We start from the raw sequence: 71,500 nt of genomic DNA, 5'->3' as shown, positions 1-71,500 counted from the left end.
TCGCTGTAAGGACCAACAGTTTTGGCCTCGTTGCACGGCAAAAATAACTGACTTGGAGGCTGAAGGGTGCTAGGTATCCTATAGGTTGTGAAGGTGGTGCTGTAAATTTGAAGGACTATGCTTGGGCACGGGAAGACTACAGGGCAACGACAATGTCTGCATTGTAGGACGTGGCATTTACTCCAACGTGCTGGGATTTCTTGGTGGGGTTTCCTGTGCTGTGCTAGTAGCGAGAACGTGTCAACTCTATCCAAACGCTTTGGCTTCTACTCTGGTGAACAAGTTCTTCTTGGTTTTTTCAGAATGGTAAGAGCTATTGATGACTATTTTGATTTGCGTAAAGCAGTAACACTTTCTGAGGTGGTTCTTTATATAAGATTTAGACCAACACCATTCAGTCCTACCCTGAATTACATGGCAGAGTCAGTGCCTGGCTTTTCTTGTTTAGGGAGTGGCCAAGACCTGTATTGCTGAAACAACAGGAAGAGAGCAATCTTAACTTAGCAGTATGGGACCCCAGGGTATGTAGACATGGAATTTTGAAGCCTTGAACCTTTCTTCTAAGCTAAGCTGCTGGTGCTGAGCACAATTGTTTTAACATCACAGGTGAACCCATCAGACCGATACCACGTAATGCCTATCATCACCCCAGCCTATCCGCAGCAGAACTCTACGTACAACGTATCTACATCAACGCGAGCGGTAATGGTGGAGGAGTTCAGACATGGTAAAGTTCTTTCCATGCTTATTAACTGCTTAAAAGGTGTCATTCTTGCAATATGAAACCACATTACCTGACTTGGTTATATTCCGTGCGGTGTTGTGCCCTTTTAGGCAGAAGAGTTCTCTGGGAAGTCTACCTGTTGCAGGCAACAAGGGAGCAGTTTTACAATGAACTGTTGTAGTAGGCGTGTATTGTGTCAAGGGAATTCCTGCTTTTTGATCTGTCAATTACTGTTCAAAACCTTTCTCTTGTAAAGTTTCTATCACGCTCTGCTAGTCTTAAAAACAAAATGGTAGTAAGGTTTTCAACCTTAATTGTAGGTCTTGCAGTTACGAATGAGATTCTCCAAGGAAAATCAGACTGGTCAAAGCTCTTTGAACCACTGGACTTTTTTCAGAAATACAAGTATGTATGAAATCTGTTACCTGAACTTGAAATGATTGCCGTACTGGTTAGCATAGTGACTTTTAGCTTGCAGTCGAAATACAAGATGGCATTGATATGTTTGTTTTTCAGAAGCTGGAGGTAGTCATAGGAATTTTGGTAAGGATAAGTATAGGGAAGATAGAAAAACTGTTTGTGTTTTGCCACTGACACTGTTTTTATTAACAAAAATACCAGCTCTGATACTTAGAATGCAGCAGAACACGATTCTGAAGGATGTAATCAGTTTTTCTTCAGTTAATACTGTGCTGCCTGCAGGATATAATGTGTCTTGTCTGGAAGTCATTTTCTATACATTTAAGGCAGTTTTGGTTTCATTTGAAGGAATATCAAGTCCTGAGCTAGAATGTTACTTTTTCTTTTCTTCTAGACATTATATTGTGCTGACTGCTAGTGCCTCTACTAAAGAGCATCACTTAGAGTGGTAAGTCTTGCTTTGAGTGTGGGTTCAATACATCATTGACGCTCAATTCAGTGTTGCGCTTCATTTGGTTAATACAGTTCACAAAACTAAAGTATTTGACTGTGCAGCTCGGCATGGAATACAGTAGGGAGGTAAGTAGACAGTTCCTCAGCAAAACTAAAAGCTTTCTTGTAAAGGGAAGTTAGCGTAAGTTATCTTGCTGTTTAAGAAGTTAAGCTAAAGACCTAAGTCATGATGAGAAGGAACAAAGAGGGTTAGCATGCGTATGCTCTGTGCCATCTGGAGAAGCAGACTCCTTAGGAGTCTAAGGAGACTACTTACCCAAGGCTACTTCAGTTAGGAAGATGTTCTTTGTTGCAGAGACTGAAGTAAATGGGGATTACTTGATGTCATCAGATGTGTAGTGGACACTGGAGAGCTTGATCTTTTACTGACTTATAGAGCAGTGGTCTCCAAACTTTTGTGCACTCCTGTGAGCAAAACAAAAAAAAACAAGTAATTTTTGAACACATAGTTGCGGTCTATATCTACTTCTTTACAAGTTACGTACACATTACTGAAGTTCTAATCTTTTCTTCCCGGACCCAGTGGATTGTCTTGTGCACCCCCTGGGGTACATCCCCCTCCGACACTTTGAAGATGACTGTTGTAGAGCCTTAGAAGGCTTGGTTTCATAGCTTTTTTACTGGATGCAATATTTAATTTAGGACTAGATTGCACTCAACGCTAAGTTGCTCTGGTAATGTAGTCTGCCTGTTCCAGAGCCTACTTTTCTCCAGTGAAGTGAAACAAGGCTGTTTAATCGGGGTGAAACCTGACCGTCTGCACAGAGTACCTGAATGGTGATAAATAGTGTTTACTACGTTTTAATCTAGTAGTGTGCTCAGGCATCTTGTGTTTAGTGCTGGAAATGATCATCTCGGCATGCTTGGTAGTGGATAGGTAAATTGCAGGAGTGCTGATCTACTTTGTGAAAGGTAATGTGAGAACCCCTTCAACTGTGGTTAGAGAAAATGACTGCTGCTGACGTGGTATTTGTCACTGTCTCAAGGCAGACATGCCAGTAATAACTTGTTGAACCTGTGTGAATGGGGTGACTAACTGTGAGTCTTGAAATAAGGGGAAACGGTGAGGAATTAAGGTACTGTAATGTGTGTGGTGTTCTTTTTCTGAAGAAATGAGTGCTTTGCCTGCCTTGCTCAAGTAAGCAAGGAAAATAGCTGTGTGTACCAGACCCCTGTTCTGAGGGCACCTTGGTTATACTTCAGGGTTCGGCTTGCGGTCTAAGGCAAATGATTGAATTCTTGAGCTACCTCTGAAAGACACCTTATCTCCTGTTTAAAAACAGGTCTAGTAGGTAATACCTCTTACCTGAACTTGTTAATGTGTTCACTTAAAAATCGTGTCAGCTACAGCTTGATGTCAGTCGCAGTTAGGTATACAACAAGGAGTTCTGGGCAGAGGGCTTAGAGCCAAATAGTTTTTAATGTGAGATGTTTTAAGTGGAGAAGGCTTATTGTATCTCACAATAAAGATGAGGAAAGTTCTGGCTGCAGTAAAAGCTGACGTTTTTGCAGTGACAGAAATGGCAGCAAACGGGGCTTAGTTTTGCATCTGGGAAAATGAAAAGCAGAAGACAAACTTGCTTCCGTTTGCTATAAGAACAAGTTTAGTTCACCAACTCTTGAATGGATTTGGGAATAGATGGCACATCTCTGTTGTTCATCAACATAAGATACTTGTGAAGAACGTACAGAGTTCTGACTGCTTTCAAGGGTAGCAGTGTTTTAGGTAGAAGGGTAAAATGCCAGTACTTCATTTAAAAGAATAGCCTTGGTGGTCATGATACATTTCTTGGGTAAGTCTCTGATGAGACTGTGTTGACTGGATCGTTTGTTTATTAAAGGAACGATATTTTTCAGTTTGGCTGGAAGAGGGTAAACTCTTTTCACAGATCAGTCTGCAAGAAGAATAGCATCTTTACTCAGGTGTAATGGAAGAGTTGTGCTTGAGCCTTTTCTAAACGGTTGTTCTCCTTGATCTTTGGGGTAAAAAGGAGCTTTGCTGCACTTCAAAATGCAGCCAGAGGTGCTGGGAATCTGCTTCTTGTTGACATTTTCATCATAGGTTATATGTTGAAGTGTTGTGTCTGACCTGTTAAGAGTACAAGTTAAACTTACTTACTGCCTCTGTCTTTGGAAACTTTGAAGCTCCAATGTCCCTGAAAACATCTCCAACTCCAGTGTGTGTGATATAAATATCTAGTATCTGCTGAGCTGAATGAAACTTACTACTTACTTACTGACTGGTTAGCATTTTTGGTATTAGCATTGTATTATAAGAAGGCAGATAACTACTGTGCTGGATACAGTCAAAAATGAGTAAATGTCTCTTGTTCTTATCAGGATTGGCCTTGTGGAATCTAAAATTCGTGTGCTGGTTGGAAACTTGGAGAGGAATGAATTTATATCTATTGCACATGTAAAGCCACAGTCTTTCCCTGGCAGCCGAGAACTTTGTAAACAGTGAGTTTCATTACTTTTCTGAACTAGAGTTTGGCCGATGTATTGTACCTCGTTTATATTCCTTCACCTCAGCTTACCTGTGAGAGATGTTCAGTTACGTAGCTACTGTTTTGTAGGTAGGAGGTCTGGCGGGCAAGGTTCTGAGCATGTAGGATCTTTTTAAAGAAGGGAGAACTTGAGGGAGGAGTTCTCGGAGAACTTGAGTATGGGCTGACTCCAATCTTTAGCTGCTGCGTACAACTAAACTGTTTTGCTTAATCCCTTCTTGAGAGTAGATGCTAGCACCCAAATAACTGGCATCTGTGCATAAATGATAGATTTGTGACTCTGTCTTTTTAGGAGTGGATATGTGTCAATGTGGTTTCTTGGAATCGTGTTTAGGAAAGCGGAGAATGCAGAAAGTGTTAACGTTGATTTAACGTGCATTATACAGTCATTCAAGGATACAGGTAAGCCTCTATTTTGCTCTAGTCTCGTAGGGTTTTGATTTTTAATTCTAGTGCAAGTTGCTTCACAAAGTGAATTGTGCTTCCTTCTGGTATTAGCTATTAGCTATTTCTGTAGAGCGTGACACGTGGAAGATTAGCCTTAGAAACATACTATTTTGACACTTTGGCAATGTAAGTCCACCTTGAAACAGAAGTGTGTACTACAGCCCTATGTACCATATCCCATATGTGAAATAACAGTTCTGCAGATCATAGTGAACGATCAGAAAGGAACTGCGATTCCTGAAGTGGACAGTCAGATGTGAAGCCAGGAGAGAGATGCCCGTTTACTGGGTGTAGCTACACTTGTCAAAAGCAGTTGTCAGTTACTGAACTTTGGAAGTGGGAATTAACTGTATCAGGCTCTAAAAGAAGTTGTGAATGCCTGCTGACAGTATTGTTTCCAAAATAACAGTTTCTGTACGATACCATCCCAGAACTTTGAAAGGCAGTGAGTGGTCACATTGTAATGACATGCAGTCTTGCACGTCAAGCTCCGTGTTCATCTTCCTTTATTCCTTTTGATGGATGCAGAAATAAAGTCATATCGCAAGCGTTGTTAGATAATGCTAGAATAAAGGGGCTTGGGGGTGAGCAGTCATTTGAAAGTACAGGTCTTTGGTTCCAAAGTCTGTTTACTTCTTCCCAAGCTGACTGCTCTTGTGCCTTTCAGAAGTGCACGTGTGCTGTGAGGCTTATGCCTTGCTATCGTAACGACAAACTAAGGAAATCGGGTTACTCTTCGGGAGTGACGAGTGTGTTTGGACAAAAAGTTCTAAGCAGTGGACTCCTTTAAACTCTTCATCAGTGCAAACAAACATTTCTCCATGGTACCAGCATGAGCTGTGTGTTGTGTTGCTCAGACAACATGAGTAAATGCAGTAAAAGCGGACCTTCTTTTTAGCTCATGCTTTGGGATATGAGACAAGCACAGAAAAAAAGCATCAAAACGCTTGTCTGAGTTTCAGGCCAGGTGGGGTGACTTCCTCAGACTTGCACTGTTACCCGAACCGATGCTTGTCTTGTACGTTACATCCAGTGGCACTGTGTTTGAATGTTGTGGCAAATGTAAATCATGTCAACAACTTTGACAAATACCCAATGCAAACATTCCCACTGAGCTACAACACTAAATTTCCCGTTAGTTTACAGCCAGGCTAATCACCTCAATGTGCTAAAGGAAGGTATGAAGATTGAGGCAGCTCATGTGAAGAGAAAGCACCTCCACCATTTTTTGCCTGCAGAAACCTTACCGAAAAGAAAGAAGGTATATTAAAAATTGGGCTCTTCTGGCAATATTTTTTTTTTCCTTTAATAATTACTTGAAGACTTCATTATTTTGATGTTGTTGTTTCAGCAAAGCATGCCAGGTACTAGTCAAAATGCTGGTGGGCTTCAGCGCAAAAGGACTTCTTCAGATGGAAGCTGTTTGGACAGTTCCAGAGACACGGGCTCCAGAACACCGGAAAATTCCTCTTCATCACATAAGATTGCTAAAGTGGACACCTCTCCAGCCGAGAGAGAAAGGTTAGCACCATAACCTTAAAGCTGTGAAGAAGCTGCTTTTTAACTGACTTGCGATGGGAATGAGGTCTGGGATTTCTTGTTTGAATCTGTGTTGTTCATAAGCACGTGGAGGGCTCTAATGGCTTCAGGAAGAAAGCTGTCATCTCCTTTGGGCACGTGGGGGGAGGCAGGTTAAAGAAATCCTTGAAAAAATGAATTTAATATCCATGAAGACATGTCGGAAGAAAGGAGAAGTGGATACCGGAGGAATTATTTGGTCTTGAATGTAGATCTCCTTGGGTTAGTGTGTAACTTGAAGCCGGAGTGTTTTCCATGTAGGTAATTTTGTTCTTTCTAACAAAAAGTATGGTTAATGCCAAGCAGTATGATGTTCTAACGAAGTGCTGATCTTGATCACAGCAACACTAGAGCTGCTGCTGCCTTGGTGCAGCAGTATGAGAACTCGGGCAGTAAAAGTGTGTGTCACTTCCTGGGAGGTCTGCTTGTTCATAAGCTACTTCAGCCCAGGAGGAATATGTAATCTTGAGAGTAATAGCCCAAGAGTACCAAATGTGTAATGCCTGCTGTGTTCAGACCATTTGGTACTGGAGGAGTGGCACTAAAACTAAAATAAAATGGGATGCCCGTATGGGTAGAGCAGATCCATTCATGGAAAGCAGTACAGAGTGCTGGAGGTACTAAGCTGGAAGACAGTGCAAGTACATAGAGACTGACTAAAGAAAACGCTGAAGTTTAAATTTGCGGTCTGAAGTTCAGCGGTCAAAATGAAGATCTCGTGCTAGATTGCCTGGGAGTTTGTTGTTTGGTAGAGCTGTGACAATGAGCTAAGAAGACAGACATTTGTCTTGCATGGGCTTTCTGGAAAGGAAATGTATAGTATTTTACAAACGAGCTTTTTATAACTCTAGCATCTGACTCTTACAGAAATGCTGCGCACCAGAAATCTAACGGTGCTAACAAGAGAGAGAAGCTACCTCGTGTAGCTGAGCCATCAGTGTCTAAGGGACTCTCCATTCCTGTTACTGATTCAAGTATGTATTGACGTGGTGGGTGGAATGCAGTCTTTAATTTCACGGCTGAACTCTAGAAGCGCGGTGTCTCTTACAGAAGTGGAGGCTACAGTTGCAATAAGAACATTGGGACCTCCAGTTGGTAGCACCATTCCAGGACGTAACACAGTTTCTCAACCAGGAGGACGTTTTGTCCAAGGACAGCATGAATTAAGTGGGACTGGAATTACAGATCCTAAGAACAGTGCACCTAAACGACCTTATTCAGTGACCACTGAAGGACCTCGTTCACCTCCATCAGAAGAACGCCCCAAAACACTAGCAGATGGAGAAAAGGTAAGGAAGGGGGGCTAGGCCAGGGAGGGTTTGAAGTAGAATTAATTCTTGATGTACAATGCATGACATAACTGAGAAGAAATGCATATATACATCCCCAATGGATTCAGGAATCTAAATTTAAGCATAATGCTAGTTTTACTAGGATGTAGGTGTGAGAAATTGTCTTGAACGGACTGTATAGCTATTAAACAATTTTTTTTCCCTGAGATCTGGCACTAGTGACTGGTTTTGGTCTGGTGGCAGGCTCTCTAAATACTACTGTACTTGTATATTACTGCACTGACCCATTGCTCAATGAACTGGAAGCAGTTCTTCATTCAGAAAAAACCCAAATCTCAAAAGGAAGAGGACATGAATGTTATAAATGTAGACGTATGAGCTAATCTTGTTCTGGCAGATGATTTTCGAATGCCTCTTGATAGTTTTGCTGCTTTAGAAATCAGCAGCCTACTCAACAGGTTGTCCACTGCTGAAACGACCGTGTGGAGTTGCTTGTTAAATCTGGGTTTTGTGGGAGCTTTTGATTAATGCTTGATTTGTTTTCTTGCTATACATAACTCTCCTTAAACAGCTGTTTGCGTGGCTTGACCTCTGATTTGAGGCAAAGAACAACTAGAAAAAACTCCATTTTGACACTTATAAAGAATCAGCTTGCAGAACTGTTACCTACTATTGAATACTTCAGGTACAGATTTCAAGGTTTGGGTAGTACGACTTCTTGCGAGGCTTGAGATTCCTGTGCGGTAAGGGGAGTGTTGTCTAAATGTTGTTTTAAGAATGGCCACTAACACAGTTAATGTGTTGACTGGAAGCTGTACTCAAATATGAAGGTAACTTCAGTATAGCAATTATTTTGAGTCTGTGTATTCTGTTCTTCTAGTTAACTGGCCAGGATTCAGCATTCAAAGGCGGCGGCAGTCCAGAAGATGTCAGCAGCAGATCTACAGACAATGTAATTAGGAAGGGGTTTTACTCGGTGGGCTAACTGAAAAGCTGAATGGACTCTGCTAGTGCCTAGACTACTTCACATCAATACTCTACGCGTTTATTGATGTAAACAAAAATATGCTTTTTAGTTTAACTTCTTTCAGCCTTCATTTCCCAAATATGTTCTTGTAAGAGTTATCCCTATTAGTCTTTTTAAAAGTCTTGACTGTCACTAGCTGAAACAGCTTTGGAAAAAGCCACAAAAACCAAGCTGCCCTGTGACTTGGATTCAGAATGTAGGTAAACAGGTTAACTAGTTACTGCAACCACATTGTGGTGTCAAGTGTGTCTGAACGTGCTTGTATTCATTTGTGCTTTCCTAGTGCATGTGCATATATTGTTCTTCTCCTAAACTATTTTCCCGGTTGGCACATACACTCCTGGGCATCTATCACAATGGTGCTCAGCTTCCTCAGCTAGCTAGTCCCCTGCCTAACACGGCCACGCGCTACACAAGTATTGCCTCCCATGGAGGCCCATAAATAATTGTGGTATTGAAGACAACGCAGCAGAGGATGCTACCAAGGTATGGAGATGATAGACGTGTCCCATGCCGTTGTATCTGATTTTTGTCTTGAGACTGCTCCAGCATGAGACTTGAGGGCTTTTTTTGTTGTCGCTGGGTAGGAAAGCTAAACTCGGAACACACAGCTTGAAGATGTACTTAAACATTGCAATAGCCAAGGCTGTTGTGGCACTGCTACCCACCTGCAAGGGAGAGTCTTGAAAGGAATTGGCATGCAGAGAGTGTTTTCAGATAAACCCTGAAAGCTGTTCTACGTGGTTACATGAAAACTTGTAGTAGTCTGAAGTTCCGGTTCTGTAAACTGGTAACACTGCTTACCCAGTTAAGTGCATGAGGGTTTTTTGAGGGGTGGGGAGAAATTCTGATCCTGTGAAACAAATGTTGTGCTCTCTCTCTATTGTAACTTCTTTATAACTTGGTGTTTTTGTAAATGAAGTTGTATGTTTTTCCAGAGAATTTTCGTATGTACTGTAAAATACTGTCTTCCAAAAAGATTTTTTTTAAATTATTATTAATTTTTTTTAATGCACGTGGGATCTGCTTAAAAACCTCAAACAAGTAAACCAAATGTAAGGCGGGCAGGGCAGTGCCAGAAAAAGTATGTTCTACAAAATGATGATGTCATGGTAGAGTAAATTTGAGGAGACTAGGAACACTGCTTTCCTGCTTCTAGTATTTCCAGGTTTTGAATTAACACCCTCTGAATAGTGCAGCTTGCAAACTGCGCTGACAGCTGAAGTCCCATTTTGCTGTGCGGACAACAGATACCCCTGACTTCTTTTAAAATTAGTTGCTTGGCTTAAACCGCAATTCTGAGCTCTGATCATTTTAAGCATCCACCTCAAACCCTAGTGACAAGACCGAAGGGGCATGTAGCTACCTTGCACGGTCTTCATTCTCCAGCATTCCCCCTACTGCTGGTATTCCAAACTTGTGGAGAAAGCATGACCATGACCGTATACTTACCTTTTTTCCTTATTACCTCTGGTTTCCAGCTTGCTTCAAGTGCAATTCATCTCTTAGAAAATGTGCCTTAGTGGGTTTGAGAGGTCTTACTCCTCCTTCTCCCCTCGAAAAAAACCCAAAACTTAAGAGTGCAAGGCTTACGTTTACTCACAGGTTAAAATTAAGAAAGAGAACCTATGTTACTTCAGTGGCTTTTAGCAGAGCTACACCCTGAGTTTATAAAATGGTTACCTTGGTTTTGTGACCTGGGTTAAAACCATGGTCTTTCAATACTGTCAAGTCTGTGTACTAGTTACAGTAGGTATACAACTTCAGCACTTGTGTAAATAAAACTCCATCGTTAATTTGAAGGAATTAAAGCTGAAGTAGGTGATGAGATAAACGGCAAAGCAACTATGAAAAGTGTTTTGTAATGGTCTACAAGCCTGTAATATTACCATGCTTTTAAACAAATTCTTCCACTTGACCTGTTAAAGGCTGTTGTGCCCTTAACCTCTAGTCAGCACATGCATTTCTGCAGCTGGTCTCAAACTAACCTAGCTAGTTGATATCAAAGTATATGCCTGTACATGGATTTATTTTTTTTAACTCTTGCTTTGCAGAATTATCTTCTAATTGTGCTTTGTTGTTGTTGTTGTTGTTTTTCCCCCCCTCACTCTTAGGGTGTTAAGAAGAAGTTTAGGAAGAAGTCAGGTTACTAGTTTCCTGGACTTGATCCAGCATGGGTCAGATTACACGCTTTATTTTAATGTACCCTGACTCAGCGCTTGGCCGCGTGCAGAGAGATGTTGCTGTTCTGGAGTTTCCCTGGCTATTGCAGAGGTTGGATGCTGCCCCAGCACTATGCAGATTAGATTACAGCTGTTTTAAATAAAGTTCAAACTGCACCAGTTCAACTGAAGTGTTTTCCTTTGTTTATGGAGCAAGTCTTCTGTCAAAGTGATTGAAAGGCAAGTTCCTCATGCATAAAGACTCCTCTCCCTACAATACTCAGAAGGAAGCAGCCCAAGCTAGAGACAGTATTGCCAAGCGTGGTTCCTGTCCTTTAGGGTGAATCCCTCCAGCAGGCTTTTCTATGCTCTGGGAAACATCTGCGGTTATAACTTTGCAGCTGCTGTTGGCTCTAGCAGTCCTGTCTGAATCTGGTCCAGCGCAGGTCACCAAGAGTCAGTGCTAGAAGCAGCGCTTCTTAGCTGTTAGCAATTGCATCATCACATCGCTTCCTGGCATAGTGTCTTATCGCTGATCATCTGGGGACAGAGGTTTTTATTCATTTGCCAGATGGAGCTGGTAGTAGGGCAAGTTCTTTCTGGAATACCTGAAGGAGAGAAAAGCTGTATGTGGCCTTCTTTCTCATTTTTGTTTTTACTGAAAAGCAAAGCAATCAGTGCTAGCTTTGCAAGATCCTCAGGGTTATCGACAAACCCCAGGTAAGTAAATGCCTAAACTAAAACAAACCCCAGTAACAAATGCATTGTTTTCTCTTGCTTCTGCCACAATACATCCCCCTAAGACCCTAAACCCAATACTGAATGTATTTAATTGTGATTGTGCTGAACACAAGATGACCAGAGCCAGAAAATACCTTGGACTTGAAGGTGAGGGAGGCTCCTTGATGCCAGACTTCCTGCAAACTTTGCTGTTTTCTGTCTGCTTTCTTAGCTGGTTGCTGTGTGTGTGGCTTGGAGGTCCAGCTGGAGGGGGTGAGGGATGCATGATCAGTCTCCTTAAAGAGGAGCAGCTCTGCGTTGAGATTGTGTACGGTTAGTAACTTTGAGCAAGACGTTCCATTGCAGGAATTAACGTCTCCTGTGGTTTTACTTGCTAGGTCTAAGCAAAGAAGTGGTTCATGTGAAGTCGCCTCTGCTTCTGCTACTGCAGTGGGTTGGTGTAACTTCTTGCTACTGCTTCTGCAACTGCAGAAACTAGAGAGAGCAAGTAATAGAGGGGTTGGGGGGTCCAGCCGCAGCCCCCTGCTTCCTGGCCAGCTCTGCTGTTGCTCTGCCTTTCGTCGAGTGCTGCGGGGCCAGGTTGGACTAAGCAGAGTCCAGTGGGGTGTTTTCCGAGAAGGAGGCGAGGGGTGGGCTGTTGAGCACTGCCTGCTGCCTCCTAGCATGCTGGTCAGCATGGACTCCCTCCCCTTCCCTGTGCCTGAGGGTTTCTTCAGCCACCATCTACCCCTGGGGTGCCCAGCTCCGAGCGTGGCCCGAGTATGACTACCTGTGGTTGGTAGTCGGTTTGTTTTGTGTTTTCAGGTTTTCTTCCTTGGAATCATGTTGTCCACAAAGAAATGTCATTATCCATCCCATTTCTAATTCAGTATCTACCGATCTAGTGTGACCCAGAGCCTGTGTGAAGGAGGAGCCGCCCCAAAGGATCCTGCAGCGACCTGTTTGTCCACAATCCTTTCTCCGAGTCCACTTCTGGAACTGCAGGGGCAGTGCTTGTGTGCAGAGTCCCGGAACAGCAGCACTGCCAGGGAGCCCCAGCGCCTGCTGTGTCCAGAGCTGCTCTTTCCACCGCCACACTCTCCTCCTGAGCCCTTCTGGTGTTGTAAGGCCGGAGTGCTCCAGCAGCTTGGCCACAGTTCTCCCGTGTGGCCATCCTGTGACAGCAGGCAGGGAAAGGCACTGGGCACTGCTGGGACAGAGCTCGCCATGCTCCAGAGCAGCATTTGCGTCATGGAAGGAGACCCCCTCAGGGCAGTGCCTTAAGGCTTAGGTCTTCTTCCAAAGTTTCTCTCAAGAACATGCAGGCTCTGGCCATGTCCACCAAAAATTACCCTGTCCGTATTTTTAAGCTGCTTTTTAAGCTCCAGACTAGCTGAACGAGAAGACATCCACTGTACATTTAATTGAGAAAGATGTACGCAAGACGCACCAGCTGGGGACTGATGCTGCCAGCAGGTTCAGCACCCCAGGGGAAGAGGAGGGCAGCCACCCTCTCTGGCTGGAAGCCTGTCGGGGCTTCAGCGTTTCAGCTTTGGTGGCCCCAGGCTGCTGCGGAGCCGTAGTCCAGTCTCTGGGGCTGCAAGGACCCATGCCAGGGGCTGTGTGGACGGAGCTGGGTAGGGGCAGGGCTGCAGGAGGTGATTGCAGGGCTCTGACCCCAAGCAGAGTGGCTGCAGCACTCGCGTTTGACCCCCAAACCTTGCCTCATCAGTGCCTTTACGGTAGCTGGAGATCCTCATACTTACACATGAGGAGTTGCAGGCGTGATCTGTACCAGCAGTGGCTTAGGAACCCGGACCGGGGCTAAGCCCCAGCAAGAGCCTTTGCACAGAGCTGTTGCTCTGCAGCTCCCCGGCTTGCCTCCCAAAACTCCTCATCCAGCAAAACCTCCCATGCTTATGCGGAGCTTTGATTCTCGGGGCTCCGCTGTTCCTCTTGCTGATGCTAATGCCCTTGGTGGCATCAGTTCCCATAATCATGGATTGCTATGTAAAATATTTATTGCAGGACTGATCCTTCTGAGATTGTTATCCTGGATGAAATGTCACAAATGACCGTATGGAAGGCTCTCACTTTGAAGACAGAAACCCTTTGAATCCAGGGAGGAAAAAGGTAAAGGATTGTACGTGAACGTGACCGTGCTCCTCAGCAAGCGACGGCGCACACCTACGCTTTTCCCACGCTTTGGCCGGCAAGGCTGAGCAAACGGCCTGTCCCTGGGAACAGGCAGGGAGGTCTGTGGCACGCAAACCAGCTCCTCTCTGCTGGGGTGGTCCCCCGAACAGGGCAACATCAGCAGCAGCTGGCAGGTCTTCCACTGATGATGCTCTCCCTCTTTTTCTCTTCCCTTCGCCTTTCCCCACTCCCGCTTTTCACGTTTAGGAATCTTGACTTTGAAGGAGAGGAGTGAGAGCGTGACTCGGGGATGTGCCAACGCAGACAGAGGGAGAAAGCGCTTTGTTTCAGTTGGAGGATTCCCATTAAAGCCATGCAGATGTTTTCAGTTATCCTTGGTGTGCTTCAGGCATTCAGTATCTCTAGACCAGCAAGCTGAGGGGAACATCACAGTCAAGGGGAGTTTGGTGGTGTTCAGTCTGTGTGTGTACGTGTGTGGGGGGGTGTGGGTTTGTAGTGGTAGAGGGACTGCTACTGCTTTATCATTCAGTGCTCTTCTTTTAATACCTAATTCCTCCTCTTTGTTTTCCTTCTCTTTTTTCCAAATGTAAACTGGGAATGTCCAAAATAATTTTCTGTTATATTTGATGCATTCTCCACTTTCTTCTTCATCACGACCAGGTTTTTGGTGTGGTTTGGGGTCCTGGCTTTAATTCACTCTTATGTCTCTTACTGGTACGAGAGGGATGCCCTCTGTGGCAGGGCAGCATAGAGAGCGTCCGAGCAGTTGGCCTAAGGTGAAAGAAAAGCATTTGCTCCCTGCGCTCCAGTTTTACCTCTCTTGGTTGGTTTGGTTTTGGGTTTGTTTTTTTTGCTTTGGCTCTGCCATCAGCCTGGGAGCTGCAAAATGCAGAACTGCCACCTTCTTGTCCCCTGGCTGTAAACTGCATCTAAGGGAGCACTTCAGGTATTTGATTTTGAATACACCATATGGTCACAGGAGCGGCCAGATGAGACCTGGGGCTCTGTGTCCCTGGGCTGCTCCCTCTGTTGTTTCTCCACTTTCCTTCTGTATTGGATCTGGATGAGTTGGAGTTCCTTTACCTGACAGCAGCCCTCGTAGTGCTGTGCTCTGTACTGGTAGCTAGAAAGCTGTTGATAACACAGCAGTGTTTTGGCCATGGCAGACAGCCAGAGCACACCCACACACCCAGGCATCCTCCACGTGGAGGCCACTTCCCACCTTGGCTGGCCAACGCAACGCGCTGCCTACCTTCTTCAAGGACGTCAGCGGTTTGATGCTGACGAAGCCCATCTTGTTCTTCTGGACATGTTTCAGGAGGAAAGCATCCTTGGCCAGGTTCTCGTCAGAGAGGTGGAATTCCACCTGGGACACAACCCTCCTGGCCAGCTGGCGGTCAGGGACGGAGTAGCTGCAGTCCAAGAGATCAGCCCCGAGAACATCGCTCGCATCACAGAAGCTCCCGGCAAAGCAGCAGGGACACGGGTGTGACTTGGTGGCCTTTGGGCTGTGCAGCACTGCCCGGTCCCAGCCACAGCAGTGCAGATGGCAGAGTCTTGAGGAGCGGGGTGGCTCAGCTGCGCTCTGAAATGAAACGGAGTTTTATACTTTTAGAAGCGCGCTTGCCTTCATGCCCCCAGCATCGGTCCCTGCCACAAGTTATGCGGCACATGGCCTTGCACAATCTTGCAGCCAGAGGTGCCTCACAAACAGAGCGCAATCTCTTTGATTACCAGGATACAGGCCAGGAGAGATCTTTGGCCTCCGGTTCACGGCAGTTGTCCTGACTCCCCCAGGCCACACACTGTTCACACAGCGGGAGTGAGAGGCCTGTGTCCTTGGTACCCTTGGGGTGTCCTTGCTAGCGCCGAATCCTCCAAGCACGAGGAGGGGATGTACTAACCCCATCCCTGGCACCCCGTAGAGTGCAAACAGCCCCAGCGCCCCGACACCGGACGTTGGGCAGAATCCAGTCCTTTTCTGGGAGCACGCAGCGGCGGGTACCGTCTCCTCCGGGGTGTCACGCACCCAGGGAAAGGGCCGCCCCCTCCCAGGGGGATCCAGAGCTGCTGCTTTTCCCAGCAGGAGACTGAAAGACCTGACAGCACTACTGGAGCGAGGGCTGGGGGAAAGCGTGCCACCGAGCGACACCGCGTGACCTTCCTTCGTGCCCTCGAGGTCCTTTTTCCTATTTCTGCCTCACTCCGGTCAACGCAGCAAACAGAAGCGCGGGCAACGGTCACAAAGGCATTTGCCATCTGGCGCAAGGAGGCTGCGGCTGCAGCTTGGTCCCCGCTTGGCTTGGCTGAATCAACTTGTTGTTCTTCCCCCACCGGAAAAATACTGTTGAAAGCCAAGAGCATTTGCACCCGCAGACCCCGAGAGCCGCCTGTAGTCCCCGGGGGCACCCCAGCCTCCCTTAACCCTTTCCCTCCCCAGGAGGAGCTGGGGAGGCTCTTGGGGTGGGGTGGAACACAGGGAGCCCCCACATTCCTTCCGGGGAGACGCCAAAGAGTCCTTGGCAGCCAACAGCCAGAAGGGACCATGGCGTGGCCACCAACGCAGCTCCCACTGCCTGGGCCCTGGGGCCCCCCGGCGCCCCAGCTTTTCCAGCCATTCGTGCTCCCCAAAACTTTCTACCCTCGAGGTAGGGACCGACCCCAAGCCCTGCAGCCCAGGGATGCTCTTGGGGGGCAAGAGCAGAGGTGACCGCCGGCCATCGCTCCTGTCTCATTCTCTTAGGCTCAGCCAACCCGTGCCGCCTGCCCACGCGGGAGCAGCCCTTCCCTGCAGCCCGGGCACCCCGGGCCCCCCAGGTACCACCAGCAGATATGGCACCCCAGTCTGCTCTGGCACCTTCGCCATCCCCATCACACCCGTTCCCCCGGCACTTTTCGCATGGGGGTTCAGCAAGCCCTGGTGAGCATCCTTGCCCTCGCCCGGGCGGCGCGTGCCCAGTAAAGCCCATCTGCAGAGAATTCCCCAAATATTTGGGGCCACCTCTCCCCTTTCACCTCCTAGATGCCAGTCTCCTCCCCGATTTGCAACCCTGTCCCACCGGCACAGCGGCTCACCCCGTGGGGATCACCCCGGCCACAAGCTCCCCACGCCCCTGGCCCAGAGCTGGGGGATGTCGGCCATCAGGGCTGGCTCAGCGGGTGCTCCTGGACAGCCACCCCGGCCCAGCACGGTTCCCCCCTCACCCACACAGGTCTGCAGAGGGCTCCATGTGGCTGCCTCTTCGACCCCCGGGTCTTCTGCATCCAGTGGACAACCGCCGACCTGCCTCCACCGGCCACCGCCACGCTCGGCCAAGGCGCCGCTTCTCTGCCGGGTGCTGCCCTGTGGGGTCCCGCGGGCTGCGGGGCCCCCCAGGGCCAACCATGATACCTCACACCCTACAAAAATCAGAGGAGTGGGGTGACCCCAGACCCTCTGGAGCCGCCAGTGTCCATCCCTGGCTACCAGCACAGCGAGGGGCAGCTGGCACAGGTAAACATCCCCAGCACGGCCACCCCTGTGGGGGCACCCCCGGGCGGCGATGTCCACACCAGCCCCTGCGCTGCCACCAACAACGAAGCCCTTGGGGACACTGCAGGCGACCTTGCAGTGTCCGAGGAGATGGTCCTGGAAGAGGCCCTAAGGCTCTTCGGTTGCTCCCTGGATGGAGTGGGGGTCAGCCAGGATGCTCCCAGCAGGAGCTCCGTGCCCGAGGACGCTGGTGGCACCGGCACAGACACCCCCGACCGCGACTTCAGCTCGCTCTCGCTGCCTGAGGAGATGCTCACCCCCGACTACTGCATCCCCAAGCTCAGCGACGCCATGCTGCGCCTCAAAATAGTCAACGGCAGCGGGATGGAGCCCCAGGAGCCGTGGCAGGATGCGGGGAAGGACCTGCCACCGTCCCCACCTGCCACGGCAGGCAAGCGGAGGAAGAGGCAGGCGCAGAGCTCCTTGCCAATGCCACCCAGCAAGCGCAGGGCTCTGGCAGCCAACATGAGGGTGTGTGTGTGGGGGGGATTAGACAGGGGTGAGAGGGATGGAGATGGGGGGAGTGGGGGGGTGGGAGAGGAGGGGTGGGGTATATGGCAGGGGGGGTGGGCGGGGGTGGCTAGGGAGGGGTTAGACCAGCTTGGATGGGACCTTTTCTCTTGTCTTTTCAATTAAAAGCTGTTTCTCCAGAACCGCTCGGTGCCTATGTGGGAGGGGGAGGGAGCACAGGGGACACCAAGAAACAGCCCCCAAGAGGTGCAAAAGCCCCACTGAGCCCCAAATCCGAGCCAGCAAGCCATGAGGGGAACCCAGCCACCCCCAGGGCCCAGTCACCACCAGCGGGGCAGGCGATGGTGGGGGGGGGACGGGAACGGGAACAACTCCCCTCTCCCCTTCCCCAGGGGAAGCAGCCCTTTGGTGGGGAAGCCAGGACAGACAGGTCCCTGCAGGACTCACGGACACGGCCCCACGCAGAAAGCAGCACAGAGCCCCTGCGACAACAACAGACCTTGGGGGCCGGGGGGGACACGGGCACACACGACAACAAGGGCTGCAAGGCCTTCGTCTTGAACACCACCAGCGTCCCCTCCAGTGGGGACAGGGCTCGGTGCACAGCCCTTCAAAGCCTCAAGACCATCACGGCCTTCCTCGGGTCCCACTGACCTCAGCCCCCAAGAGCCCAGCTTTGCCTCACTGACACAGCAACATAACCCCAAATCACCCCAAGAATGGCGAGGGAGGGAGCTGCAGGCCAGGCAGGGACCCTCCTCCGCTTGTCTGGCTGCACCTTGGGCAGCTGCAAGACCAGGAAGGGGGGAGAAAAAAATCAGAAGGAAAATAAAAATAAAAATCACTGCACCGGCCAGAAAGTGCCTGAAAACTTCATCCCTCTTCATTGCCCATTTCCCATGCGAGCTCCACAACCTGGGAGCAACGCAGCCAATAGAACCTTCGAGAAGCAGACTCACAGCCTGCTGCAGCTGGCCCTGCTCGAGCAGCCGAGGTGGGCTGGATGATCTCTAGAGGTCTCTTTCAGCATCCATTCTGTGCTGCTGTGACTCTGTCTCTATCATGGTTTAAGCTATAAAAATGAGAGCTATAAAAATGGAACGCTGTGTTAAGAGCACAAGGCTCTGCTAGCAACGACCTTGCTGTGGCTCCTTGCTGTGCTGAGCCCAACCGCGTTTTTAAGAGTAGATTCTTAGTGTGAGCAAAAGTGTGATTATTTTATTTTGTAATTTATGTAAATAAAGTGGGTTTGGTTTGTTTTTTTTTTTAAATAAGACTCTTCCAGAGCTCAGGTCAGGCTGAACCTGAGGGAAAGGGGCAGACCCTCGCAGAGGGCAGAGCCACATCATGATAGGGGGGCCAGCAGGATCAGGGGGCCATGCGACACCCCCTGCTCACGTCCTGCCGGCTCCAGGAAGATGGTTGCACAAAGGACTCGGGGCGCAGCTCCAGGGACAGGGGTTTGGTGACCTGGCTCCAGTGCCTCTGGGGCCAGGGGCTAGGAGCTGTCGGGGGCTTCAGGGCTGTCAGGGGCTTCGGGACTGGGGGCTGCAGCCCTCCGCTTCAGAGGGACGATGCAGACGCTGTTCTTGGCCTCTTTGACTCTCCACCACCGGCCAAGCCTGCAGATGAGAGAGATGGGGGCTACCCTCCGCCGAGCCCTTGGAGGAGCAGGGGGGGGCTGTGCCCCTGGGCAGCACCAGGGAGGGGGGACAGTACCGGTGCTCCTGTCCAAGGCCAGCCACCAGGAAGTCACCGGCTGCAGAGAACTTGAGGCTGTTAACAAAACCCACCTGGAGGGGACAGGGCAGGGTGAGGGGCTCTGGCAGCCTCCTCCTGCCGCCCAGGGAGGGGAGCCCCTGCCCAGAGATGCCCCAAGCCCAGCTCCAATCCCCCACCTCCCCATCCATACCAACGGGATGTCCCAGAGGGGCTCCAGCTTCCGAAATCCCTCACCGCACTTCCAGAGCTTCACGCTGGCGCTGTGGGAGCCTGGGGCAGAGAGAGAAGACTGCCATGCACTCCCACCCAGGTAAGGGAGCAGGACGCCCCCCTCTCCACACCCCCACTCCAAAGCAGCTGCCACACACCTGTAGCCAGGAGGTCCCTGTTGCGCAGGGCGGCCACTGCTGAGATCCAGTATGGCTGCTGCAGGCCCTGGGCATCCTGCATGCCATGTGCCTGCCGGGCCAGTGCCAGCGGCTTCTTTTTCGTTAGCCCCCACAGGGCTAGGGACCTGCCAGAGAGGGAAGGGGCGAGGGGGCCGAGGGGGGCACCGCCTGCGCACCCCAGGCACCACCCCGGCCCTGTGCTCACCCGTCATCGGCGCCTGACACCATGTGCTCCTCACTGATGAGCTGGATACAATCGATGGAGCCCCTGTGAAGAGAAGGGGCAACTGCCATCAGTTATGAGCATGCTTTGGGATCCTATTTAGGAGACAAGGGCTCACCGGGGCATCAGCATCCCCACAGTGCCGGCAGGCTCCTAGTGATGCTTGGCACCTGCACACCGCTGCCCCAGCCTGACCCCCCTGCCTGCAGCCCCCTCTCCCGCCCCAGACCTACTGGTGCCCGTAAAACACAAGCTGTGACTCCTCCGGGATCTTCCAGAGCCGCACGGTACCGTCCCGGCCCCCTGCCGTCACACAGCACTCCCGGCTCAGGCTGTCCAGCCCCGTGATGACATCCTGGTGCCCGAACCTGGAGAAGGAGATGGCAAAGTGCTGTGGCAAGCAGGGCCCTCTGCTACCACAACTCCCCCGGGCCTGCTGGCTCTTGTGACTTCTGACATCCCCAGGCAGGAGTGGCTGCGCAGCTTGCGGTGCGGGCAGGAGGCAGAGCTGCCCTTCCTGCTGGGGACGTGGAGGGGAGGATGCTGCTGGAGTCAGAGCATTGGTGGCTTTGTAGCTCCCGAGCTCGGCCACGTCAGCCCAAAGCAGCACAGAATCCTTGGACGGTGGGAGGCAGAAAAAGGGATTCGCCCCGGCGTGGCCCCGCAGAGGGGAGGGAAGGCTTCAGTTTCAACTTTGGCTTCAGCCTGTTTCAACAGCCCAGCAGAGCAGCTGGTGCTTTGTGGCAAAGATGAAGCGCGTGGACAGGCGTTGTCCTAGACCACTGGAAAGAGTGGCTGTCCTGCCACTCTCCGGAGGCTGCCGCGTCCTCCTCCAGCTGAGGTGTCTCCTTTCCTGTTAGATCTCAGGAAGAGGAGATACCCCAGCCTGCAGAGCATCCTAGGGCTGGGGCTCCAGTGTTGTCTCTGCCTGAGCAGAGTCCTCGCTGGGGACTGAGTGTGACCTCATCCGTGCCCTCGTCATCTGTAAACTCAGTCGTGGTAGGTTAAACCTCGACTTCAGCCTTCCTCGTCCCAGGATGAGGAGTGTCTGAGTTGCCAGGGAGGAGACCAAGGGGCTGGTGTCTTTGCTTGGGCCTTGAAGGACTGTGGGGACAAAGCAGCAGAGGTGAGGTGACAGCCCCATATCCCTTCCAGGCAGGGCACATTGCACCTCACGATTCCCAGGGCCAGGAGGGAACCAGGGGGCAGATGGCTCAGCTCGAAGCTGCTGGTTAGGAATACACCCCTCCCGAAACACCCCTCTTCCCACAGATGTGCTGGGAGCAGAGCCCCCCTTGCCCAGGCTGGGGGGGGAGCTCCATGCCAAGGTCCTTCCTCCTCCCCGCTGCCCTCACTCACTCTCTCTGATGTACTTGTGCTCGTTCTCGTGCTCATCCACATCCCGTCCAAGGAGTCCTGGGGGGACACAGCATGTCAGGGACCCACTGGCCATCAGGGACCCGCCAGCCAGCCTGTCTGGCCACACAGTTCCCTGGGGAGGGCTGACCCCAGGGTGCAGCATCGGGGAGGGGATGGATGAGCCTCCTGCCAGCCCTACCTGTGCAGGCAGGAGTGGGAGAGAGTGAAGGGGTGCCCCACAGGTCCTGCACTGGGACACAGGGACCCTGGGAGAGAAAGGGACCCTGGGGCTAGGGGCTCACCGATGAACCTGACAGCCTCCAGCCGCAGGGACTCCTGCGGGCTCCGCAGGTAGGTCTGGCTCTTCCACAGGTAGTACGTGGCCCTGCTCCTCTTCCTGGCCAGCTGGAGAGAAGGGTGCAGAGTTGGCACAGAGATGGCCCCCCCGTTGGGCCATCCCTCCACCAAGGACCACCCTTCTTCTCCCCAGCAGGACATTCCCAGCTCTCCGCTCTCCGCGTTGGGGTTCGGAGGGAGCAGAGGGCTCCCAGGCAATGCTAGGGTGCCATCCTGGTGGCGGGGTCCCCTTTGGGACCCCGGAGGTGAGGACAGCCTGGAGCAGAGCCTGTTCCAGGAGGGTGCATGCAGCTGTGGGGACACTGCCCTTGGTCCCCTCTGCTGGGCACGGGCAGGGCTTACCCAGGGCAGATCCCAGGGGTGTTCGGGCTATGCTTACCAAGCACTCGCAGATCCTCCATGCCTGCGCCGTCTCGGCCAGTCGCACCAGCTGCCTCCACTTCAGGAACTGGCCAGCGCTGCGGAGGGCTTCCTGGGAGGCCTGGTGAGCAGCACAGATGCTACCACCACCATGGGGGGCACAGGACCCTGTGTCCTCCCTCCTGGTGGGGCTCAGAGCCTGTCCTGGCCCATGCAGGGAAGACGCACCAGCTGGGGACTGATGCTGCCAGCAGGTTCAGCACCCCAGGGGAAGAGGAGGGCAGCCACCCTCTCTGGCTGGAAGCCTGTCGGGGCTTCAGCGTTTCAGCTTTGGTGGCCCCAGGCTGCTGCGGAGCCGTAGTCCAGTCTCTGGGGCTGCAGGGACCCATGCCAGGGGCTGTGTGGAGGGAGCTGGGTGGGAAAGGGACCCACCTGCCCATCCACCAGGCAGCAGGAGGAAAAAGGCAGCAGTGGGCAGGGAGGGGGGCTCTGCCTGTTCCTAGGGACTCAACAAGCTAGACCTCACAGTGCAGTGTCAGCATTGCCCTCCCCAAAGGACCAGTCAGGTTGGGAATCCCACCTTGGCCACACTCTCGTCCTGGTCATGCAGGTGAAAGAGCAGCGGCAGCAGGCTGTCCCACACCACCTTCTTCATCTTCTTCTTTTCAGCACCCACCACGAGCCCCATTGCAATTTGGAAGAGATGGATGGAGAGCTCCCGCACCGTGTCCAGCTCCTGGGGGAAGAGGGGAGGAGGACCTCAGCCACAAGCCCATGGCAAGCAAGGGGCTGACATGGAGACAGACATCCCCAAAATGGCTGCAGGCAGCCCTGCTGCAAAAGGCAGCGAGCTGCGGCATGCAGATGGTCTGCCCAGGGAGACTGGGGTCTCCGGGGCTGAGGGCCAGAGAGGGAGGCCCTGCAGAAGGCTGGAGGATGCTGCCAGAGCAGGGTGTGCATTGGTGGGGCTCAGCACGCCTGCTGCCATCCTGCCACCACTGTCCCCCGCTGCGGCAGGGAGGCCGAGCCGGAGTGAGTCCTTGGTGGGGGGTTTGTGACACAGCACGGAGCCACCAAGGGCAGCAATGGGGTCTGGGGACTGCAGGGCAAAGCATCCCCCTGCAGAGCACAGGGGCTGCAGTGGGAGGCGTGAATGGAGGTGCCCAGGAAGGGGGACATGGGGCTCTCCCCCAGCCTTACATTGTTGAAAAGCAGCAGGAGCTTTCCAGCCAGTGCCAGGGCAGTGAGGCTGAGTCTCTTCCCCTCCAGCAGCCAGAGCATGTTGCCAAGCACGGGCAGGGCCGCGGCGCTGGCATCACTGTCATCATCCAGCAGCTGGTCCATAACGTACGGCAGCAGGATAAGGGCTTTCCTTTCCTGTGTGAGACATGCCACCTCCTTTTTGTAAAGGAGCCACCGATCACAGGGGTGAAAACCCTCTCCACGAACACCGGCCTCCCCACTGGGTTCTCTGCAGGCAGTGCAGGTTACGAGGGCAAGGTCCCGGCAGACAGGGCTCACCAGCATGCCCATGGGAAGAGCAGGGCACAGAGGGGGAGGACAGACAGCACTGGCTCCTTGCCAGCCCTTCGGCTGCCCCCTTCTCCACCAGACCCCCCTGGATAGGCTGGTGGGTGACTGGCGCTGCCTGGAAAGCTGCCCAAGCTGCCAGCAGCCCCTGCCATGGCTGCTGTGTTTCACCCTGGGGCTCAACACCTCACGGCCAGGCCCTGCAGACCCCACGCTCAGGCCGGTTGCTCTGCTGCCAGCATCCCTGCTGGGACGTGCTGGCAGTGGGAGCCCGTTCCCGTCAGCACTGCTGCTTCTCTCCTTGGCATGGCACAGCCATGGGGCAGAGGGCCGGGGAGGCAGGAGAGCTGGCAGCAGCCAGCACAGCCCACAATGCCCAGGAAAGCCTGAGCTGCCACGTTACCCACTGTTCCACCCTGGGCTGCTGTCCCGGCTGCCCCCTACTCACTGTGTCAGGCCTCTCGGTGAGCCTGAGGATGGCCCTGAGCACCAGGCTGGGCATCCCCAGGCACTGGCTCTGCAGATAAATGGGGAAGATTTCCAGGGCACGGACCAGCTCTTCACTGATGTTGGTAAAGTCCAGCATCTGAAACACAGGCAGTGGGAGCTGGTGAGGTGTGGTGCTGGCTCCAACCATCAGCTCAGGACAAGGACGCAGGGCAAGACCAAGCCCAGACGGAGAGAGGCAGCAGGGATTGCAGAGAGTCCCCGTGCCCCACACCACAGCACATTGCTTGCTCATCTGCTCCTCCATGGTACCAACCAGAGCCCACCCACTGCCCCAGCTTTCCCCACAGTGGTGGGCATGGGAGAACCGAGCATCGGGGGGAGCTTGGAGTGGTGCCATCAGGCTCACCTCAATGAAGAAGACCATAGCGACCATCTGCCAGGTGGGGTCCTCTGTCCGGAGGAGCTCTACCAGATGGCAGAAGATGGCGGAGCGCAGGCGCCTTGGCATCTTCATCATCTCCCTGACGGGGAAGGAGGCACTGTCAGGCCTGAGCCAGGCAGGCACATCTTTTGGGGGTTTGCACCAGCCTGGACATCGCCAGTCTGTACCACTTTCTCCAAGTAATGGGGACCCCACTGCCATCAGCCCCAAGGGAGGGGGTGGCATGGGGTACCCTTTCCCCAAGGAGCAGGGAGAAGGGGCTCTCACCTGGCGATAATGCGCACTCCCATGAGGTGGGTCTGGGAGCTGAGCAGGGTGTCCCAGCCACCCTGCGCCTCGATGGCCAGTACCTGGCTCTCAAAGCCCATGCTGCAGAGCAGCACTTTCAGGGACTGCACCGCAGACCTGCACAAGGAGAAATGCTTAGCTCCCACCCTGGCTTGGCTCCGGGTGGTTGGCAGGGATGAGAGGAAAGGGATGGAGCACCTGATGGGAGTGAGCTGATCCTGTCGGTGCTCCGTCCAGAAGATGTGCACTTCCTGCAGCGTCAGCTCCGTGGTGAATGACGCTTGGAAAAGCAGCGCCAGGAAAAGCTGGGGGAAAATTGCCTCCACCTGCCACAGGCAGACAGGCTGCAGGAGGATCTCGCTTATCGCCCTGGTTGCCTGCAGAAGACACCCGGACGCTGAGATGTCCCCTCATCCCTGGGGAGGTAAAGCCTTGGGGCGGGCAGGGAAGGGGAGCAGGGGCCCCAGACAGCTGAGATCAGCCCCGGAGGTCAGCAAGGCTTCGTCCAGCAACTCACAGCCAGGGAGAGGATGCGCGGGTTGTCCTTGGTGGAGGTGGAGGTCTTGCGCAGTGACTGGTTCACCAGCAAGCTGAGCAGCTCCCTCAGCACCTTGTCCGCAGCCCGGAGGTCAGACATCATCGCCCTCCACATGGCCCTGGCGACACTGCAGGGACACGGGGCTCTGTCAGCAGGGACACCCCAGAGGATGGCCGGGCTGAAATCCCTCGGGAGGGTCTTGGGGCCCCTCTCCTAGTGTGAGAGGAGCCCCCAAAGGCTGGTGGTCCCCTTACCGGGTGCACGTCGGGGAGCACTGCAGCAGGCTGGCCACCAACTCCCTGGGGTGTTTGCGCACAAGCACCACCAGGGCCCTGTCCAGGCTTTTGCGGGCTACCACCGCCCTGACGGAGGGCCGGCTTCTGTAGATGGCCCACACGACGTTCAGCACCTGGAGGGGAGACACGGGCGGGAGTGGGGATGTCAGCATGGTGAGCGCGGCCATTTCCCCAGCTCCTACTGGGAGCTGCTTCCGTTCCTAGTGCGGTATGCCAGCTCGAGACGGCATCAGTGCTAGCCAGGCACAGAGCCAGGGGAGGAACAGTCCCCCAGTGGGCTGGAGCATCAGCTGTGCCACCCATGGGCTATTCACCTGCCCCGGCTGGAAGGCACGGTCCGCCACAAGGACATCCACCATGTGGGCAGCCAGCCTGATGCTGTAGGCGCTTGGGTGTCTCAAGCTCTTGATAGCCATGAGGATGATGTCTGCCTGGTCGGAGGACTGGAGGTATTTTGTGAACATCTGCAGGATGAAGGAGAGGAGGGGAGATTTGTTGCCTCACCCAGAGCATCACCCAGAGCATCTTGACTGTGCAGTGAGAGCGGGGCACGGAGCCAGGCTGCGCTGGGGAGGAGACTGATGGTGGGCATCAGGGTCCCGCAGGGGACTGAAGCTCCCTGAGGGCCTTTGCCTAGGGAACAGCGTGAGCCCCTGTCATCCCCACGCATCGGGTGTCCCTTCACTCACACTGAGCCAAAGGCACTTCTTACCAAGAAGATTTTGCGGGTGTGGCTGATTTTCAAAAGCTGCCAGGGCTTCATTGCTTGCCAGTCCTCCTGGAGCTGCAGCTGCTCTGTGCCATGCAGCCAGGGCCACCTGCCTGGGGGGGAGCAAAAACGGGGTGCTTAGAGAGAGGGTGCAGAAGTGGAAGTGCAGTCTGAGAGCATTGGGCAGAAAAGTTGCTGGCAAAGAAAAAGGGCACCAGACAGGTCCAGGGAGCAGATACCCAGGGAGGGTCCAGGGCTATTGTGAGCAGGGGCAAGGCAAAATGACTTTTCAGACTGCAGGCAGGCAGGCAGGTTGGATAAGGCTTTCTCTCGTCAAGGAGAGTGGCCCCTGACTGCCCATGCCTGGGGGATCCAGCCCGACACAGCTTGTCTTACTTCTCTGCTGCAGGACAAACGTGTGCAGGTGATAGAGAGCTTCTGCAGCCTCAGGACGCATCCCCTTGTCCTTGCAGGTGCAACAGAGGGTGAGGTGCCCCACCAGCTTCCCCAGCATTACAAACTGATGTGTCTTGGAGCACTGATGCCTGCGGACTGTGGCTTGGGCAAAGCAGGGGCAGACCTGGGGGAAGAGAGGCAGTGTGAGCACAACGGGAGCCCCAGCTGCTCCCAGAGCAGCTAGGCAGCAGCCAAGAGCAGGGCAGGGCTGCCGGACCCAGGTTCCTGCCTGTGCCCGGGGCAGCCCTGCCCTGCCCTGCCCTGCCCTGCCCTGGGAGAGAGCATCGACAGGACAGGGGCAGGGCAAAGACCCCTGCTCCCGACCTGCTGGCTGGGTGCCCAGCTTCCCTGGGAGGTGCCGGGGCTCAGGGGCACAGGGACAGGGCACTGGGGCTGCCCAGACCAGGAGCTCGGTACCTGCGGCAGGGAGTAGGTGGTGATGAAGTTCACCAGCCTGGCGATCCGTGCCATGGCCCTCTCCTGCACCTCTGCCAGCTGGGAATCGGTGAAGGGCAGCAGCAGCTGGGAGGAGAAAAGCTGCTGGTGTGCCAGGGAGGTGGCATGGCACAGCATGGCACAGCCAGGCTTGCTCTGGGGCAGTGCCTGGGATGGGGCATGTGTCCTTCTTGCCCCTCACAGCAACCTGCTGCGGGCAGGCAGGTCACTGCATCCCGCTTCTGCTGCTGCCTCTGCTGCCTTCCATTCACTCCCCACCAAAAAACATCCCTCTGCCTCCCACCCAAGGACTCCAAGGCTTTGGGGTGACCACCTCACTGGGGACCTGTGGTGGGGGCTCTGGGATATGGCCCATGGTGAAGCTGGAGGGGGAAAGCCCCAGGGCTGGGCTCCCCTTGCCAGACAGGCAGGTCCATCTGGGAGGCAGTGTTGGGGAGGACGGGCAGCGGGCAAGGCTGCAGAGGTGGCGTGGGCTGGGGCAGGAGAAGGGGCTCTGGCGGGAGCCAGGAGGCAGGGGGGTGGGGGGGGGGCATGGCTGGTAAGGAGAGACATTCCCTGCCCCCCTCCTTGCACCAGGTGCTGGGGGTGGGCACCGCTCAAGCCAGGGGTCACTGCCCATGGGGACCCTGTGCCAAGGTCAGACCTCCAAGATGTTCTGCAGCTCCACGATGCCAAGGGTGCCGGCACTGCGTACCAGCACCTGCAGCATGCTGTCCATCGTGGCCAGGGTCTGTGAGGGGGACAGAGTCTTGGGGGCAGCCCTGGAAGCCTGGCAGGGGACGGCCATGGCCCTGCGGTGCCCAGGAAGGGGCCTCGCAGCCAGGGAACTCCCCATGGTTCACCCCCTGGCACACCTTGGAGTAGAGTGAAGCATCAGGGCCCTGAGCGTCCTCCTGAGGAGGCAGGTGGAAGATGTTGCAGAAGCAGGCATACAGGAGGCTGTTCTTCTTCTCCTGCAGAAGCAGCCCCGCTCTGCTGTGGGGACAGAGGAGGAGGCAGACCCTGGGCTTAGAGACCTGAGCTGAGCCCCATGCCATGGGGGACCCCTCAACCCTCCATCACACTGGCACTTGCCTTTGCAGGAAAAACCCTGTGGCACCCCCTGCCCTGTTCTCTGCCTCCCTCTCAGACCCAGGACTGGGGATGCCCCCCACCTGGGACCGGTGCCATCGGGGCCACCAAGCTGGGGGCTGGGGCAGGTACCTCATGGAGATGATGGCCAGCATGGCTTGCTGCTGCACCATAATGCCCTGGGGGCCAGCAGGCTCCTCTTGCAGCAGCACCTGGGGAGCACAGCAGCGTGGGACAGCTCAGGATGGGGCAGTTTCCTTCACCCAGCAAGAGCCTGTGGGGCTGGCAGAGCCCAGGTGCCCCCATCCTGGCACCCCCTCCCCACCCAGCACCCAGTGGTCCCAAGCCCCATGGCTGGAAGGGCTGTGGCCGTCACAGAGCCACAGGCTGGCCAAGGGACCTGCAAACATCCAGCCAGGCCGCCCAGGTGGCTTTGGAGCATCTCCAAGGATGGAGACCTGGAGCAGTGCTCATCCGCAACCCCCCTGCCTGGCCAAGCTCTCATCTGCCCCCGGGGCTGTGTCGCTGCCTGCTGCCCCTGCCCCTGCCCCTGCCTCAGCCTGACTGGCCGTCCCCTCACCTCGATGGTCTCCACCACCTCCGGCTGGCAGAAGTAAAGCATGTCCCACGCAGCGGAGTCCACGCTGGTGGTGCTGCAGATGGTGCAGATGGAGGCCAGAAACCTCAGCTTCTGGGCCTCTTGCTGCCAGCCAGGGAGGAGACAGACAGACAGACAGTGTCAGGGGGGAGAGACAGCCAGGTGGGGGGCCCAGCACAGCCCCCAGCACCTTCTGAGCACGGGACAGGGGCCGAAAGACAGGCTGGGAGACACGGGCACAGCCTCATAGAAGTGGCCACGGATACCTTTGGTCTGCTCCTGAGGAAGGCTCGAATGATGTCCAGTGTCTTCCTCCCTGGGCAAAGCCAAGGCAGAGCAGCACAGATCTGGCCAAGAGAGAGCAGGAAGGGCTGGGGGGCAAGCAGCAGGGAAAACCCGAGCCCTCTGCCCAGCTCCCAGGGATGCCACAAGCCCTTGCTCAAGGCTGGGACACCGGTGTCCCCTGTGTGCCCCAGGAGAGAGGGTGTGATGCTGGAGGGCAGCACAGGGAGGGGGCCCTGCTGTGGTCTGGTAAGGGATGCGCTGGCACCAGGGCACAGGGAGAGTCCCTGTCCCAGAATGCCAGAACAGAGCTCCCTTCCCGGCCACTGCGCTGTGGGAGCTCTGATGCCAGCCTGGCTGGGGGATGTGAGCCTGGCCCAGGACAAGGCAGGGCAGGCTGGGGAGCCCCCTGCTCCACAGCACCCGCACACTCACCTGCCCGCAGCAGCTGGACCTCGGACATCTCATGGGGCTTTGGCCTGGATCTGGGAGCCGGGGCAGCTCCAGCCTTCTCCACCCAGGCCTGCCTAACGTGGCCAGGGGGTCTCTCCGCCATCCTGCAGGAGGGAGGGAGGAAAGGGGTGAGGAGGACCCCCTGCCACCCCAGGGGTGGTGGGGGCAGAGGTGGCTGTGCTCAGGGGCTCCTCGCTCCCATCCTGTCCCAACACTGTCCTCCCAGACACTGCGGGAGCAGGGCTGGCTGCCACAGGGTGTCGCAAAGTACCCCAATGTCACTCCCCTAAGCCCCCTGATCCCCCCTCCCCAGAAGCCCTCTGGCTGCCCCGGAGCACATGGACCCCTCCTCGCCCTGGGGGGACGGGACTGGCTCCCTCTTCCTCCTCCTCCCGCTATGGGGCTGGGGTTTGTCTGTATGGGGGCATCCCCCTTGTCGCAGACACCCCTCTGTCCTCTGTCCCTTCCCTCCCAGGGCCTGGTGCCACCCCCACCTATGGCCAGGCCGAGCCGGGGAGCAGCCCCCAGCCCCTCAGGCACGCCGAGGCTCTTCCCTCGTCCTCAGGAGGCGCAGGACAAGGCCCGCCGGGCTCCCCTCGCTCGAAGGCAGGTGGGCACACCGGGACACCAGAGGCCTTCCTGTGCGCTCAGCCACAGCGATCTGTGACCGTTGGGGTCTGCTGGGTTGCCCTGGTTACGGCTGCCGCGGCAGGCGGCAGGGTTCCATCGGCCGTTCGCTGGCACGAGGGAGGGGGGGAGTCCCCCCTCCCCCCCTCCCCGGGGCCTACGCCCCCGCTGGGCTCAGCCCGGGCCTGCTGGGTCGTCTGAGCGGGCGCGGGGGCCCGGGCCGGGGTGCTGGGGGACGCGCTACGCCCGGGGTGGTGGGGCCGGGAGCAAGGTGGCGTGGGCACAGAGGGGTCGGTGCGTGGGGACGGGCGGGAGGTGAGGCGAGAGGCCGGTGGGCAGCGGGAGGCTGCGGGTCGGGCCGTTGCGGCGAGCTCGGCCCAGCAGCGGGGAGCAAGGCGGACGGCAGCGGCGGCGGGGCCGGCAGGTGGGTACGGGCGGGAAGGGGACGGGAACGGGGGAGCGGGGGAAGAAGGAAGGAAGGGGGAAAGGGGAGGGGGAGAGGGGTCTGGTGATGGGTCAGGGATGGGGTCGATGAGGGGGTCAGGGATGGGGTCAGGGATGGGTCAGGGATGGTCAGTGAGGGGCTGGGGGCCACTTGTCTGGGAGGTCCAGCCGTGGGGTGGGCGCAGTGATCAGCTGGGTGGTGCCGTTCAGGTTTGTGCAGCCTGTGCGGGTGTAGCGTGGTTTGGAGTGATGGGGGGGTGCAGGCAGGGTGGGCTGCGCTGTGCAGGGGTGCAGTCTGTTTTGGGTGCTGGGGGAGGTGCCCTGGACAGACGTGTCATTCATGCTGGGGAAGCAGAACCAGGCGCTGGTGAGCCGGTGCAGCGGTTCCTCCTGCGCAACATTCTTAGGAAAACTCTCCTTTTTCTTTCCTTTTCCTTGCTCCTTCGCTTCCAGATCTCCGTGGTCGCAGTTTGTGCTGCCTCACCTCCAGCACAGCGTGCAGAATGAAACGACGGTCACAGAATTCGTCCTCCTGGGGTTCTGCAGCACCCCAGCCCTGCAGCGCTGCCTCTTTGGCCTTTTCTCTGCCCTCTGCTCTGCCACTCTGATGGGAAACGCACTTGTCTTTCTGCTTATCTGCCTGGACTACTGCCTCCCCATGTACTTCTTCCTCTGCCACCTCTCCATCGCGGACATCTGCTACGCCTCCAGCAATGTCCCCCGTATGCTAAGGAGCCTCCTTGGACAAGGCAGAACCCCCTCCTTTGCTGGGTGTGGGGCACAGAGCCATCTTTATTTAATCTTTGCACTTACGGCGTGCGTGCTGCTGGCCATCATGTCTCACGTTCGCTATGTGGCAATCTGCCGTCCCCTGTGCTATGCCCTCATCGTGATCTGGAGGCTGCGCCTCACCCTTGCCACGGTTTTGTGGGCTTTGGTGTTTGTATTTGGTACACTGCAAGCCTCTCTGGCTTTACACCTGCCTTTCTGTGGCCCCTGCGAGGTTGTCCACTTCTCCTGTGAAATTCTTGCTGTCTCAAAGCTGGCCTGCCCTGCCGCTCCTGCCAATAAAGTCCTGATCTTTGCTGTTTGTGTGTGCTTCTTCCTCTTCCCTTTAGCCCTAATCCCGATTTGCTCCCTGGACAGCCTGGCCACCGATCTGCGCATCCGCTCTGTGCCAGGATGGCACGAAACCACCTCCACCTGTGGCTCCCACCCGACCGTGGTGGGTGTCTTTTATGGAAACGCCATCTTCGTGTACGCGGGGCCTGGGAGCGGTAACTCCTCTGGGAGGGAGAAAGTTCTTTCCCTTTTCTACAGTCTCGTCAGCCCCAGTTTGAACCCCGTCATTGACAGTCGGAGGAACAAGCAGGTGAAGGAAGCCTTGCTGAAGCTTCAGAGAAGGAAGAGGGTCTTTCATTCCGTCTAGCTGGCGCTCTAGGCTTTCACCTGTCTCCTGTCTTTCTGCTCTTTCTTCTTGGGCTCTTGCAGTATTTCTCACGGAATGTTAAGTGGTTAAAAGTGTCCTCGTTTCAGCTTGGATAGAGTTAACTGTCTTCCTAGTAGCTGGTACAGTGCTATGTTTTGAGTTCAGTATGCAAAGAACCTTGATAACACTGATGTTTGCAGTTGTTGCCGAGGAGTGTTTAGACTAAAGTCAAGGATTTTTCAGCTTCTCATGCCCAGCCAGTGAGAAAGCTGGAGTTGGCACAGGACACAGCCAGGGCATCTGACCCAAACTGGCCAACAGGGTATTCCATACCATGCGACATCCCATCTAGTATAGGAACTGGGGAGTGGGGGGGGAATCGCTGCTCGGGGACGAGCTGGGTGTGAATGGTGGGTGGTGAGCGATTGCACTGCGCACCATTTGTACATTCCGATCCTTTTATTATTGCTGTTGTCATTTTATTAGTATTATCATTATTAGTTTCTTCCTTTCTGTTCTATTAAACCGTGCTTATCTCAACCCACGAGTTTTACTTCTTTTTCCGGATTTTCTCCCCCATCCCACTGGGTGGGGGGGGAGTGAGTGAGCGGCTGGGTGGTGCTTAGTTGCTGGCTGGGGTTAAACCACGACAGAGACAGAGTCACAGCAGCACAGAATGGATGCTGAAAGAGACCTCTAGAGATCATCCAGCCCACCTCGGCTACTCGAGCAGGGCCAGCTGCAGCAGGCTGTGAGTCTGCTTCTCCAAGGTTCTATTGGCTGCGTTGCTCCCAGGTTATGGAGCTCGCATGGGAAATGGGCAATGAAGAGGGATGAAGTTTCCAGGCACTTTCTGGCCGGTGCAGTGATTTTTATTTTTTTTTTCCTTCTGACTTTTTTTCTCCCCGCTTCCTGGTCTTGCGGCTGCCCAAGGCGCAGCCAGACAAGTGGAGGAGGGTCCCTGCCTGGCCTGCAGCTCCCTCCCTCGCCATTCTTGGGGTGATTTGGCATTATTTTGCTGTGTCAGTGAGGCAAAGCTGGGCTTTCCGCGGCTGAGTGCAGTGGGACCCAAGGAAGGCCGTGATGGTCTTGAGGCTTTGAAGGGCTGTGCACCGAGCCCTGTCCCCGCTGGAGGGGACGCTGGTGGTGTTCAAGACGAAGGCCTTGCAGCCCTTGTTGTCGTGTGTGCCCGTGTCCGCCCCGGCCCCCAAGGTCTGTTGTTGTCGCAGGGGCTCTGTGCTGCTTTCTGCGTGGGGCCGTGTCCGTGAGTCCTGCAGGGACCTGTCTGTCCTGGCTTCCCCACCAAAGGGCTGCTTCCCCTGGGGAAGGGGAGAGGGGAGTTGTTCCCGTTCCCACCCCCCCACCATCGCCTGCCCAGCTGGTGGAGACTGGGCCCTGGGGGTGGCTGGGTTCCCCTCGTGGCTTGCTGGCTCAGATTTGGGGCTCAGTGGGGCTTTTGCACCTCTTGGGGGCTGTTTCTTGGGGTCCCCTGTGCTCCCTCCCCGTCCCACACAGGCACCGAGCAGTTCTGGAGAAGGAGCTTTTAATTAAAAAGACAAGAGAAAAGGTCCCATCCAAGCTGGTCTAACCCCTCCCTAGCCACCCCCGCCCACCCCCCCTGCCATATACCCCACCCCTCCTCTCCCACCCCCCCCACTGCCCCCATCTCCATCCCTCTCACCCCTGTCTAATCCCCCCCACACACACACACCCTCACGTTGGCTGCCAGAGCCCTGCGCTTGCTGGGTGGCATTGGCAAGGAGCTCTGCGCCTGCCTCTTCCTCCGCTTGCCTGCCATGGCAGGTGGGGACGGTGGCAGGTCCATCCCCGCACCCTGCCACGGCTCCTGGGGCTCCATCCCGCTGCCGTTGACTATTTTGAGGCTCAGCATGGCGTCGCTGAGCTCGGGGATGCAGTAGTCGGGGGTGAGCATCTCCTCAGGCAGCGAGAGCGAGCTGAAGTTGTGGTCGGGGGTGTCTGTGCTGGTGCCAGCAGCATCCTCAGGCACGGAACCTCTGCTGGGAGCATCCTGGCTGACCCCCACTCTATCCAGGGCGCAACCGAAGAGCCTTAGGGCCTCTTCCAGGAGCATCTCCTCGGACACTGCAGGGTCGCCAGCAGTGTCCCCAAGGGCTTCGTTGTTGGCGGCAGCGCAGGGGCTGGTGTGGACATCGCTGCCCAGGGGTGCGCCCACAGGGGTGGCCGTGCTGGCGATGTTGATCTGTGCCAGCTGCCCCTTGATGTGCTGGTAGCCAGGGATGGACACTGGCAGCTCCAGAGGGTCTGGGGCCACCCCACTCCTCTGGTTTTTGTAGGGTGTGAGGTATCGTGGTTGGCCCTGGGGGGCCCCGCAGCCCGCGGGACCCCACAGGGCAGCACCCGGCAGAGAAGCGGTGCCTTGGCCAAGCGTGGCGGTGGCCGGTGGAGGCAGGTCGGTGGTTGTCCACTGGATGCGGAAGACCCGGGGGTCGAAGAGGCAGCCACATGGAGCCCTCTGCAGACATGTGTGGGTGAGGGGGAGCTGTGCTGGGCCGGGGGAACTGTCCAGGGGCACCCGCCGAGCCGGCCCCGATGGCCGACATCCCCCAGCTCTGGGCCAGGGGCGTGGGGAGCTTGTGGCCGGGGTGATCCCCACGGGGTGAGCCGCTGTGCCGGTGGGACAGGGTTGCAAATCGGGGAGGAGACTGGCATCTAGGAGGTGAAAGGGGAGAGGTGGCCCCAAATATTTGGGGAATTCTCTGCAGATGGGCTTTACTGGGCACGCGCCGCCCGGGCGAGGGCAAGGATGCTCACCGGGGCTTGCTGAACCCCCATGCGAAAAGTGCCGGGGGAACGGGTGTGATGGGGATGGCGAAGGGGCCAGAGCAGACTGGGGTGCCATACCTGCTGGTGGTGCCTGGGGTGCCCGGGCTGCAGGGAAGGGCTGCTCCCGTGCGGGCAGGCGGCATAGGTTGGCTGAGCCTGAGAGAATGAGACAGGAGCGATGGCCGGCGGTCACCTCTGCTCTTGTCCTCCAAGAGCATCCCTGGGCTGCAGGGGTTGGGGTCGGTCCCTACCTCAAGGGTAGAAGGTTTTGGGGAGCACGAATGGCTGGAAAAGCTGGGGCACTGGGGGGCCCCAGGGCCCAGGCAGTGGGAGCTGCGTTGGTGGCCGTGCCATGGTCCCTTCTGGCTGTTAGCTGCCAAGGACTCTTTGGCGTCTCCCCGGAAGGAATGCGGGGGCTCCCTGTGTTCCGCCCCACCCCCAAGAGCCTCCCCAGCTCCTCCTGGGGAGGGAAAGAGTTAAGGGAGGCTGGGGTGGCCCCGGGGCCTACAGGCGGCTCTCGGGGTCTGCGGGTGCAAATGCTCTTGGCTTTCAACAGTATTTTTCCGGTGGGGGAAGAAGAACAAGTTGATTCAGCTGAGCCGAGTGGGCACCAAGCTGCAGCCACAGCCTCCTTGCGCCAGATGGCAAATGCGTTTGTGACCGTTGCCCGCGCTTCTGTTCACTGCGTTGACCGGAGCGAGGCAGAAATAGGAAAAAGGACCTCGAGGGCACGAAGGAAGGTCACGCGGTGTCGCTCGGCGGCACGCTTTCCCCCAGCCCTCGCTCCAGTAGTGCTGTCAGGTCTTTCAGTCTCCTGCTGGGAAAAGCAGCAGCTCTGGATCCCCCTGGGAGGGGGCGGCCCTTTCCCTGGGTGCGTGACACCCCGGAGGAGACAGTTCCCGCTGCCGCGTGCTCCCAGAAAAGGACTGGATTCTGCCCAACGTCCGGTGTCAGGGCGCTGGGGCTGTTTGCGCTCTACGGGATCCCAGGGATGGGGTTAGTACATCCCCTCCTCGTGCTTGGAGGATTCGGCGCTAGCAAGGACACCCCAAGGGTACCAAGGACACAGGCCTCTCGCTCCCGCTGTGTGAACAGCGTGTGGCCTGGGGGAGTCGGGACAACTGCCGTGAACCGGAGGCCAAAGATCTCTCCTGGCCTGTATCCTGGTAATCAAAGAGATTGCGCTCTGTTCGTGAGGCACCTCTGGCTGCAAGATTGTGCAAGGCCAGGTGCTGCGTGACTTGTGGCAGGGACCGATGCTGGGGGCATGAAGGCAAGCGCGCTTCTAAAAGCATAAAACTCCATTTCATTTCAGAGCGCAGCTGAGCCACCCCGCTCCTCAAGACTCTGCCATCTGCACCGCTGTGGCTGGGACCGGGCAGTGCTGCACATCCCAAAGGCCACCAAGTCACACCCGTGTCCCTGCTTTTCCGGGAGCTTCTGCGATGCGAGCGATGTTCTGGGGGCTGATCTCTTGGACTACAGCTACCCCGTCCCTGACCGGCAGCTGGCCAGGAGGGTTGTGTCCAGGGTGGAATTCCACCTCTCTGACAAGAACCTGGCCAAGGATGCTTTCCTCCTGAAACATGTCCAGAAGAACAAGATGGGCTTCGTCAGCATCAAACTGCTGACGTCCTTGAAGAAGGTAGGCAGCGCGTTGCGTTGGCCAGCCGAGGTGGGAAGTGGCCTCCATGTGGAAGACGCCTGGGTGTGTGGGTGTGCTCTGGCTGTCTGCCATGGCCAAAACACTGCTGTGTTATCAACAGCTTTCTAGCTACCAGTACAGAGCACAGCACTACGAGGGCTGCTGTCAGGTAAAGGAACTCCAACTCATCCAGATCCAATACAGAAGGAAAGTGGAGAAACAACAGAGGGAGCAGCCCAGGGACACAGAGCCCCAGGTCTCATCTGGCCGCTCCTGTGACCATACGGTGTATGCAAAATCAAATACCTGAAGTGCTCCCTTAGATGCAGTTTACAGCCAGGGGACAAGAAGGTGGCAGTTCTGCATTTTGCAGCTCCCAGGCTGGTGGCAGAGCCAAAGCAAAAAAAACAAACCCCAAACCAAACCAACCAAGAGAGGTAAAACTGGAGCGCAGGGAGCAAATGCTTTTCTTTCACCTTAGGCCAACTGCTTGGACGCTCTCTATGCTGCCCTGCCACAGAGGGCATCCCTCTCGTACCAGTAAGAGACATAAGAGTGAATTAAAGCCAGGACCCCAAACCAGACCAAAAACCCGGTTGTGATCAAGAAGAAAGTGGAGAATGCATCAAATATAACAGAAAATTATTTTGGACATTCCCAGTTTACATTTGGAAAAAAGAGAAGGAAAACAAAGAGGAGGAATTAGGTATTAAAAGAAGAGCACTGAATGATAAAGCCATAGCAGTCCCTCTACCACTACAAACCCACACCCCCACACACACGTACGCACACAGACTTAACACCACCAAACTCCCCTTGACTGTGACGTTCACCTCAGCTTGCTGGTCTAGAGATACTGAATGCCTGAAGCACACCAAGGATAACTGAAAACATCTGCATGGCTTTAATGGGAATCCTCCAACTGAAACAAAGCACTTTCTCCCTCTGTCTGCGTTGGCACATCCCCGAGTCACGCTCTCACTCCTCTCCTTCAAAGTCAAGATTCCTAAACGGGAAAAGCGGGAGTGGGGAAAGGTGAAGGGAAGAGAAAAAGAGGGAAAGCATCATCAGTGGAAGACCTGCCAGCTGCTGCTGATTCAGCCCTGTTTGGGGGACCACCCCAGCAGAGAGGAGTTGGTTTGCATGCCACGGTCCTCACTGCCTGTTCCCAGGGACAGGCCGTTTGCTCAGCCTTGCCGGCCAAAGCGTGGGAAAAGCGTAGGTGTGCGCCGTCGCTTGCTGAGGAGCACGGTCACGATCACATGCAATCCTTTACCTTTTTCCTCCCTGGATTCAAAGGGTTTCTGTCTTCAAAGTGAGAGCCTTCCATATGGTCGTTTGTGACATTTCATCCAGGATAACAATCTCAGAAGGATCAGTCCTGCAATAAATATTTTACATAGCAATCCGTGATTATGGGAACTGATGCCACCAAGGGCATTAGCATCAGCAAGAGGAACAGCGGAGCCCCGAGAATCAAAGCTCTGCATAAGTGTGGGAGGTTTTGCTGGATGAGGAGTTTGGGGAGGCAAGCCGGGGAGCTGCAGAGCAACAGCTCTGTGCAAAGGCTCTTGCTGGGGCTTAGCCCCGGTCCGGGTTCCTAAGCCACTGCTGGTACAGATCACGCCTGCAACTCCTCATGTGTTAAGTATGAGGATCTCCAGCTACCGTAAAAGCACTGATGAGGCAAGGTTTGGGGGTCAAACGCGAGTGCTGCAGCCACTCTGCTTGCGGTCAGAGCCTTGCAATCACTTCCTGCAGCCCTGCCCCCGAATTCGATTTTCCCACCAAGCTGCCTGCTGGTTTCTGTGGGATGCCCCACAAAGAGGCAAGTGGAGAAAACTCTGCCAAACACCATCAAGCTAATCTTGCCGGGGGTCCTGGCGCTTGGTGGGGCTTTACCCGTCACTGCTTTGCTTTGGGATATCCACGTCACTGGTCTTCCCCACGTTCAGCTGAACTGAACTTGCAGCAGCAGCAGCTTCCATGGCCCTCCTGGACTCCTGATGTAAAAAAGGGACAAATCACGTTCTCTGTCTTTGATCAAAGTGGAGATAAGCTGAATGCCCAGCACAAACTTAGCAGTCTGCCCTCCGCTTCTGCCCCTTGGCAGCTATAGGTATTAGTGCAGCAGGGGAGAAACCGTTCACTCCAAAGATTTCGGGGCAGGGGGACTGTGTGTTCAAAACATGATTATGAGCAAGTCTTGCCAGCAGCAGCAGCCGCAGCAGCATCTAATAATAATCATCATAATGATAATGACCTTTGTGAAAAACGACTCGTTTTAAAAATTACACCTGTATTCAAGCGTTCAGCTCACTGCTACTTGAGGAAACAAAGGTTACAAAAGTTACAGGCTATTGGGATCTATTTCGATTGAGTGCTGATCTTCCCCCAACATTTCCAGACAAGCTGTAAGAGAAACAGGCAATCTCACAGACACACGGAGATGTCCAGCCCCGAGGACACAGCAAGCCTTACCTCTTCTTCTTCTCCAGCTTCATTTCTGGCATCGTCCAACTTCTTCTTCCTTTCTGGCATAAGGTCATCCAGAAAGCTGAGCTCTCGCTTTGAGAAGCAGAAATCCATCGCTTTCCGGACAAATACGAGAGCCAAAACCTTCATGAATAAGAGGGAAGATGCGGTGAGCTCAGAGACGATGCCACCTCTCACTCCAACGCTGCAAACACCCCGCTGCCGAGCGGTGGCAGCTCTTACCATCATGGGAAAGATGATGGCGGCACGGGACACCTTGATGGTCCAGAGCAGGACGAGGCAGGTCAGCTGGATCGCCGTGAAGAAATGCACCTTTCGCAAGGGCACGTGCCGCAGGTAGATGAAATCCGGCTGGTGTTTCGCTGGCATCCAAAACAGCTTCAAGCGATCAAAGAACTGTGAAATAAAAGGGAAAGGTTGCCACCTTGGGACTGCGGCAAGTTGCTGGCCCTCTCGAGACGTGGAGGCACTTTGCAGCATCTCGCTTGCCGTCAGAACTCCTGGATCCCACCGCATTCCTCCTGGGAGCAGCACCCATTTTCCCTTCGCTCCATCTAGCAACCGGCTTGCCCCTGAGAGCTGCCCACCAAACGGCAACTATTCCATGCCATTCCATTATTAGCATTTCTCGGCCCACTGAATCCCCCCGCGAGGATTTCCACCAGTGGTAGAAACTGCCTTCCCTTTGCACCAAATTCCCCCGCTTTTCACGTAACCAAACACTGACCTGCCCTAAACCCTGCAACAGAGAGCGCTGAACTTGCCTGGTCCTCCCAGCCCTCTATACCTCCTGTGCCTCCACCAATCTCTTTCTTACACAAAAGAGTTTCATTGCTTGCTCTGCGAGAAGTTTTTCCCATGCCACTGCTTTTTTCCCTGCTGCTACAGAGACAAAATACCAGGGAGCCGACATGCTGCACGCTGTAAAAGAGTCCGTACCTGAATTCTTCTGAGCGACGACACACCCATGTAGAGAAAGACGCCATAAAGCACAGGCATTGGTATAAACTGGGGGGGGGGGGGGGAATAAAAAAAAAAAAAAAAATGCAATCGTTTCTTTTTCTGTATTGCATTTTCAGTATTACCACCCTCTTCCACAGGCACTGCCTAAAATTGCTTGAAGCTTTCCAGCTTCCATTCAGGCTTAGAGATGGGTCAGATATTAACCATTGTTTTGCCATTTTGTGCGCACGAGTGAGCTAAGGCTCTGCTTTAGGCTGAACTTGGGAGTTATCTCTCCTCAGAATAATCCTATTTTCCAGAAAGGTTGGAGGAAAATAGGCGATTTCACCCGTGCTACCCTATGCCGCATTCTCTGGCGGTAGAAGAAACACTTCTGCCTATTCTTGGGGCAACAGGCAAAGGCCACAGGCCTCCTTTTAGCCTAGAGACGAGATTACTTTGTGGGAGGAACGTGCAAGGAAGCCCACAGGGATGACCTCAGTGTGTTTAGCTCCTGGGAACGGCTGCTCCGCGGCATTTGGGGAGCAAATTGCAGCCACTAAAGGGCTGCCTGTTTGAAACAGAGCAGATGTGCTTGTCTGAATATGCTCAACTGTAACCCATAAACATGGGTGGGCCTGAAAGACACCCAAAAATTCAAGCAGTTGCGTTGCTTGCTCGCCTCGAGCACACCAAACGGGGGCCTGAAGGGCTGCAAAACCTAACCGAGGCTGGTTCCCACCGTTGGTCAAGCCCCAAGGGTTGGGACCACCTCCTCCTCCTCCGCTCCACAACTAACTACTCAGGCCTGCAGAGAGGGGACTGTTTTTCTGTAACCTCCAACAAGCTCACGGTTGTTGGGTGGTTTGCATTTTCCTCTCACCTTTAACACGGAAGTGAAGAAGACAGAGCAGCCCATGAGCACAAAGATCAGCAAGCCAGTGACTCTCTGCTCTCGTATCCCCAGCAACTTGGGTTGTTCTCCTGGAGCTGAGCAGTCAGACTCTACTTTGAGGCTATTCACGTGGGTGATGGACAGGACGGTCGCAGCCACAAACCAGGGCAGCCCCATCACAGAGCACACCCCGAGCATCATGGCCACCACAAAAAGGTCCAGGTGGTACCCGCATCCTTTCTGCAGGCAGGAAAACAAGAAACAGAGCATCCCATAGCACAAGAGCAAGGATAACGTCGCAAGTCAGACTCAAACCCTGCTCGAGCACAAGTCAACTTCTTCAGAATTCAAAACAAGAAATGGAAACAAGCAAGGGTGTATGCAGGCTTTGCACAAGCACCTGGCATGAAAATCTGGCAGGAGTTCAGACACAATGGATATGCAGAGCTTGTGCATTAAATACTTCTCCAAAAAACAACAAGCCACAACCCAAAAGCACCAAACCATTTTTTCCACTCACAAAGAAAACTGTACCACTTGCAAGGAAGGTGTGACTCTGAGTTATCCCTGGCAGCGCATCAAAACAATTCATTCCCCACACCTGCTGCTGCTGCCATTTTAAAACAAAAACGCAGTTCTCTATTGCTCCAAGATTAATTTGCTCCTCCAAAAGGTTGCTCATCTGAACTGCCCTGTCACTTGCTCCCTGCATCATCGTTAATCCAGGAGAGCATCCTGCCACGCAGCCTGACCTTGTCCCAAACCAATGCCTTCAGAAAGCATCGGGAATAAGAGCTTCCCCCCAGACCTGCAGCCCAGAAGGGGCTGGAGTCATCTCTCGCAGGCCCTTACCTTCAGCTTGTGCTCCTTCCTGTTCACAATAACGGCACTGATCTGCTGGTCCATGAATATCAAGATGGTGCAGAGCAGAGCTGGGACGAGCGCAGCCAACACCGTCCACCAAGGGTTGGGTCCTATGGGGTTGATGAACCACCCGCGGTCGTCTCTGGTAGGCTGCAACAAAGCCCATACATCAGCATCGTCTCCCAGCCCAGGCACTCCACTGGCTTTCATTTTCCCCTCCCTCCTTGCGTCAGAGCACCTCCCAGCCCTGGCTTCATGTCCCCCTCTCCCGGGGGCTTCAGCAGTGCCAGTCTCCTCCTTGCAAGCAGCTCTAGATACTTCCCCTGTAGGTATCTAGTTTTGGGGCCATCTTCTCATTTCTAGGAGGAAGCAAGGCACTTGGAGGTGGAAGAGGAGATGGTCACACCACCAGCATCTCCTCCAGACTCAGCCCTGCCCTGCCCCGGCATCACCTTGTGGCACCCCCACGTGCCAAAACACCCCGTACCTTGAACGCATGGGGGACCTGGAGCTTCGGCAATGGGATCCCAACCACAAAGTCAAGGAGCACCATGATGACGATGGTGAGGAAAACAGCAAAGTTGCTCACTGTGGACCGTACCTGGGGCGAGAAACCAGAGGTGAGAGGGGCATGGCAAACAGGGCCGTAAGGTGAGATGCAAGAGTTGCAGACATCCACAACATTAAGGCTGCTTAACCAAATCCCACCACCCCTCTGAGCACATGCAGCCTGATCCCTTGCTTAGATACTGCTGCTGTGTTTGTCCCTGTGAGATCTGGGGTCAGACAATAAAAAAAAGCTTAACTAGGCCAACAAGGGTTGGTTTAAGTCAAAATCTAAAAATAATAATAATAATATTAAAAATAAGAAAACACATGTCTGCCACTACAGCTACACTCACAGCTACAATGGCAACAAGGCACTGAGGCATCCTTTAGTCCTCAAAAGGAAGCTCCTCATTCGAATCTACTTTCCACTCGAGCACATAATGCACAGAAGGTAGGGGAAAAAAACCAAACCGAAAACCCCAACCCCCAAAACTTTGGGAAACCTTACTTCCTACTACGTGAGGAGAAGAAAAAAAATTAAAAAAAATCAAACCCCAAAAATCTTCAATCTGGGGCAGGTCACGAGGCAGGTGGGAAACGCTACGATGATTTTGCACTCATGGAAATGAGTGTGGGACATCCAAGCTCTTGGAGAGCTTGGCCTGCAAGGCCAACGTTTCCCAGCTTGACCAAGGCAGGGCAAATACTGCTTAGTGCTCCAGGAAAGCCATTTTGGGAAACGAGTGCGGAGATGGACACTGGCCACCTCCTTCTACTTACTCTGGTTGGAAAGTAGCGGCTGGTTTTAAACGTCTTCAAGAAGCTTGACAGGGCAAAGGTGGCGAAGAAGAGGATGCAGCACCAGAAGAATACATCAGGGGTGTAGGGGCCGTCGCGTCCACAGGCAGGTCCTTGAAACTCCCCACGCAAATACTGACATTTCTGGAGAAACAGAGCGTCAGGACACAAAGGCAGTGCACGTGCGGCAGGGAAACCTCGCATAGCTAGGGGGTTTTGAGGATCTTGGTCCAAGATCCACGACCCTGTAACTGCTCCTGCCAATGGAGATTTATATTTAATGAGCAGCAGCAGCTGAACAAGTGACACATCGAACTACACAGCGGAGAAATGAGATGTGAGGAGACACCATACGCTAGTAACACATTACAAGAAACACTCATCCAGGTGACACTCTTCCATCAGTTGCTTGCATTCATAGCACTGTGTTTCCTTAACTGCATCTGGCTTCAGTCCTCACATCTTCCCGCAAAAAACAACATGCCAGGCTCTCCCAACCCTGTGAAGAAAACCTCATCAGCTTTCCTAACTAAAAAGTAATTCTTTTAAAAATTATTTTTAAACCTGAAAAGGACTAGGATTCACAGGACTAGCATCATTACATTCACTTCACAGTCCTCCTCAAAATGGGAGAACAAAAGATAATTGACATGACAAACGCCACAGTTACAGACGTTCCTTCCTGGGGGTGCAGTTCGCACACCTAGGAGCTCATGCATGCACGAATGGGTGACGCCAGGCAGCAGCCTTCTTACGTGCCTCTGACCTCAGGAAGAAACAGATAACATGAATACTTTTACTCCATTTGCATCCTGAGGACCAGAGATGAAGCCCAAGATTTGCCTAGATGACACAGTCAGTTCCTTTAAGGGATGAAATTGTTCGTTTGAGTTTGGCTTCAAGGACTCCCACAGCTGGCGATTAACTAAGAGGTATGCTACAGCGAGGAGCCCGACACACAGACTGCAGGACAACTCATCACGCCAGGCCTCTGAGCTTGCAGTTCTCCGCAGGGCCCGGTGCTGCCTGAGCAGGTGGATGGACTTCCCAGTTCCAGAAATACAAGCTCGTGAATCAAACCCTCCTCAAGCACGCAGGCAAAACTGGCTGCGCTTTAGCGAAGCAAACCAACAACGAGGCTTCCTTTGTTTGGGTGCCTCCTGTCTGACGATGCTCTGGGCTACTTTCTCTTCCTGGCAGCAACAGGAATAAGTTGCTCTCATACCTACCAGCTTCTGACAGAGAAAGAGGATGATCTCGTTCTTGCCTGCTAGGACCAGGGGTGGCAATAACGCAGTCTGCCGAGACTGGAAGGGGATGCCTTGGAGGCGGAAACACGCGGGTGTTCATTACTCCTGGGCACTCGGAATCACGGGAGGAGATGATGCCGAAGGGCCTGATCCGATTCACAAACTGACGCACCTTAGGACTGAAAAGGCTTCTCCTTCCACTAACTTACTTTTCTCTGCAACAACAGCCTCAGGAGAGTAACTTCTCCGTAACCCTTTACACTACAGCAACTACAATACTTAATCCTAATGTACCTTACAAGAAAACTACTGCGGTCTTCTCTACTAGAGGGCCAACGCTGCTGCGCTTTACATTTTATTAACCTTTTGAAACAACGCACTAGCTTTCCTTGCAATCGCATTACGTGGGCTTCCTGGGACTTCATATATGCACGTTCGTTTTCTCTGGCTAAATCAGATTTGGAACGCAGGGGTGGCCATCTGAAAACACTGCAAAACATTCTTTTTACATACATCAGTTCTCTGGTGAAGGCAACAACTGAGGAGGATCTTCAGCTAATGTAAAACTGCGAAGCTCAGAGGAGTCGTACTCCAGCTAAAGATCTGCGCACTACTAGGCAGGAATGTCAAATTAAGCAATGCCCAACAGATACAAGTCATTGGACCTTTTCTTTTACAAGTAGGAAAGAAAGGGTACACAGAAAGATAGTGGTCTGTAGAAAATGCATGTAAATCATCAAGATTTCCAAGGATTACTCGAATCGCTTCCTGGAGAGGCCAAAACAAGAAAGGAAGGAAGAATATTAACAAGATAGCCACAATCCCACTGCCAAGTACAGTTTTCAGGCTTGGGAAAAAAAAATAACATTACAGTTTGCAGGAGTCATGGAAGAGCAGGTTCCAGATATTTTGCTTTTCCTCCTCCCCTTCTTCCCCCTGCTCCCTCCCATCACCTTAGAGCACGCTGCCCTAACAGATTCACAGAAACTGAAGTGAACGAATATCTTAACCCTGAATTAACATAGAAGCAATACTATGGAGAGTGGAGGTGTGCTTTTAAATTTAACAAGTTCTACATTTAAGAAGCCTCCTCCTTGCCAGCACAACACATGCAGTATTGACCTGTTTCAAAAATAAACATATTCCCCTTTTTTGGAATATTGACCCAATTCAGTTACAAAGGAACTGTAATTCAGCCCCAACAAACTCCTGCTTTATAAACGGGAAACTTTTTCTAGGAATACCTTTTGTCGGGAAGTGGCTTGCTGAAAAAGGACATGGGCCTGTGGAAAAGTTCACACAGAGCAGAGTTCTGTGTGAAAGAATGTCAGTTTGAGCAACAAGACTAGGCCTTGGCTGAAAATAGCTGGCTTTACTGATATTGGGAGAAAAACAACAGCTGGTCTCGCTGTTATCAGGAGAAAGACAGGGACGGTGTGACCTTGGCATAACTTCACAAGTAACTTTTGAAGAAGTTCTCATGAGAAAGTTACTGAACACGCGTAGCTGCCAACCACAAGTGGGTGTGTTTTAGTAATGAATAAACATTAGCAATGTACCAATCATATTAGGACTAGTAGGCATAATTATCGCAAACTGTATAAATATGAGCTATCCGTGCAAATAAAGTTGAATCACTTCTATCACTCATATTGGGTCGACTTATGTGCATTCCTCCGCCGCTCCAACAAATGGTGCCCGAACGGGGACCGAAGAAAGGGGAATTGGAGCGACGGACACTGAGAAGCACCGGTAGCAGCGACCGGGGGGCAAAAGATTAACCGAACGCTGATCGTCTTGGTTGGTGTGTTAACTCTCGTGCCTGGACCATCCAAAAGGGGTTCGCCGTCAGTGAGGGCTACTGGAAAAAGGCTGCAAAGACTTTTTAACCGAGGTCCCTTAATCAAGGTAGCACCCAGGAGTATCAAGAAGCCGGCCGGCAATGGATCAAGAGGTAGCCCTAAAATTATTACAGTGCTTTTTAGAAAAGCGGGGAGTAAACTGCATTAAGCAAATTTCGGGGTTGGTCGCGTTAAGGGATGCTTTAAGAATCCAGATTTATTATTTAAGGAGAGTGAATGGCGTAGATTAGGAGACGTATTATGGGATATGGTAACTGATGATGATAAATCAGCTAAAAAACTAATGAAGCAAGGACAGAAACCTTTCAATTAGTGTGGGTACAGCTTTTGAGCTTAGTACCTGGAATGCTATCGGAACCTCCCTATGGGATGAAATTAGTGACGGGTCTAAAGAAGTTAAAGATCTTGTAACTTTATGGAAATTGATTAAGACAACTCTGTAAGAAATGAAAGCAGATCGTAAAGCGTCTGCGTCTGCTTTTGCTGCTCTCTCTCTCCAACCGCAAGCGAAAGGGAAAAGCGGGGAGAAAAACATAATGCAGCGAGAGAGACTTTTTGGAGCTTGTTCGCCTACTCTCGTGCCCTTGACTTCTGCTCCACTCCCTGGGACTGCCGATATTAATCAGCCATCCGACAGTTCCCAAGCCTCCCTAACCGTACGATTAAAGGAAACCCTACAGAATCAGGGAGTGAGTAAAAATCTGCCTACGAAAAACCAGCCCTCAGATACCACCGTTCAACATGAACAAATTATACCTAGCATACACCCTGATTCAAACAATGCAAACAAGGACTTGGCTACTCTAATAATAGAACAAAAAGAGACAATGTTAGAATTGTTAAAGGAAATGGGGAAAAGAGACGGGGAAACCAACCGCACCCGTGACAGACGCGGAGCCGCCTGTAATAGCCGCTGCAGAAGAAAGGCAGAGACATTGGAGGGGTGTAATAACAGATGCCATTATAGAAGGGACTATGCTCTAAGCATTCCCAGTTATTGCATCAAATGGACAGAAAAAATGGGAGGTGTTTGACTGGAAGGTCATTGAGAAATTAAGGAATGCTGTGAGTCAGTACGGAATCAAATCTGCGTTAACTCACCAAATACTGCAATTCATTTTTTCTGCTGATACGCTGATACCTCAAGATATTAAACAGCTAGCACAGTTGATTTTGACACCCGCCCGAATGTTAGTGTTTTTCTGGCAGTGGGAGAAGCTCTGTGATAGGGAACAAGCAACATCACGACAACAAACAGATCCCCTATGGGGAGTAACCATGCAGATGCCGATGGGTGCTGGACCCTTCGCATCAGGGAACGCTCAGTTACAATGTGTCACTGAGGTTCATCATCTATCACAGATCTTGGCGTATCAAGCTTTTCTTACCGTACCAGACAATATGTACAGCCATGCTTTTACCCAGGTGAAACAGGAGAATACAATTTATGACCACCCTGACATGAACGAGGGCATGAAAGAAAACATGTTCAAAATACTCGCTTTTGAAAATGCTACTGAAAAGACACGCAAAGCATTGTGTAATTTGCCGAAAAATGCAGACATCGTTGATATGATAGAATACACGGATCGATCAGTGGACTCACAGAAAGTAGCCTATGCTGCCACAGCTCTCCAAGGAGCTACAAAGAAACACAAGGCCAGTAAGACACCCTTGGTCAAGTGTTCTAACTGTGGCAAACGTGGACACATTAGGAGCAAATGTACAGGTACTGTTAACAGTAAGTGCTGCAACAAGTGTAAGAAAGATAACCATACCACCAAGAATACAGGAAGAAGGGAAACTTTACACTGACCGCGAAGGCCCCTCGCGTGACGACACGAATGCAAGGGGCTTGAGCTGCCAGCCCTCAGGCAGCCTCGCAACCACCAGATCCGCCACCGCAGGAAGCTCCAGAGTGGATGTGGAAACCGCAGTCAACATAAAGGGACCATTGGGGTTTGGACTTAGTGCATTTTTAATGGGGCAATCTTCAACAGCTCTAGAAGGAATTCTGGTGCTCCCAGGGCTTATTGATGCAGATTATTGTGGGACTGTGAAAATTATGATTCATGTTTTAATCCCTCCTGTTTCTATTCCTAAAGGTACCAGAATAGCACAATTAGTTCCATTCAGGTCGTGTGTTCCGAACCCAGGTGAAGTACAACGTGGAGATGGTGGATTCGGCTCCCCAGGGAAACCGCAGGTATACTTTGCCATGGACGCAACAAGAGGTAAACCAGAAAAGGTAGTGCAATTGGAAGGGCCCGATGGAGTTGTTGTCAAGAAACCGATGACAATCAATACAGGTGCTGATGTTATGATTATTTCACAATGCATTTGGCCTCCATCATGGCCATCGATCAATCCAAACTTTGGTATTGCAGGGATAGGGGGCACACAAGCCACCTTAGTAAGTCAGCTACCGCTTACATTTGTGTTCCCCGATGGTGAACACATTACGACGTGTCCGTATGTCATGACTACCCCAACTGAATTGTTTGGCCTCGTAGGCCATGATTTATTGAGCCAAATGAAGGCAATGTTAGTGACGCATCCTTTTTAGGAGCGGTCACTGAGGGGTAGCCGATTCTGAAAATTAACTGGAAAACAGATGAACCTGTTTGGATTGATCAGTAGCTGCTAAATTCTGAAAGGCTACTAAAAATACAAGGGTTAGTTGAGGACCAGTTGAGAGCGGGACAAGTTGTTCCTTCTACTAGTCCATGGAATACATCAATATTTACCATTCCCAAGAAAAGTGGGAAGCGGAGACTGTTACATGATCTCAGAGCTGTGAATGTGGTGATGCACAGTATGGGAGCCCTGCAGCCAGGTTTGCCATCTCCAGTTATGCTTCCAGAAGAATGGGATTTGTTAATTATAAATCTAAAAGATTGCACCCAGATGGCGCTGAACGGTTCGCCTTTTCGGTACCATCGATTAACAAGGCAGAACCCTATAAGAGATACCATTGGGTCGTGTTACCGCAATGAATGCGCAATTCCCCCACGATGCGTCAGGTGTATGTGGCCTGGGCATCAGAGCCTGTAAGAAAGCAGTTACCTCAGTAACTTGCCACAGGATGAGATTTTAACTCAATTGCAGGACATCTTAAGCCATCGCGGAGTAATAATCACTCCTGAAAAGGTGCAAAAGGCAGCACCTTGGAAGTATTTGGGGTGGCACATAAATGCTAGCAATGTTAAACCTCAGAAGGTTCAAATAACATGAGAAATTTCAATGTTACATGATGTCCAGAAGCTTGTGGGAGATATCCAGTGGGTGCGGAATCTTTGCGGTATCACTAATGGCAATATGACCCCTCTGGTAGAACTCTTGGGTATGAGAACACTGTGCAGATGAGAAACGGGAAATGACAGAGCTGACCAATTGGTTGCAGCGCCACGGGAGCCTCCTCCAGGGAATCGTTTTCAACAAAGCACGGCAATCGCATGCGTTCTTGCACCAACCCGCTAGGATGTTAGCAAAGCAATTTGACTTACCACTTACTGATGCCCAAGGTATCGTTAAAACATGCCCTGATTGTCAAAAGGAAGGGCTCGGCTTGGGCTGTGGGGTTAACCGACGAGGTCTTTTGCCATTGCAGTCGTGGCAAATGGATTTCACCCATGTCATGTGGTTTGGTGCAAAGCGTTCTGTGCATGTGTGTATTGATACCTATCCTGCTGCCATGTGGGCCACGGCACGAACTGGAGAAAAGGCCTTACATATTGAATGACATCTTCACGCTTCTTTTGCAGTACTGGGTGTGCCTCAAGAAATTAAGATGGACAACGGCCCAGCCTATGGTTCTACACGATTTGCTCGATTTTGTAATTTGTGGGGAATTCACCACGGTACCGGTATTCCACATCTTCCCACAGGACAGGCTATTGTCGAATGGGCCAACCAAACCCTAAAAGAACATGCTGCAAAAACAAAAGGGGGGAACCCAGGGCTTACTCCCAGAGGAACGATTGGCCAAAGCCTTATTTGTGCTAAATTATCTTAGATTGACAGGTGATCACAAAGACCCACCAATGGTAGTGCATCATGTTCTTTTACAGGCAGAAAGGACGCAACAAAGTACAGGAATCATGGTAATGTATAAGGACCCAGAATCCAGGAAATGGTGCAGATCAGCAGAAGTAAAACTTACTGGGAGATCCTGGCTAAGTGGGACAAGCCATGGCTTCGCACTGATGCTGGACCCGGAATTGTTCCAATGGCGACTGGCACGGCACCGGCGGGTGCTGGAGCCACTGATCTGACAGATTCTAACTAATAGAGTATTACTAGTGGACACGGAGTCCTTCAGAGAGGTTTTCAGAACAGCGTGCCTTATTGTATATAGAACCTGCTTTAGGTAAAAAGTGTGTAAAGCATAATTTGATTAAACATAGTGTGATTACGGGAAGACAGTGTGGGGTAAAAGTTAGTTAAAGCCAAAATTAGGGGTAAGGTCTATTTCCATTAATAACCTGGGAACGAGGTTGATTGTGTTTCCACAGATACAGGCCCACGATGGACTCCTGTTCGATTTGCATGACCATCATCATCTGGAACATCATAGATGATGTGGCAATATGAATACTACCTCAGCCAAAAACTAATGTATAGGTCACCTTGGCTAACATAACAGGTCAAGATTCTCTGTGCATCGCAACTGTATCGTAAAGCCCATGAACCAATAGACAAGATGGCTATGACTCGTGCAGCGCGCCTGGCCAGCGAGCGCATGCGTCATAGATTGCAACCGAGGCGGACTTTTGGCACCCGCTGGCCACGTGTGCTAAAACCCGTTCCTCTGCAAATGTATAAATACTGGGATTTTCCGAAGAGCATCGGGCTGGTGTACGGTGAGGCCATCGTTGCCTCTGTGGGGACGCCCACGGAAAGCTGGCACCTACCGATTGCTGGGCTGAGTTCGTGGAGCAAGATGGCACAAGAATGTATAGATGGTTCATTTTCCTCATGGTCTGGGTCATTAGGGGTAACGGGTTGGCTCAAAGAATTATGGGCATTATTGTAGTTACTGTGATTTTAGCTATTGTAACAGTTTCACCTTGTTCAGCTTATTAAGGAAAATGGCATCCCAAGTTATTAAGCAAGCCTGGATTGCTCAAAAACAAAAATAGGGAGAAAGATTTAAACGGAGACCTACAGTGGATTCAACCTTGTTGTGGTATTACAAATACAGACTTACAGCCGCTGCTGGATTTATTGAGGGGCAGCGATAGCTTAACTTCTACAAGACAACTAAGTGCACCGGGACGGCAAGCCTTGACAGCAATTGGACAAAAAAATCACATCATCCATGTCTGGCAGATACGTTCCTGATTTACCCATAAATTTGAAACCTTATGCTGAGATTGATATGGAACACACTGACTGTAGTAAGCAGCATGACAGTGACACCGGTGATTGATCCACATCGGTTAACACCATGGGACAGTAAGAATGTTTGGGTGTCACTAGCTAAAGCTACTAATCAAACCTCTTTTTGTGTGCTTATGTATTTTATTAGGTATAATGTTGTTTTTACTGTGTTTAATTAATTGTGTTCACAGATCTTTGCAAAGGGCAATACAGCAGGTGTTAAAATTTTACCTCAATCTATATACAAACAAATAGATTGGCTGAAGAAACATACACAAAGATCCAGCAAGAAACTAGTTGGTTTGATGGAGTGTTACAATCAATATTCGGCGGGATAACACTATGGGTAATGTCATTGATTAAGGAAGCCTTATGATGGTTGGGTATATTGATATTAATCTGTGTAATAGTTAGAATTCCGTATGGGTGCATGATAAAAGGAGTCTCAAAGCTGACACACCAAGCTCTACTCGCACAAAAAGAAAAAGGGGGAATTGTTGGGAATTGGCTTCATGAAAAAGGACATGGGTCTATAGAAAAGCTGTGCGAGCAGAGTTCTGTGTGAAAGAATGTCAGTTTGAGCAGCAAGACTAGGCCTTGGCCGAAAATAGCTGGCTTTGCTGATATCAGGAGAAAAACAGGGACAGTGTGACCTTGACATAACTTCATAAGTAACTTTTGAAGAAGTTCCCATGAGAAAGCTACGGAACATGCATAGCTGCAAATCACAAGTGGGTGTGTTTTAGTAATGAATAAACATTAGCAATTTGCCATTGTTGTCCAGGCCCATTGCCTTTTCCAGTCTGGCCCATTTCCAGCTTGGAGGTGCTCTTAGGATTAGTCTGGAGGCAAAGATCACACTGTTGTGCGATCACACTGCCTCACCGTGGCGTATAAATTCCTAGCCACAATTTCTCCTATCAGATGATTATACAGGGCTTCTGTTCCCCAATGTCTTTTCCTATGTTCCTCCCCTATCAAATGCCGTAATAAGCAAGAGGGAACGATTAGCTTTCCCTGTGGGGTATGAGCCCACCCCTCTTCATTATATGACCCTTCTAAACCTGTAATGAGCTTTTGATCTTCCTTAGTGTATTCTGGCTTACCTTCTAGGGAAATCCACCTATCAGGAATTAAGGCCCCTTCTGTTTTTACCTGTGTTTTGGCCACTTGTTTTGCCTCTCTGTCCGCCAGCTCGTTCCCTTTTTCCAAATCTGAGCTCGCTTTCTGGTGTGCCTTAATATGCATAATTGCTACTTTCTTAGGGAGCTGGACAGCTTCCAGTAACTTCAGAATTTCTTCTGCGTGTTTGATATTTTTCCCTTGAGAACTCACTAGTCCTCTCTCCTTCCAAATTGCTCCACGTGCGTGTACAACTCCAAAGGCATATTTTGAGTCTGTATAAATGTTCACAACTTTGCCCTGGGCCAATTCCAGGGCGCGGGTTAGAGCAATTATTTCTGCCTTCTGTGCGGAGGTGTTCCTGGGCAAAGCCCCCGATTCTATTACCTCTTGGCTGGCAGTGACGGCGTATCCCGCGTGTCGATTACTGTTTAGGACGTAACTGCTTCCGTCTGTGAAGCGAGTTTCCCCGTTTTCCATGGGGCCGTCTTTCACGTCTGGGCAACTGGCGTACGTTGCTTCGATGGTTTCCAAACGGTCACGATGTACCAGTTCTCCTGTGTTCCTGCTGAGAAAAGAAGCTGGGTTGACAATGTTAGCGACTACAATCTCCACGTCATCCCGCGCTACCAATATAGCTTGATATCTCAGGAATCTTTGTGGAGAGAGCCAGTGTCCGCCTTTTGCTTCCGGTACTGCTGATACTGCGTGAGACACCAGAACAGTCATCTTCTGGCCCAGAGTAAACTTTCGGGCTTCCTGTGTATTTAGTATCACAGCCGCAACCGCCCGCAGGCATCCAGGCCAACCTTTTGCAGTCGTGTCTAACTGCTTAGAGAGGTAGGCAACTGCCCATCGATACGGGCCCAGGTTTTGTGCTAATATTCCCAGAGCAATGCCCTGCTTCTCATGGGAGTAAAGAAGAAACAGCTTACTCGCATCTGGGAGTCCTAAGGCCAGGGCCGACATCAAAGCCTTTTTCGGTAGCTCAAAGGCTCGTTCAGTCTCCGTATTCCACTCAAGGTGTTTCTGCTTAGTGGCTGTCAACGCATACAGTGGTTTAACAAGCAATCCGTAATTATAGATCCACAATCGGCACCACCCTGTCATTCCCAGAAAAGTCCATAACTCTTCTACTGTCTGAGGTCTCCCAGTTTGACATATTGCCTCTTTACAGGCCTGTCCCAAAGGTCTTTGTCCCGCACTAATTTCATAGCCCAAATAATTCACTTTGCCTTGCATTACCTGTGCCTTTTTCTTGGATACCCGGTACCCCTGAAGTCCCAGGAAATTCAACAGACTCACCGCCCACATCGTACAATCTTTCTCTGTTTTGGTGGCGATTGGGATATCATCCACATACTGCAACAGCTTCCCCTCCTCAGACGGGGTTTCCCAGGATTCCAAGTCTTTCGCAAACCGATTGCCAAAAACGGTAGGCCTATTCTTAAATCCTTGTGGCAAGGCCGTCCAAGTGAGCTGGGTCTTTCGACCGCTCTTGGGCTTTTCCCATTCAAATGTAAGTTTTGCCTGGCTTCATGGAGAGGGAGGCAAACGAAAGCATCCTTCAAATCTAAAACACTAAACCAAGTCAATTCAGGTGTTAGTACGGTTAACAGGGTCTATGGGTTCGCCGCTACCGGGTAAAGATCTTCAGTTATCTTATTCACCGCCCATAAGTCTTGGACCACCCAATATGACCCATCGGGCTTCCGAACAGGTAATATAGGGGGATTGAATTCAGACTCACACTCTTTTAATAGTCCCAACTGCAAAAATTTTTCTATCACCGGCCGGATTCCTTCTCTGTCTTTCTTCTTTAGGGGATATTGTTTAATTCTTACCAGCTTTTGGCCTTCCTTGATCCTAACTTCAACAGGTGGAGCACTTTTCGCTCTTCCAGGTGCATCGGTAGCCCATACCCCCGGGTACACTTGCTTTAAGATGTCCTCATTAATGATTCCTTCTAGGGGGAGACTGGTTAAGGTTAGGCTCAATATTTGAATATTTTGCTGATCTTTTACCTCCAGAGTAATTTCTCCCTTCTTGAATACAATTTTTGCTCCCAATGGTTCCAACAAGTCCCTTCCCAAAAGGGCCTTTGGGGAGTTCGGCATATATAAAAATTTATGAATGCCCCACTGTTTTCCTAATTTATATTCTAAAGGTTTACAAAACTATGCCTTTTCACTTTGGCCAGTCGCTCCTTTCACCGTGACATAATCATTCCCCGGGGCATCAAAGCCTGATTCAAAACCGAGTATGTTGCTCCTGTATCTACCAAAAATTCTACCTCTTGTTCTCTTTTCCCTAGCTTAATTATAACCAGTGGATCCGCTAGGGTAGATTCCCCAGGTTCTCGTCAGTCTCCCTTCACAGAGGCTACTGTTCTTCCTGTTTGAGCCCTCTGATGCTCCTTGCTCCCTGGGCATTCCCTCTACCAATGACTGAATTTCTTACACAAAGCGCATTGATCCTTGCCCAGTCGGGGCAAGTCTCGTCTAGGCCCTCTTCCCCTTTCTTCCCGAATAACAGCCATTAATTTCCTTTGTCCTTGCCTATATCCTTCTTCTCTGTTACTAAACGCCCTCCGTGCTTTTGTGGTACAGAACAGAGATGTAGCAAGAAAGGAAAAAAAAGAAGGGAGGGAGAACAAAGGGAGAGAGACACAAAGACTGAAAGAAGGACAAAGGGATGGCAGAAGAAAAAAATAGTGATAGGCTACAGGACAGAGATGGAGGAGTTCCAAAAAGACACAGGGAGCATGACAGAACGAGAGTGAGAAACAAGGGACAGAGCAGGACAGCACTGGAGGAAAAAACAACTGTCATTGATAGGCTGTGAGAGAGACATAGAGGAAGAGAGAAAAGAGAAGGGACAGCTAGCTGGAGAGGGGGATACAGTTAGAAAGGATGGAAGAGGGAAGGGAACAGAGAGAAATACAGAAAAGATGGCAAGAGGAAGCAAGGCAGAGGGACAGCAATAGAAGAAACAAGGGACAGGGATCTGGACAGATGAAGAAAAAAGCAGGAGAAACATACAACATGATACGGTGGGACAGAAAGTAACACAGAGCGTCAGATGATAATAATGACAAGAGATAGAGAGAGACTATGAAAAGCACAGGAGGTTGGAGAGAGAGAGAGAAGACATGAATGAAAAGAGTAGAGAGCACCACAAAGGGTCAGGGAAAGAGAAGGACAACAGAATAAAAAAAACCCTCACATATTACACACACGTTATCCACTCATCAAGCCCATTTCAGAGTTACACAGTACCTCAGCCCCTTTAAGAAAAGTAACACATGCGCCCGAGCCCATTTCGGCGCCGCACCGCGCCCGAGCCCATTTCAGCGCCGCACCGCGCCCAAGCCCATTTCACGGTTCTCTACCTACAGCTCCAATTTCAAAGTTCTGCAATCACTAGAGGAAGGAATGCACCCCCTTTCCATTAACCCAGCAGCAGCTACATTTACCTCAAGGTATCTACAACTCGCCCTTGGATGCCTAATTCCAACAGACACTTTCACTTACTTCAACAGCTAAGTTTACCTATGGGCACTAAACGCCCATGCTTCCCTCTACGCTTCCCTTTGTGATTGCCATTAGTACTGTAATTCCCACAAGGACACATAATTACCTGCCTTTTTTACATTTTATTTTTAGTGCTTCATTTGGTCCATTACTCATTCCACATAGATTCAGCTATGTCAGTATTTCAATCCAATTCTACAATGTACTTTTTCTACAATATATAGAAAAGACTTATGGCCTCACTCGTCAAATATTTGACACTATTAGATTTAGTCCTCTTTTAATCACTATTTTTACAAATACATGTAAACTCCAAAAATTTAGCATTACCTGAAGAAGAAATGCCACTATTTAGTACCTGCAATGCTCTATGGAGTGGTCTTTTCCACATTCCTCGCTCCCATTACATACATCGCTGCACATCCAGAAGTTTTACTCCCTGAGGTGACATTACCGCCATGATCCCTGTTCCCGGGCACCAAACGAGTGACCTCCAATCATCTTGACAGACCGTCCACTTCCACACCTCGACACAAAACCAGAAATTGAAAAATATCATTACATCACAAGCTACAAAGAGCAACCAAATATTTTACAAACCCACCACAGACAAATACAGTTACACTCACGCACTTCACAACCCTGGCCTACTCCATGCTGGCCATCTAGTCCAACTCCCCCCACAAAATCCTCAACTGTCTTCCAAAGACCATCCACCGAACAACATATCTCTCTGTGCTGACTGGCAATTACCAGGTTCCAGGGGAGCGCTCCACAGGAACACCGTTCCCGGGAGCCTTGGAAAAAAACAAACAAACAAACAAACAAACAAACAAAAAAATCGCCCTGCCTTTGAAAACCCAGGCCCAAGGCAGACCCCAGTCCAGACATTGGCGATCAACACTGCCTCATGGAGCAGCTGGGACCAGGGAAAAGAAAAAATAAATGGGGCAGGGGAGGACACACCAAAAACCAACCCATATCCCAGCTGGGGTTTTTTATTCTAAGTTTGGGGTTTTTTTCCTAATTCCCTGAAAAACATCTCAACTCTACATCCAACCTGAAAGGAAAAAAAACCAAAAAGGCTTAACCACAGAACCCTACAAGGTTAGAGACATTCACAACACACCACTCGTTCAGATCACATGCACGCCAGCCCTCACTCTCAACTCATCCATCATACCGTCCACAGGCCTCAAGAGGCCGTCACCCCGTCTGCAGCAGCAGGGGCCTCAAAAAAGCACCCTACCTGCAAAAACCCAGGCCCCAGCCCAACCTCCTTCCAACCAACCTCCCCACAAACTGCCCTTCCGTTACACCAACATTTCAACACGCACCATCATCTCCACCATCCGTGCATTTTCAACCCGATAATTAGCTTTCACAGTGCCACGTGTCACAGTCCAACCTCCGTAGCGCCATGTCACCTAAACGCAAGGTTCCTTCAAGCACCTCTCGTGCCCTGTCATCACCTGCAAAAACAACACACAAAGCTTGTCAACAGACACTTCATCCTCGAGAGAGAAGTCCTCCACCACTCCCCTACCCTGCTTCCCACCTATTCCAAAAATAACACATCCTCACAGCCAGTGTCCTCCATGACACTTGAAAAAACCAGAGCATCACAAACACAGAGCTGTCCCAAAGTTACCGATCGCTCCAAGACCCATCACGCTGCTACTTAGACCTCAAGGCCTTGACCATTTCTAGAGACTTGCCACAAAGCATCTGCATAAACAAGATGAACACCATTGCCCAGTTCCTGCCTTACTCAATGCTAGTTCACAGTCCAATTGCGATCCCCTCAACTCTGCATGCAAAGAGCCCAAAGTCATTAAACCTTCTACGCTGCCTCTACAATGCCATACAAGACACACACAAACATAGAGCCATGTAATTCACATGCAAATGTAATGCCATACAAGGCAGTACTCTTACCTCAGTCAAGGCAAAACAACTCAGAGCCTTGCCATACCAGACAAAACAGAACAGGGCCAATGCAAGAGACTCTCACGTGACAGTCAATACAAGTACAGACCAAAACAATACAAAACCAATACAGAACCATAGAAGGCAAGGCAGTCTCAGGTGGCAATCCATACAAGTACAGAGCACTGCAATACAAAACACAATGCAGGGCCAGGCAATGCGAGACAGTCTCACATGACAGTCGATACAAATACACAACAAAACACCACAGGGCAAAGGCAAATACAGACCAATACAATGCAAGAAAACTGCAAAACACAGCAAAGCAAAGCAGTCTCGTAGAGCCACCGGATGCATCTTCCTTCAGAGTCCACTCACAGACTCAACTCCTTACAGTGCTCTGCTGCCTTCCCCCATCGCTCTGTGGGACACATCCTGTCCCTCCACATCTGAAAAAAAACCAAACCAAACATATTGAATGAGTCACCTGGATGCAGAGCAAGAGCTTCACAACTCCAAAGGTCTTGATTCCATCTACAAAGACCATCTGGAATGCAGCTACAGCCTGTCATTTTAAAAAGAACAACAACAAAAAACAACACACAACCAAAAAACAAACAAAAAAACAACAAAAAAACCCAACACACACACCCCCCTGCCCACTGTAGGGTTCAATTATATGGAACTTAGTTACTGGCCCTGAAAGTAGCTCATGGTCGCAAGAGAGTTCCAGACACCTTTGAAGGCTCTGAACAGAACAAACAAGAAGATAGAAGAAGAAAGATCCCAATTAGAAAAACACAGGTGCACATTCCACGATAAAGGGAACTTGGCACAACCGACCTCAATTCAGGGGCTTATCTCGACCAGTTGGACTAAGACAAGTTTTGCATGCTCTAACATAGCCAATTATATCCTGTGTGTATGCACGTGTACAGAGCGAGTATAACTAACTGTATCTTATGTTTCTACGCGTGGACAGTATCGATGTAACCAATCACCGCTTACGCTTGTGCGCGTGGACACCACATGCTTGCGTGCAGCAGCCAATCAAAGCTTCTAAACAACTTAGAGAATTGTGTAAGAATGATCAGCTAAGCTCAGTAAAGGGGCGACTTTGATCATCATACTGGTGTTCTATCATCCGGGCCCCGCACGGAGTAACCCTAAACCCTACACCCCACCAACCAAAAAAACCCAGGGCCAAACTTGGAGCCCATCACGTGCAAGTCTTAACACCTTAGAGACTCAAATCCGCTTCACTGCCCCTCAACAACCCCTGCCACACGGCTCCAATTGTCTCCGTGAAACACTATCGGCACGGCTGTCCGCGCAGGCCGCTGATGGCTACTCGAGCCGAGATGACTGTACAACCCTCGCCTAAACGGTCTAGGCACATCAACGTTTCACCCGTAGACTCTTATCGCTGTTCCACCTACCCCTGACTCCACACCCCCCCAGGCAGAGCAGCTCCAAGCCAAGCACACCGTGTGCAGAACGTCACCACGTGGAACGCCACCAACGAGGTGATTCAACGAGAGAGAAAACTCTCAGCAAGAAGAATGACCCCCGGACGGGAGGCGCCGTCGGGCAAGATGACCTACGGGGCCGCAACCGCGAGGCCAGGAGGCTCCACAGCAGACCCAGAGGAGTCAAACGGAGCGGCCCGTTACAAGACAGCACTGTCAAAACCCAGACGACAGATGCGCCAGAAGCCTGGCGTCGAGACCTAAGGATGTCAGGATGCGGGGAAGAAGTCCCACTCCGAGAAAACGGACGGCTAGAGAGCAGAGCTGCCGATGCAGGCTGAAAAAATGCTGCCATAGAGCACTGACCGGAACCCGCCAAGACCGATCCATGCTTTAGAGCTCCGAGCGCAAGAAAAGAAGCACCCGATTGGCACCAGGCCAATGAGTAAGAGCATTCAAAACCCTAGGGACAGCACCCGAAGCGCATGCCTCGCTCCTCTGGCGCAAAGTGCGACAAGGACATCGAGACCCGAGGAAGGTCTAAGCGCACAAGACAGACTACACAAACTACACGCCACCGCGGACACGGGCTGGAACTGCCCTGCCCGGCACACACGGGTCTCGTGCTGAAAAGCAACCCGCTCCCTTCTCCTGCGCAAAGGCGACTGCTTTGGGACAGCCCTCTCTCCTGCGCTAACTTTAAAACTCCTCCCTGCTATTCCCAGCTTTGTCCCTTCCTCTCAGCCTGGTCCCTCAACTTAGCTTTCAGAGGGCTGAGGGTCCAAATCCATCCTCCACAAAACCACACGGGCTAACTGGGATGTTCCTCAAGGGGAACATTGCTCTTCAACATCTGCAATGAAAAAAACAAACACAAACAAATCAGAAAAGGGAGTAAGCATCCCGCTGGCCAACGCCAACTACTTCCCCAACTCCCCCCTCCTCACAAGTGCCACCGTGTTCACTTCCCCGCTCATTCCAGACTCAGACCCTGCAGCCATCATCACTCGTGGTATCTAAGGTACCGAGAGAAACCACGTTAGCGTGGCACTCGTGAGAAGCCATCGGCCCCACGCTCCTCCTCGCTAATCCACAGCTCACCTGAAACGCTCATCCAATTCAAAGATAGCCCACACAGCACCTCCACAACAGAAGGTAAAGGCTGAACCGAGCAGCCCCATAATACTTTGCTATTCAACACCGACCCGGCCGACGACCGCCTCACCTTCTCGGACCGCTCACCGGCATGCAGCTTTTCGGGAGACCTTATAGCAGACTTCACGGTACGTAAAGGGTGCCTATAAGAAACCTGCAGAGGGACTTTTTACAAGGGAGTACAGCCATAGGACAAGGCGGTAACGGCTTTAGTCCTAAGGAGGGTACATTTAGTTTAGGCGTTAGGAAGACGTTTCTCACTAGGGGTGGCGAGGCACTGGAACGCGTTGCCCAGAGAACCTGCGGATGCTCCCTCCCTGGAAGCATTCAAGGCCAAGTCAGATGGGGCTTTCAGCAACCTGGTCTTGCGGACGGCGTCCGTGGGGGAGGGTTGGAACTAGAGGATCTTTATGGTGCCTTCCAACCCAAACCATTCTACGATTCTATGACATTCAAATCCAACTGCAAAACTCCTCTGAGAAGGGCTGGTGAACCCTCCTCCCTTTCCCCAGCAGTCCCAAAACTTAAGAAACCCCTTTTCTTCTCCTCAACTGTCAGGAAAGGAACCCCACTGCTTCCTGACACCTCCTGCCCTCAATCTGCACTCCTGAACCCCCTTCAGTGGCTACTCCTCAAGAGCCGCTCTTCTGAGCAACATCCCAAATTCTGGGGGCACCCCCTAACCTACAGCTCCCCAGAGACTCTGAGCTCTGCTACATGCCCACAAAATAAAGTCAAGTCCCAAGCCTTGTAATCTACGAGGGGCCTGCCACCAGCTGCAAAGATTCTAAGGACAACGTGGCATTCTGTGGGCAATGAGGAAAGGCACCCCAAACCCTGAAGGGCACTGTGCCTCACGGCCCTTCTGCTTTCATCAGTAGTACTAAAACTCCATATACAAATACATACAAGATGCTCACCCTAACCCCTGCTAAACAATGTCACCATCAGTCCCGTTAAGAGAGATAACAACTTACACAGCAGAACTGTTAAAAACCCAACGTTCCTTCTTCAATAAAGTTGGGAATTGCAGGAAAACACAATGCATGAAGAATAAAAAAAAAAAACCAAACAACAAAAAAACCCCCAAACAATGCATACTATTAAACCATCTTTCTACCCCTGAACTGATGCAGAACCTGACACTAGGCCTAGTAGATGTAGAAATAGAACATATGTTTAGACTCAGTGTATTGCTAAATAAAAGACTCAGGAATTTGTTAGAAGGTTAACAACTGCCTCTGTAAGTTGATTTACGTAGACAAGCCAAGGACATAAAGCACAAGATTCCTGTGTCTGTAATATAAGACAAAATAACATGCCCTCTTTGAGGAGGTATTCTGTTTGATAAGAAAATATGTTCTGTCTCTTGTGGTGACTGAGCCAAAAGCTAGGTGATAAGCAGAGAAGTTGTTTGTGGGGCCCAGAAGGGGATCGTACTGCGCAAACTCGTACAACAAAGTTCAAACAGCGGACAAGTGAGGAAGACTATGGAAGACCACCAGAGGACTCCAGAAGACCACCGAAGACCTTCAACACGCATGCATAAAGGACATTTACATATGCTAATGACTTCTCGGAAAATCAATGAATATGTATATTATTTCTCAGAAATTTTATGAATATGTATGTAAGGCAGGTATTTAACCTATACAATTAGTCCCAGCCAGAAAGCACATTTGGAGGAGCGATCCTCCGTTCTTCCAGCGCTGCAATAAAGAATACTTAACTCCATCACTGAATGCTCATTTCGAGAAACAGAACACTCGAAACAAAATTACTGACCTGAAAAAAAGAAAAGGGGAAAAAAAAAAGCTGCATACAAGTGTGTCGTGGTTTCAGCCCAGCCGGTAACAAAGGACCACGCAGCCGCATATCATGTATGAATAAATGTGAGTTTAGTAGGTGTATAGGTAGATACACATTCAGAAATGCACAAGAACTGAAAGGAGTAATCTGTAACTGGTAGACTAAGAACGCTGCAATAGCATGCAATGTAAATCAACATGCACCTATAGGGAAGGGAAGGGAAGTACAGAAACATTCTTCTGGATTTAAAAAAAACCATAACGCAGCAATGGTAGGAAAAGGTACTTGGAATGTGCCACTTTCAATCCACTGAAACGACGTCTGCAACAGCAGTAAGAACACTGGCAAACTACCTTCTCTGTTCCACAGGGCCTTGAAACCCATACGCATTGTCTGTTGCCAGTTGCCATTAGGAAACAAAGATATTAAATAGGGCAAATCAGAAGTAACTTGAACCAATCCCTCCCACCCAGCTATAAACCAGGACCATATACAGCCCTTGCAGACTACACAAGATCCTGTCTCATTCCAGCCACATCATTAGCATAAGCTGTGCAAACCCATGCAAATCAACAGGTTTTTCAGGCATAAAAGCAGACTCCAACAGCAGTTAAGCCACTTCTTACAACTGACAATGTCATACTTCCATCACTGATTATAGCACAAGAATAAGAAAGAATGGGTCTTTATTGTCCTTCATGAACTTGAGGGGCTGCAAGAAACCAGTGAAGTTACAAGCCTGGATTCTGTAATGTCGCTATCAGCATAATTTCCAGATCAAAGATCCGGCCTCCTGTTAAGATCATCAAACATAATTTTGAGCTCAGGGGACAGGTCATCACAACACTATGTTAGGTAGAGTATAAAACCTCATCATCAGATTCTCAGCTAGTTTAAGTCAATGTATTCTGTGTGTTCCGCTGAAGTCAATGAAACTAAACACACTATCATAGGAAAGAGATATTTCAGCACGCCTCAGACCTGGAAAACTATCTTGAAAAATGCCCGTAACTTTTAAACACAAATTCTCTGCACTTCCCACGATCTCTCAACAGCAAGCAGTAGTAAGACCCTAACAGTTACTTGCAACCTATTTCTTGCATAGCATTCATTTTTATTTTAATTTTAAAAGGGGCAACTAATAAATAAGATTTTTGCAGCTACTCACAAAAAATCAATAAGCAAAGACATTTGTTCCAAGACTTAAATTTCTTGTATAATTAAAAAAACTAGCAAAGCTCTGTAAAGTAAAATAGATACATTTACCTACTAATGTAGGAAACTACAGACAAACTTCAGGAAATGACCAAAGGTGCAGAGGATAGGCTAATGCCTATTAGCATTAGGTAGAAAAACAAGGTAGAAAAGGTAGAAATGCCTATTAGCATTAAGGTAGAAGAAGAAGAAGAACAACAAAAAACCCCCAGAAGTTCTACAGAAAAATGAGTGAGCAGCCCACAGCACTGGCAGACAACAGATTTTTTTATCCCCGCTTCCTCCACCCCTTCTTCTTATCCCCCCACCCCCGTTTTTTTTTAAAGGAAATAATTATTCTATTCTGAAACATATTGCCAGTGATGCAGTTGAAGCCAAAAGTTTAAATGAGTTCAGGAGAGGATTAACCGAATTCTAAGACATGTGCCAACACAACTCCTATAGAAAGCATCTGCATCATGGTGAAATACAAACAGCTGCTCTGAAAACGACACATTATTCTTCACTAAATTTGCCTTTTACCCTGTTGTATAGTTACTAATGTTGAAAAGAGTCACTGCTGTGCAAGAAACTAAAACTTACAGCGCTTTATGCTCGGAGAGAACTGTGGCCCATCAGCTCGTGGCTGTGAAGTCTTACAACTTAACACGTTGCAGTTGCACACCAGCAAGTTCTGAGGCGGACTGCTGACTGTATTCAATAGTCACAGCTTATGTAGGAGGATATGATAAACTTGACTTATTTGCCTTTAACCGATGCTCCAAATATGTTAAAGTCGTTCTTAAAGCAGGTTACTGGTTTGATTACCCTTCATACAAAACCCTCCTTCAAATGCAGGTTTCTCTTCTCTTCTTTTCAGATTTAAGGCATGAACAGAAATCACACCTGCATCATCACTGAAATCAGTGCCTATTTTTCAATAAACTTTAGCAGCATCAGAATTCGTCCTCAAGTACCGTTCATAAAGCAAATGCTTCATTCTTCAAAACTTTTTTTAGCAAAGGTTAGTAATGCTGTACCACAGACTCTCATGCCCAGTCACACATGTTCTTCCCGAGACTGTTACGCAGCTTAGTATTTTAAGAATCGCCATCCTAACTGCGTACCTGATACTACTGGTTCTCCCCTTTTTAAAGTCTGATGTTAAGGAAAAGCTGCAAGTCCTACAAAACCAGGCAGACTTGCTTGTTCTTGCCAAAGAGAAAAAGGTTAAGCATTATTAAAAAATAAGACTATTGCCTACCTTTAAGTATCCATAAAGCTATCAACATGAACCGTACGGTGGCTTGTTAGCATTGCTATTTGAACACGGGCATGCAAAATGTCCTTCAGTTAAATTCCAAACTCTATGAAGTAATTGGTGGGCAACTCCCCAAGGATAAAACGTCTATCAAAAGCCAACAGTAAGCCAGAAATCTCTTTCCGTTTCATAGGGTAAAAAAAAAAAAATAAATACAGTGAATCCTGAAAAAAGAAATCGATATTAGACAGGGAACACCTATATAGTTATAGGGCAAGTAATAAAACATTTAGTGTTTTGATTTTATTTTTTTTTATGTCATCACAATAGTTAGACAAACATGGAAACATTTGCAACAGCAATACTTGGGTCACTTTAAAATCTTGGTAACACTGAAATACAGGGCAGCGAAAGCTAATGATGTGGGGAGGGGACTTTAGGTCTTATTATTTTCAGACACATTCACACGCGCACTCCACAACTCCAAAGAGCTATCTTAACTATGTCTGCCAGTAAACGGAAATAGTAGGCAGAAAGGAACCATATCTATACTAAGACAGTTAGCTGTGCCGTAAAACTGAAGATCACTGCAACCAGTGCCATCTTAAAGAAGAAAAAACAACCACCACCACCAACAACAACCAAAAAACCTGAAAGGAACCATCACTGTGCATGTCATAAGCATGAAGTTATTTTAACCTGATGACTACTCTGCTCTATACTTTAAGCATCATGAAGTTTTTATGTATTTTTAAAGTCTAAGGTTACTATTTTAAATGGCCTACTTGTAGTGGCAGCCCAAGTAGCATTCTGGAGAACACCACAGTGCCCACAACTTCTACAGGTCAGTGCAGTTTGATCAAGCACTACATTTCTAGGGGAGGAAAACAAAAAACCACTACCGCTCATTTATTCAATTGAAAAGCTTATTACCTGTACCTTCCAAAGCAACAGGCTACAGGAACACTGAATGCAAAGTAAACCAGACCCATCTGGAATACTCTGACTCAGTCTCAGCTCCAAGTTACACATCTTTCATTTCGTATTTGAAGCGATTAACAGCATTTGGATGCACAGAAACTGTCTTTACAGTGAAGTCTGCAGACCTCCGAGTCAAAAGTTAAAATGTCTTCCTAAATTATAACAGTATTAGCACTTCCTCTGAAAAGGAGTGAAAAAAACACAACCAGGGAAGGAGGAAGTGACACAACACCAAGGGTTTTTTTCCCAGAGATTACAAAATCCTGAGAGAACAAGATGCTTGTGCTATCAGAATAAAAATCCCCAAAGAAACAAAAGAGTTTACCTTTCCCTTGGAAAAGTTACTTTTGAGTCAAGATCTGCCCTTTTTCTCTCCCAAGCATGAAATCTCTCTTCAGCTTAAGACTCTCTTCTACTGCAGTAGAAATTTAGTGCACATGCTGGAACCTGGACAGAATCTTATTTAAAAAAACAAACAATACAATAGTACTACAGTGGCTAGAAATCTTTTACATATTCTGATGAAAAGACTCAACTTATTTCTAGGAAATAAAGTGTTTGGGGCCAAAGCCAACAGATGATGTTCATGTAAGGTTAAATTTTTATTAATTTTTTTTTTTTTTAAATTGATATATTGAAAAAAGCTGGAGAAGGAAGCGGGGACAGAAATGAAAAACCACTCAGGGAGTCAGTGGTATAGACTGTCACCATGCAATCTCAATATTGTAATTGCAGATCACATAGTCAGAACAAGCCAGTCAAAAGTAGCACACTCCCTGGGAGAGGGGCGGGAGTCTCTCTCCCCTTGTCTTTCAAGCCAAGACCCAACTAGCAGAAGGCAGCTTTTCTGTCAGATAAAGCAAGGCAAAAGGATCATGTACAGCAACTTCCTTGCAGCCTCTTGCTCCTGAGCACCCTTCTTCACCTCTTTCTTTCTTTCTCTCTTTCTTCTGGTGATGGGAAGGCAAAGCATGTTCTGTTCCTGTGAGCCCATACTGCTTGTCCCTATAGTCACAGCAGGCACCTGTGATTCCTCTCCGAAGACATTTACGCATAGAAATCAGTTGAGTGGTGTGTTACGGAAGCATAAGCTGCAGTGGACGTGATTTTGAATCAGTTAATTTTGTGCCCACCATGACAAAATAAAACCAGCAATTTCTTACTTTATAGAAATTCTCCTAAAGTAGTAGTTGCCCCCAACAGCTGTCAAGTTTTTGTATCACAGGAGAACAAATGCAGCCAAAAGAACATTTTCTCTAAAAGGACCACTCCGAACTACACAAGCAGGCAGGCCCAGGCAGCTCCCGATTTAATAAAGCGTATGTACACAGCACCACTTAGTGGTGCAAGCGGAGTCACTGCTGACAGGAATGAGAAGCTTGAACACCAACCTTCCCTCCCCGGCCCCCTGGACACTGCAGCCTGATCTTGACAAATTGACCGCCTGGATAAAGAAAGCTATCTGGCAACTAAAAAGATCCATTGTACTTTTCTGCTCAGTACACCTAAAGATACAGATTCACCCTCGAAATCTCGGCAATTTCTTGAATACCACCAACACTCAGAACAGGTTTCAAATGGCAACGTGGCAGGACAAAGTAATAAATGCTTATCCTTAAGTCTGCTAACTTTCTAAACCTTTGCCTAGACCTTAAGGAAATGTAAAAACAAACAAACTACTGCAAAGTTCAATACGCAAGCCACGCAAAGTTAAGGCTATCAAGTAGGAACCTGATTACAAGTATAAATCATGCAACAGCTACTCTATGACATGGATGTCCTGAACAGATCATCCTCTACAGTGTAAGTCCAAGGTACAAACCCATCAGCACCTTCTTCCCTCTCTGTATCGCTGTGGTTACCTGCTCTGTGCCCAGAGCCAAAAAGAATCCCAACGTTGGAGTTACTGTTCCTTTTATGCCCACCCCCATACTTCTTTCCCGACGGAGAGGTGACGCACCTGATTTGAGGTGGAGTGCAGACAACCTTCTCATCTAGTGCTGGGCAGTTTATTTGTCCCATAAACAAACCCCAGGAAAGAGAATGCACGGTTGGACGGGTGCACTTGAGGTTTTGAACACGCGGTAGCACCGTTAACTGCTGAAAGAGCAGGACTCTCTGCCGCTCCGTGTCCATGTCACGACTGCCCTCACGTCCCCAGTCTGCACCCAGCTCCTCCAGGGTGTGCAGAGGGGCTTCCAGCCCTGGCTCAGCAGGCGTCCACATAAGATCCCCCAGCCAAGAGGGGGGTGTATGCTCACCTGCCACATCGATACCGTGGGTACATTAAAAGCCACCCCCCAACTCTTTCCCCAGAAGTGACTGGGGGAGGCTTTTCAGTCATCTGGCTGTAAACCCCCTCCCCCTCAGGGAGACCAACATCCAGGCATGCCTTGCTCTAACTCCCCAAATCCACTGCCCTCCGAGGAATAAAAGGCGTCTGGGCCACTCCCCCGGCTCTAATCTGCAGATATGCCTGGCTTCCCAGAAGTAGGCTGAGAAAGCCAGCATTAAGGCAGTCCTTCCCACACCCAGATCCACAAAATCCTCAGAGAAAAGAAGAAAAATAGCCACTTCACTGCAGCATGAAGTAAATAAACTTGGGGGACACAGGAGGCCAGTTCTCCCGGGGTCAATGGAAAGGAGGGCTAGATGCAACGTATCTGAGGATTTTCCATGTGCACAGCTGAAACAGCCATGTCTCAAGCAGGGATGCGTCCCATTTATGGCAGTTCCTCGCCACTTCTCATCCCCAAAAGACAAACTCGGGCCTCTGCCTTCTCCGTGTGTAGCTCCCCACTCCCTTCAGCATGGAGCTGCGAGGCTCTGGGTTTGTGGAGAACCACAGGTGGGAAACCGAGGCTACTAATGGTGACCACAGAGAACAGACCAGCTCGGAGGGGGCGAGGAGGGCCGATGCACAATTTCTACGTTTGAATTTGTTGGGAACTTGGTGGGAGTCACAAGCTTGCAAGGCACAACCCCAGCTATCCAAGACATGGGCTTCCCAAGATCACAAACCTCCGGGGACGGGGACAGGGACGGCGCCTGCGCCGGCGAGCGAACGCCGGGCTGCCCCAACGCGAAGCACGGCGCATGCGCCCGGGAGGCGCGTCCGCACGGCTGGTCGGGGAGCGGGCGCAGCGGGAAGCCCGCGGAAAACCACGCGAAACCGGCAACGCTCCCGAGTCTGACCTGGTCGGACTCCGGGGGCCGCAAGGACTACGCCGCGCCCGAGAGCCGCGCTGCTGCCCGGCCGCCGAGTCCGCGAAAACTACAGCTCCCGGCATGCCCCGGGAGGCAGCCTGCCCTGCTGCCTGACCCCGAGGGGACGCCGCTTCCGTTCCCCCCCACCTCCCCACGCCGGCGCAGCGGCAGTTCCCGCCGAGCCCCCAGCGCCGCTCCGGGTAGCTCCGGCACGGCGCGGCCCCGCTGCCGCTCCGTGCGTGCAACACGGACCCCGCCGTCCTCCTCGGGGCTTTCCCCGGGACCCGCCGGCCGACTGCGCAGCCCCGCCACGGGGCCCGGTGAGCCCCCACCCCCGCGCGCCCGTTCTCTCAGCCGCCCTGTCAGCGCCCCACCCCCCACCCCCACGCGCCCGTTCTCTCAGCCGCCCTGTCAGCGCCCCACCCCCCACCCCCGCGCGCACGTTCTCTCAGCCGCCCTGTGAGCCCCCAGGGCTCCCCCTCGGCCTCGGCACCCCCACCGCCCCCGGGCCACCCCCGCCTCCGACGTTCGTGCTCCGAGGGGCGCCCGGCCCCGCTCACCTTCTCCCTCGGGCCAGCCGCAGCCCGGTCACCGCTCAGCTCCGCTCTGCTCCGCTCCTGCCTGGGCTCCCGGCGGCCCCTCCCCCGGCAGCCCCTCCTCCCCCGGCGGCCCCCCCCTTGCCAGGGAGGGGGCGTCGCCATCAGCCTCTCACTGCCCGCACCTGCGGCTCCTCCAGCCCCGGCCCGCAGCTGTGGTACCGAAACCCGGAACCAAACCCCTCACCACCAAGGTGAAGTGAAGCAGCAGGCACTGCCTTGAATGAGTGACAGATGTCAAGAGTCATCTGATGTGGAAGAGATGTTAACTGGGGTCAAAATACAGATTTTAATACCCATCTTATTTTAGTTCTAAGACTTGGCGATTGCCAGGTATCATCTTTTCCATTTCCCCAGGTCCACCCGCGAGCGAGGCCACAAGGGAGATTTCTTCCAGAGAGAGGATAGAGTTATTAAGTCTCAAGACCACGATTTGCTTTTCTCCTTCATGAAGAGGTGAGTGGGTCATATAGCATCACTAGTCACCCAAGCAGTTAAGCCTGAACTTTTCACCTGTCCTTTAATGCCGTCAACTCCAAGCTAAATTTTTCCCGTTATTAAGAGGGGACCAAAGATCATGTGAAGTATTATTATCCTTTCTACAAATACACCCCCATCTTGGAGCTTTAGCTACTAGAGAAGGTCTTGGGAGTTTGGGGTCAGAGGAGCTAGCTGCAAGTACAAACTTTCATACAGCTCTGTTTAGGATGTGTGATGTTTCTCTGGTTGTCTAAACCGGTCTAAATTTCCACAGATGGTCCCGACTCTGGGTGGCTCTAACAAGGATCCTGGAACTCCAGTAAGTTCTAAACATCGTTTTATATTTTAAACATGATCCCAAGTTCCTTTTTGCACTTGTCTCTATGGTTTTGGCAGCTGACAGCCCCGAGGGGTGCTTGTACAAGTTTCTCCCGAAGGGCGAGTAAATTAATTCTTTTGTCCGTGAGGTGGATGGTTTGGTAACGTTATAATTCACAACGCTATAATTCCTTCTTTCAAATTTAAAAAAAATAATTGCCTTTTAAATCCATCCAATTTAATCTGCTAAAATGATTCTCGTTGTTCTACCTCTTTTCTCAAGTTTTGGTTAAATTCAATGTCAGTATTCTCCACGGAACTAGATTTTCATCTGACTTTGGAATCGGAAAGGCAGGCTGTTACCGAGGTTAAATTCTGTGTCTTTACAAAACTTTGAATCAGTTACAAAACTAGATTTTTTTTTTAATTCAAATTACAAAACCGGTTAATATCAAGATGAACAGTTCAAACAATAATTGTTTCATTTTGTTTATCTCATGTTTAGAACCCCTCAAAAAAACCACATACACCCTCTAAACACACAAAAAGATTATTGCCCTCGACAATATTCCTAATAGCAACCCCAACATTATAAACTTTACACAACTGTTTTCCCAAATAGATAACGTGAAACTTACTTATAGATTTTCCGTTTTAAAGGGACAGTTTCTTTAGACTTCCAGTTTCTTGTTGGGTGCTTTCTTTATTCTCGAATAATGAAGCCAAGGTTCTTCTCCCAGACCTTTACTGCTACAAGTGTTGTTAAAATGACTCGATACGGTCCTTTCCACTTCTCGGTGATTTTATATATATTCAATCTCCTGGTCGGAAGGGATGCGCTGCTACGTCCAATTCTAAGGGTCCAGCTGTGGAGACATACTGACAAAGTTCTTGAAAAGAATTGCTTAAAGAAATCATAACACCTTTTA

General features: G+C 51.2%; 1 long non-coding RNA gene across 1 annotated transcript; it reads right to left on the bottom strand.

Annotated features, from left to right (window-relative positions):
• Nucleotides 1-36,576: 36,576 nt before the first annotated feature.
• LOC126037515 (uncharacterized) lies at nt 36,577-38,475 on the bottom strand. The gene is made up of 3 exons (XR_007505727.1): nt 38,382-38,475; nt 37,756-37,860; nt 36,577-37,485 (listed from the first exon to the last, which is right to left on the bottom strand). It is a non-coding gene; the product is annotated as an uncharacterized LOC126037515 (long non-coding RNA).
• Between the last annotated feature and the right edge of the window lie 33,025 nt (nt 38,476-71,500).

The sequence above is a fragment of the Accipiter gentilis genome, unplaced genomic scaffold (genome assembly GCF_929443795.1).
Source record: "Accipiter gentilis unplaced genomic scaffold, bAccGen1.1, whole genome shotgun sequence".
NCBI lineage: Eukaryota > Metazoa > Chordata > Aves > Accipitriformes > Accipitridae > Astur > Astur gentilis.
This window is presented reverse-complemented; position numbering and strand designations above follow the sequence as displayed.